Source organism: Oryza brachyantha, chromosome 8 (assembly GCF_000231095.2).
Source record: "Oryza brachyantha chromosome 8, ObraRS2, whole genome shotgun sequence".
Classification (NCBI taxonomy): domain Eukaryota; kingdom Viridiplantae; phylum Streptophyta; class Magnoliopsida; order Poales; family Poaceae; genus Oryza; species Oryza brachyantha.
In genome coordinates, this window is record NC_023170.2 from 3,172,066 (window position 1) to 3,224,960 (window position 52,895).

At 40.7% G+C, this 52,895-nt stretch overlaps 2 protein-coding genes, 1 long non-coding RNA gene and 1 pseudogene across 3 annotated transcripts; all 4 read left to right on the forward strand.

Moving 5' to 3' along the window:
• The first annotated feature begins 5,323 nt into the window (after positions 1–5,323).
• Positions 5,324–16,801, forward strand: LOC102708637 (histone-lysine N-methyltransferase ATXR3). Its single transcript, XM_006659120.3, has 21 exons — positions 5,324–5,610; positions 5,807–7,846; positions 8,609–8,653; positions 8,952–10,136; positions 10,425–10,795; positions 10,879–11,418; positions 11,502–11,602; positions 11,692–12,502; positions 12,596–12,799; positions 12,886–12,957; positions 13,051–13,161; positions 13,272–13,372; positions 14,122–14,221; positions 14,298–14,393; positions 14,520–14,687; positions 14,775–14,900; positions 14,979–15,032; positions 15,151–15,398; positions 15,494–15,602; positions 15,692–15,991; positions 16,280–16,801. Exons 2-21 carry the CDS (start codon positions 5,944–5,946, stop codon positions 16,442–16,444), a joined length of 6,810 nt encoding a protein of 2,269 aa, XP_006659183.2. The 5' UTR covers positions 5,324–5,610; positions 5,807–5,943; the 3' UTR covers positions 16,445–16,801.
• A 1,651-nt stretch (positions 16,802–18,452) lies between these two features.
• LOC102708915 (helicase-like transcription factor CHR28) lies at positions 18,453–26,665 on the forward strand. The gene is made up of 10 exons (XM_006659121.3): positions 18,453–19,863; positions 19,970–20,148; positions 20,861–20,932; positions 21,023–21,097; positions 21,179–22,172; positions 22,730–22,860; positions 23,632–23,850; positions 24,711–25,214; positions 25,325–25,534; positions 26,005–26,665. Exons 1-10 carry the CDS (start codon positions 19,272–19,274, stop codon positions 26,107–26,109), a joined length of 3,081 nt encoding a protein of 1,026 aa, XP_006659184.1. The 5' UTR covers positions 18,453–19,271; the 3' UTR covers positions 26,110–26,665.
• A 6,880-nt stretch (positions 26,666–33,545) lies between these two features.
• On the forward strand, positions 33,546–41,832 carry LOC107304855 (annotated as a pseudogene).
• A 4,191-nt stretch (positions 41,833–46,023) lies between these two features.
• On the forward strand, positions 46,024–48,293 carry LOC107304819. Its single transcript, XR_001550869.1, has 3 exons — positions 46,024–46,182; positions 47,110–47,164; positions 47,989–48,293. It is a non-coding gene; the product is annotated as an uncharacterized LOC107304819 (long non-coding RNA).
• The last annotated feature ends 4,602 nt before the right edge of the window (positions 48,294–52,895 follow it).

Sequence of the window (52,895 nt, forward strand, 5' to 3'; positions counted from 1 at the left end):
ATCTATAGAAAGTCAAAATATCTTATGACCTCAGGCTCATAAGCGAAGGTTATACTCCGTACTAATTAACGTGAGAACCGAGAGCAAAGCTCGAGCTCGATTACCACTAGCCACTAAGAGCATCCCTAGCAGTACATCCGTCTCATTCTCTATCCCGAAAGTAGATGATGAAGGGTAAAAATTGAGGTCCAACAAAATATCTATCATATCCTCTGTTTTTGGATATCATTCATATTAGGAGAGAGAAACTATATATTTGGATTCTCTCTTCATCCTCCAAAGAGATATGGAGAATATCATATATATTATATGGATGATCTACTAAAGTATAAAGAGATATGAATGATGAAACTATTTTAGATTATCATCTAAATGAAGATATGTATGATCAAATTTCGATGAGCTTCTTGGAATGCTTTAATCCTCGAGTTTTTTTCTTTCTGACACCTCTACCGGTGAGCAGGTTCACCTTTCCGATAGAGTGCTTGATTCCAATTGGCACCAGTATGACATTTTCACTAAATTGTGATCAAATTTTGGATGGATTATATTGTTACAAATTTCAATTCTTGAAAATTGTTTAAAGTTTCACTATAATATACTTTTGTCCTTAATCGAAACCCTCAAAATTTCACAGTCAAAAAAATAAATCATGCTGACGAGCGAAGCGAGTTATAAGCTTGGGGTTGGTAGATGGCAAGTTTGTAAAGTGACTATGTAGGATCAAGATGTCGACTAGAGGGGGGGTGAATAGGCAATTTAAAAAATAAATTACCCCTAATCAAAACTAACCTAAGTTGCTAGGCTTGGTGAGAACAACATTAAGCAACTAAATTAAGTTTTGCAATCCTAGAGTGATAGTGGCTCAAGTAACACTAGGAAAGTAAATTATCCTTCCTAAGTCAAGTTTAGCAAACCTAGGGTGAAATAATCACAAGTATGTCTCTAGAATTGTAGATTGCACAAATGTAAATGCAACAAGCAAAGGAGACAAGAGACAAGAAATTCTTCACCGAGGTTCAAAAACTCGCTGGTTTTCTAATTCCCGTTGAGGCGAGCCCAACTCCACCGCTCAACCACGAAGCCACCGCATGCCCCCTTCGTCAAGGGGTGGGCAAGACGGGAGCCGGCCCAAGGAGAGGACTACCCAAGTCTCGATCACTAGGGTTGCTCTTCCTCCTCTCCTGAGATGGCGAACACCGAGCCACTCACAAACCAACGTCGGGCCTCTTCCACAACTTTTTGGGGAGATTACCGGGCAACTCCTCCACAAGCCGTCTAGGAGGCAGCAACCTCCAAGAGTAACAAGCGATGACCTGGCGTGGAGATGATAAAGTGCCACACTAGCTCTACAATTAAGCAATGCACTTGACTCTTGGCTAGAACTTCCTCTAACACACTAAATGAATGAACTCTAAGCTCAAATGAGTGTGAGAGATGTAAGGGGTGTGAGCAATTGAAATGGCAGCCAAGAGCGATCCCTTGCTGCTGGTGGGGGAGTATTTATACCCCCACCAACACAAACTAGCCGTTGGGGTCGAAATCCCCAAACTCGGTGTGCTGCTGGTCTGACCGGAGGTACGTGGCCGGTCAGACCGTGCTACTGTGCAACAGGTAGAAAACTAGCCGTTGCAGCTCTGTCAGATGACATCATCGACGTGGCCGGTCAAACCGGAGTTGAACGGGTGGGTCAGACCGACCTCAGCTCGGTCAGACCATCACTAGCTCGGTCTGACCGACTGCATCTCCGTCGGCTCTGTATTGGCCAACCCAAGGGGCCAAAAATCAGCTCGGTGACCTGCGGTCAGACCGCCGTATCACACTCGGTCTGACCGACCTTGGTCTGGCCGACTCCAGTGAATATTGCAAGTATAAAAATATGTTTCAAGTGTTTATGCAAATGACCTAATGTGGCAATTAAAATCAACTCTTTGCTAGGTCATCACCCCTCTCAATAGTACGACAAAGCTAAAAACAAACTATCAAATTTGATCACCATTCACCTCGATCAATTTAAAGCTAATGCCCTAGCTTTACCGTTCTCCTTCCGTGCCTTTAATCTTTAATCCTTCGATAATCATCCATGTGCATCAAGGATGTGGTACTAACTCCAAATATTTAACTCAAAGGAAAACAGTTAGTCCATAATTAGCGCTTGTTATTAATTACCAAAATTAACAACGGGGGCCTAGATGCTTCAGACTATAGAATCCTCATGTTTCAAATAAAGTTGAAATGTAAACGAACTTTAATACCAGATGATTAGGGATACATTCTTTTTGTTTAGATTATTCCTTAGTTTTTTCTTGTATGTTTCTCGAACTGTTAAATAATATATTTTTAAAAAATATATATATACAAGTTGATCTTCTCATATTTCTAAAGTAGATTTTTAACTTTATAATAATTAATGCAATCATTTATACCATGAAATAGTTATCAGAAAATCAGATAATATTTCACATTTCATCTTCATCAAACAAAAAGAAGGCAACCTAAATTACAGATGCAAGAATTGTGATGGTATATATGCATCATAAAATCTAAGTTCTTAGATGATCTTTAATATTTCTTCAAACATAAGAGCTAAATAGTCTGTCCGTATATAAAGTAAAGACATATACTACGAAAAGAAAATTCTAGTTTTACGTGTTCTTCCATTTATTATTTTTTTACCATTTATTTATTTTAAAGTTTTGACTAAGGATGGAATATATATATATATATATATATATATATATATATATATATATATATATATATATATATATATATATATACTCGTTTTAAAAAATAGTGGTGATCGTGAATTGTGTAGAAGTCAATAACAAAATCTTGGAGTTATCACCATCATCTTTTCACACTAATAATAAATGGTGCTTTCTTTATGGTAATAAAAATTGGCCAGCAAAAGTCTAAATTAATTCTAAAATGCAAAATAGATTTACTCTTTGCAATGTGTTAACACGATTTTTGAATTCCACAACAATGCACGGGTATTTTGCTAGTGTCTGAAAAATTATTGTCTACCAATAGCGTCCTTAGGCTACATCCCATGAACTAACAAGAAATATGATATAGCACGATCACAATCTCTTTGTTCAGTTCTGAAAGGGTATAATAATGGTCTATCAAATTTGTTGCTTCTACTAAATTAGTAAATATCCTCCATCTACCATCTACCAAAATTGAATTATAGTAACTCTTCGTATTGTGATGAAGAAGATATTATGGTGATATGGAAATTTATATTGAATGTTGCCAGCACAAACATTTGTACAAGCAAATCAATGGCATAATTATTTTGAGTATCTTGTGTTCATAATGGAATAGTACCTTAAGTTTTTATATATCTTTCAATCTCACTATGTTTGTACCAAAAGTTTTCAAATGTATGTACCACATACTATTTAGCATTTTTTGTGTTGTTTGCGTAAACAGATAGGCATGCCTACTGAAATAGAGTGGAATCCAAAAAGAAAAAAAAAGGAAGAAGAAACAAAGGCAGTAAAACAATATAATTGAAACTCGACAATAGTCCAACCCTTTTTGGAGCATATTGTCATCTTTTTAGTGCACTTCAGCTAAAAAAAGGTATGTCATATTTGGTTTGGAGAAATTTCATGGGAATTTTGGAGGAAAGAATTGTTTCCTGTGAAAATACTGTAAAATTCATGATGGCCGATGGAACTATGAAACTTAAATATAATGGATTTTACGTAAACATGGGACTCCTTGAAACAAATTACAATATCCAGGTTTTGCGTTACATATGCCATAAAACCTGTTGTTTTGTGAATTTTACTCTTTAAAGAACCTTATATTACCTCTATCTTTTATTGGCAGGAATTTTGAGTGCATGAAGCCCTACATCATATAGATAGGTAGTAGTATATTAGCTATGGCATCATAAAAGTAATGGAAGGGGTCAAAATTTCAGAAGTATAACCGGTAAATCTCCTTATTCCATCACCCTTCTAAATCGACCCTTTTGTTCATCGGGGCACGCTTGGTGAACAAGAATGTTAAGAACAAGAAATATTATATACTACTTACAGAAAGACAATAGGGCTGCTTTGAAACAAATAAAATGGAGGTTGATGAATGATATACTACTTACAGGGTTTAATTAAATATTATATAATATAAAAGCTCATCAATAGTTTATAAGATGTAGCCTAAGCAATGGTAATGAAAGTTTTTTTAGAAAACATATTTTTTAAGCCATGTCATAGTAATCTGCCTGATAATCCACATACTGTCCGAATTTACCTAAACTAAAAAAATACCTAAAAGGGCACATCGGTCATCTATTATGTTGCCTTGTCAAAGGTGTAGATCCATAGTTGCCATCATACTAGTTGACTAGCTGCACTGATTAATCCAATAGAGATTTTATTCCATACCATTGAGTTTATCATGGTTCTATAATTTGCCATCGAGTTTGTCCACTTATCTCAAGTGCCATTGGGTTTCAAAATTCTTATACAATTTCTATTGCTTTTGACCTTTCAAAAAGACAAAATTGCCCATAACCCAAGGGACATTCCCTTTTGCTCATGCTTAGCGGCAGTGCTTAGCAACAACAATGAAAATGATTTACAAAGTGGCAATAACATGCTCATGTGATAAGAGGTGAGCAGAAGTACGGTAATATGTTGCACAAGAAATATTATGAGGGTGTTTGTACCATTTTATAAAATACATATACTAATTTGATGGACTTACGGTGATGGCACACCTACCATCGTTATGAATACACCATATTGTCTTTATCATCACGAGAACCCTTAAAAAATAAGAGCATGTTCGTTCTTTTAATCGGTATGTTCCTTTTCTATTTAGAGTATTTTCAAAATAAAATAAGTGTAATTGATATGTGAAAATTCTAAAAAAAATTTCATGCATTCTAAAGATACCCTACGATTTAATTGATGTCAAAAATTCTGACAACACATTCCCTAGCCTTTAACTTGTTGCTACTACCAAATTATCAAAGACGTGCTAAATACTCGGGTAATGTTCATCTTTTGGAATTAAAACCAAATGTGCGATAAATATAAATATTTTATTTTGACATTCCAATCATTTGACATGGTTGAATTGGGCCTGGCTGCCTCTCGCCGTAGAAATCAAACCGAAGACGAAGGACTCGCATACAAATACGCACAAGGCGAGGGCCCAAACCGGGAAACCGTTAAGCCGGGTTAAAAAAAAAAAAACCCCCCACCACATCTCCCCCTCCTCCGAGAAATGGGATAGATAATAGACTCCGTCCGCCCGGTCCGCCCCCGTCTTCTCCCCACAGGAGCGAGCGAGGCCGAGGCTTTTTACGAACAAGCCACCAGGCCACCAGGCCACGGACCCCCTCCCTCCCCCAAAACCAAGGGAGAAAGCCAAAACACACACCAGCACGCACGCACGCACGCCTCCGCTCCCCCCATCCCCCCGAGGCGATAGCGAGCTCGCGGCCGCCGCGCCCCCCCGCGGAGGAGGAGGAGGAGGAGGAGGAGGCTCCCGTGGGGAGCTCCCGCGCCGCCGCCGCCAAGGAGGAGGAGGAGGAGGAGGGCGAGGGCGGATCTCGCGATCTGAGGGCCAATTCCCCCGCAGGTGCGTGCGTGCGTGGCCCCCTCCCTCGATCCGCGGCCGATCCGATTGGGCTCCTCCGCGCGGGGTTCGTTCCAATTGGGAGCTCGCGGGTTCATTGCGTTTTGGTTTGGAGGTTTGGTGTTGTTTTTATTTTTATTTTGGGGGGGCCCTGTTCGCTGATGGTGTTTCTGCCTCTCTCTGTGCTTGGTGGAATTAGGGTTTTGCGGCGGTGGAGACGGGGATGAGCGTGGAGAGCCCCGGAGGAGACACGGGGAGCTAGGGTTTCGGGCGCCAGCAGTGTGCGCGCCGGGGCCTGGACGACGGCGGCTCCCCCGGCATCCTTCTAGGTCTTCCATGGGAGATGGAGGGGTCGCGTGCGCCGTCCCGCCGCAGCGTGCAGTGGAGGGCTTCCGCGCAGGGGGCCTCGTGAGGAGGGCAGGGGGAGAAGCCATGCCGGACAACGGGGAGAAGGGACACCACAGCAACAACCACCACCACCACAGCCACCGGAAGCAGCAGCCGGCGTCGGCAGCCGAGCTGGAGGAAGGGGAGCTGCTCAATGGGGAGGCGGACAGCGCCAGGGACTTGGAGAGGAGCATGCCTCCCAAGAAGTGGCGGAAGGTGTTGGCTGCCTCCTCTACTGCAGAGGTGGAGCCAGGGGAGATTGTGAGTGTGCACGCCGTGTCCTCCAAGAAGGCAAGGAGGAACGGGGAGCTTGAGAAGGGGCAGATTGCCCCCGAGAGACAGAGGAAGGAAAAGTCTGACAAGACTAGGAGGAAGTCGAATAAGGATGATGTGGAACCAGGGGAGGTTGCTCCATCAGACAAAAAACGGGACCGGGATCACAACAGGAAGCACAGTTCGTCAGCTCAGGTACGCGATGATGGCAAAAAGGGCTCCTCACGGGATTCTGACGAGGAGCCAGGTGAGATTAGGCCAGAGAGCAGCAGCAGCGGCACTGCAAGGAAGAGCCGGGCAACAGAGCCTGAGAGCAACAACCACAAGCACCAAGCTGAGACATTTGATCAGACTGGTTCAAAGAGCCGCAGGAAGGGAGAAGCAAAGAGTTCTGGTAAGCATTTGTCAGGAAGAAATCGTGACATCTCGCCTATGACGCGTGATCGACATGAGAGGAGCCCAGGTATCTTGGGTCGCTTTCCTCATGATCGCCTTCGCCATGACAGAAGCCCAAGCCGCTTGGAGCCCTCTCCACGGGACCGCAGTCGCCCCTATGACAACAGAGACCGCAGCCCGTACATTTCCCCACGCCATAGAATGCGTCAGTCCCATCACAGGGATAGCACACCGAGCCGCATTGAGATGCACCACCACAGGGATAACACACCAAGCCGCATTGATAATTCTCCTCGGAGGTCTCAGCACGAGGACTTCAGAGACCGAAGCCCACTTCGTCGTGACAGATCACCATCTGAACGAGGTCGGACTACTGAAAGCCATGAAGCAGGCAAGAAGAGCAGAGGTCCTAAGCTTGAAAACAACAGCCTGGAAAAAGCACAACACAAAAGTAAATCATCAAAGCAATTAACCAAGTCGAAGAGCAGTAGCAACGGAAGTAATGAGAGGATATCCAAGGAAAAGGCAACTGAGACCATTCAGTACACTGAGTTGCCACCACCACCCCCGCTACCCCCTCCGCCGCCACCACCTCCGCCTCCACCACCTCCTCTACCACCCAACATGCCGCCTCCTCTGCCTCCTCCCTTGCCTCCACCACCAGAACCTGAACTGAATGGAGTTCCTGCAGAAGATGTCTCGATGGAAGAAGACATGGATATCTGCGACACTCCACCTCACACTAGCTCAGCACCTGAGCCCACTGAACCACCTGCTAGCGATGTGGGAAAGTGGTGTTATCTTGACCATTACGGTATTGAGCAAGGACCTTCTAAGCTTGCTGACTTGAAGAAGCTGGTGGAAGATGGATATCTTCTTTCTGATCATCTAATAAAGCATGCTGACAGCAATCGGTGGGTGACTGTTGAGAATGCAGCTTCACCACTAGTTCCATCCGATTTCCCCTCAGTATATTCGGATGTCTCAACACAGCTGGTTAGTTCACCAGAAGCCCCAGGTAATTTACTTGATGAAGCTCGAGAGGAGGCATCTGGTGCTGAGCATGAGCAGATGGAGGAAGCTTCTGCCGAAGAGCAGGAAGATTTCTACATTGATGACAGGGTTGATGCGCTGATAGATGGATCTATTATGGTGGGTGGTCAGGAGCTTGAGATTCTTGGAGGTAAAAACGATCCCTTTCTGTTTGAACCCGAGATTCAAATTTTTTCTCCTTTTCTTTTGGTGCCAGTGGGCCGGGCTGAGCTTGGGTTTTCCTTCAGTTTGCTTGTTCGTATTTTTTTGGGGTTGCATAATTCTGGGTGGTGCACCCCTCGGTTTCGTTGTAGTTTTGTATAGGGGTGGGTGCTTCAGTTGTGGTTTTGCTGTTTAAACCTAATCTTGGGTGTTTCATGTTGTCCACGTGGTTGGGCCCGGGTTTTATAAGGTGTATACTGACCTTTTGGATACAGTTTTTTCGGTTGCAAAATCTAGTAGCCCTGACCTTGAGTTTTCTTGGATTTTCTTGTTGCATCTTTGTTTTGCATATGCGCCCCCATGTATTTCTGTTTTTGGTTTGACCGTCATGAAAAAAAATATTTCCACAATTGCCCTTGGAATTTATTTATGTTTTTTAGATAATGGAAAAGTGTATTACACCTCCCGGCCTCATATTGGAAAAATAATTATGCTTACGAGATCACTTTGTACTCTTCCTTTGAAGCATCTGTCGGATTTATATTACTTTTGAAATTCTGGGCTGTTGGTGCGACCGGTAACATGCATGTTTGACTCCATTTTTTTTGTAAATATAAACCTTTTATGTGTTAAAAACAGTAGGACTTCCAGAAGCCGTACAAGTATAATTCGTTTTGTTATTTGGTTGTTTTACTTACACTTCCTCATGGTTGTACTAATGTTGTTGCCTTTTGTTATTTGGAAATTGCAGAGCTTCTAAATGCACATTTTGAGCCTGTTAACTGGGAAAGTGAAGGTACATGATCAGTTTTCTCACTCTCACACATACCTGAATTCTTGAAGCCATTATATGTTTTCCTTCAGTTATCTAGATACTGTTCCTCTCTTGGCAGAGCTGACTGCGTTCTGCTTTTCTTCTTGTAAAGCGTAATCATTTAATTGAGCATAATATTTCCTTAGGAGAAAGTTTCATATGTTCTCTTGTGCTCTAGTATAGTAGTATCTGATGTCATCATAACAGAACTAATTTTCTTTTTGTTACTCTTCATTCTGTTACTACCAACATGTTGAGTTATTATAATTTTTTATGCTAGATTTTTCAAGGTTCCAAGTTAAATCTGAAGGAGATGACGGAACCAAAAGAAGCACTGAATTTCCAGACAGCAGGACTGCACACATTTATGGTGCTGGTGCTGCTGAGAGGGATACTTATCAGCAATATGTTGAATCTAGTGAATGGTTTTCTGGGAGATGGTCATGCAAAGGCGGTGACTGGAAGCGAAATGATGATTTCAGCCAAGACAAGCCTTACAGGAAGAAGCTTGTTCTCAATGAAGGCTATCCTCTTTGTCAAATGCCAAAAGGGGGTCATGAGGATCCTCGTTGGCTCTGCAAGGATGAGCTCTATTACCCATTACGTGGTAAAAAGCTTGATCTGCCGTTGTGGGCATTCTCATCAGCAGAAGAAAACGATGAAACTGTAGATGATGCCAGTAAAAGTGGTGTGATGCCTGGGAGGTCAGGTCAGACTAAACAACCTCCTAAGGGAGTGAAGGGGACAACACTTCCAGTTGTTAATATAAATGCTCGTGTTGTTAAGGACCAATCCTCTTCTGAACAACGTATAAAGTCCAAAGGAACTGATCGGCCACCTTCTAGATCTTCACGCTCCCATTCAATTGGGACCGATAGGAGTTCTACCTACGAAGGTTCGTCTCATTCGAAGAAGCATCATGAACACGATTCACAAAGTTTGCACAAGTCCAAGTCTGTTCCAAACATCCCAAAGGACCATGTTTGTACTGTTGAAGAGTTGTCAGTCAAAGTGGGTGATTGGTACTACCTGGATGGAACTGGTCATGAGCATGGCCCATTTTCTTATTCTGAACTGCAAGAATTAGTTAAGAAGGGCACTATCCTTGAAGGGAGCAGTGTTTTCCGAAAGACTGATAACACATGGCTACCCGTTCTTAAGGATTTAAAATCTGGTTCCTCTGCTAGGAATGGGGAGGCTGGAAGTTCTAACTCTGCTCTCATACACTCAAACCAGTCCAGTGTTGCTGTGAACCATGGATCTGGTAGCTTTCACGAGTTGCATCCGCAGTTTGTGGGTTATACGCGGGGTAAGCTGCATGAGCTAGTCATGAAGTATTTCAAGAGCAGGGAACTTACTTTAGCTATAAATGAGGTCTTGGAACCATGGATTGCAAAAAAGCAGCCCAGAAAAGAACTAGAAACATATTTTTCTCATGGTTCAGCTTCAAAGAATTTTGTGCAAGGTACTGTATCATGTCTTGTCCAAATAACTTTATTACCCTACCTTTTACTCTAATTTTTTTCTCAGCTATCATGATGCATGTCAGCAAGCAAACTTGTCCCCTATACATCTCTTGCCTTCAAGTCCTTCCAGTTGCACAATGCACCCTCTTTGCTGGATTTCTTTTTATTCTATTAATGCAATTGCTATTCTGGTCTTTTCTAATAATACTTGTTTCTTCTGGCTTGCATTTTGTCTTGTGGACATTATCATCAATTCTCTTTTTCCCCCCCTTTTTTGATTCATGTAGAAGATGGTGGGTCCACAAAAAGGGCAAGATTGCTGCCTGATCAAACTGATGAATATACTGATATGTCGGAGGACATTCTTGCCAGTCAGAAGGATGATTGCTCTTTTGAAGATTTAATTGAAGGGACTACACATGTTAAGGAAAGCTCTCTGAATTCCAGAATGGAAAGTGAGAGCTGGGGTTTACTAACTGGGCATGTGTTAGCAAGAATCTTCCATTTTCTGAGGGCAGACACGAAGTCACTTATTTCTTCTGCAGCTACCTGTAGGTGTTGGAACACTGCAGCTAACTATTACAGGAATCTGTGTAGATCCGTTGATTTGTCTTCTGTGGGCCCTCAGTGTACTGATTCTGTTTTCCATGGCATTATGGTATGTTTGTACGTCTTCTTAAACTTTTAGATGTTTCCTTTGTCTTCTAATTTCTGGCTCAAAATTATTTATCTTCCTTTCAGGCTGGTTATAATTTGCAAAATGTTAGAACACTTGTTTTAACTGGGTGTTCAAATCTTAGTTCTCTTGCCCTTGTGGAAGTACTTAAGCAGCTTCCGCACATATCATATGTGCACATTCAAGGTTGCAGTCAGCTAGGGGATCTCAAAAACAGATTTCAACATGTAAAATGGATTAAGAACTCTTTGAATCCAGATGCATCATACCAGAAAATTAGAAGCTTGAAGCAGATAGATGATGGGAGCAACGGCACATCCAAAGTTGGAAGGGCACATATGATGGGTGGTTCTGATGAGCTTGATGGCTATTTTGCTGATATTTCAAATAGAGAGAGTTCCACTCTTTCCTTTGGACAAGGGTTCTATAAGCGATCAAAGTGGCTTGATGCTAGAAAGTCGTCTGATGTTCTGTCGAGGGATGCACAAATGAGGCGTTTGATGCAGAAGAAGGCCGAGAATAGCTACCGGAAGATGGAAGAGTTTGTCATCAACAAACTAAAAGAAATAATGAAGATCAGCAGATTTGATTTTTTTGTTCCAAAGGTACTATTGAAATCCTTTAATGCTGTACCTTGATATTCTGGTCGACCCTAATATTTGTTCACGGTACTTACTTTCTGTTACAGGTTGCAAAAATTGAAGTTAGGTTAAAAAATGGATACTATGCTCGCCATGGCTTCAGTTATATCAAGAATGACATCCGTTCTATGTGCCGAGATGCATTAAGGTAAAGTGGCTTTAACTGAATCAAAGGCTTGCAAAATAGTTGAATTTTATGTGATATTGCACTATCTGACATTTGATATGCCATTACAGATATAAAGGTCGAAATGAATTGGGAGATATGAAGCAAATTGTTGTGGCCTTCATCCAGCTTGCAAAGAAACTTGAGAACCCAAGGTTGATTTCTGATAGAGATGGGACAGTAGTTCAGAGGGATGGTTCTGACACGAGTCAGTATTCTTCAGACCTGAAACTCAAAAAGAAACAAAATAAAACTACATCAGAAAGAAGGGGATGGAATGCTGGTGGAGCAGACCTGTCATCTCGTGCGTTTGACCGTGAAATCAAAAGAAGTCTTTCTAAATTAAAGAAAAGGGATATTGATTCTGGTAGTGAAACATCTGATGATGATGATGGCTACTCTGAAGGTGATGAGACTGAGAGTGAAACTACTGTTTCTGATACAGAGAGTGATCTTGATGTAAATTCTGTAGCATGGGATTTAAAGGGAAATGGTACGAAGTTATTTGAATCTAGTGAGTCTTCGACAGATGATCGTGGATGGGGTGCTCGCATGACAAAAGCAAGCCTTGTTCCCCCAGTGACTAGGAAGTACGAAGTTATCGAGAAGTACCTCATCGTAGCAGATGAGGAGGATGTACTACGAAAGATGCGGGTTGCTTTGCCTGATGACTATTCTGAGAAACTGCTCTCACAGAAGAATGGCACTGAAAATTTGGAGCTTCCAGAGGTTAAGGATTATCAACCAAGAAAAGTACCTGGGGATGAAGTTCTTGAGCAAGAAGTGTATGGGATAGATCCATATACACATAATCTCCTACTTGAAATGATGCCTACTGAACTCGATTGGTCATCCTCTGACAAACATACCTTTGTTGAAGAGGTATTGTCCTGGTAAATAGCCTTTTTAATTTCATTTTTACTTTACATGGGGGGCTCATTCTTTGCAACTGTTCTATTGCTTTTTTCACTGCAGTTGCTTCTGAACACCTTGAATAAACAAGTGAGGCAGTTCACTGGTTCTGGAAATACCCCTATGGTCTACCCCCTTAAACCTGTAATTGAAGAAATCCAAAAGTCTTCAGAGGACAGTGGTGACAAACGGACTTTAAAGATGTGCCTTGGAATGCTAAAGGCCATGAGGAACCACCCAGAATATAACTATGTTGCCTATAGGAAGGCATGTATTTTACGATAACTAATTCCTGCATACTATCCTAGTTAACTTCTTCCAGTCTCCTTAACTTTCTTAATATTTTCTTTCAGGGTCTTGGAGTTGTTTGTAACAAAAAGGGTGGATTCGGTGTAGATGACTTTGTCATTGAGTTCTTTGGGGAGGTATGTAATTTTTATGATCAACAAATCTTCCTAGAGTGACATGCGAAGGGATATAACAGTGGTATTATATTTTTGAAATGGCAACATCTGCAGGTATACCCTTCTTGGAGATGGTACGAAAAACAAGATGGCATTAAACATATACAAAACAATAGTGAGGATCAAGCTCCTGAGTTTTACAACATTATGCTAGAACGGCCAAAGGTACCGTTCAATCTCAATTTTTTTATTGTCACCTTGCATATGATGTGTGTCAGTCCAGGCTTCCAGGCCAAGGTACAGATAACTGATCTTTTTCATTGTTATGATAAAAGGGAGATCGTGATGGATATGACTTGGTTTTCGTTGATGCAATGCATAAAGCCAACTATGCAAGCAGAATCTGTCACTCCTGCAACCCTAACTGTGAAGCAAAGTAAGCTTCTCTTAAGCTTCAGATTAGTACCTTGTGTGTTGTACTGTTCTATCACTTTTTATGATTCTATAGTGCCTTTTTAGTAAACCTGTACTTTTGGACTGTGTTTGTGAAAAAGGTTTGCTGATCCAAAGGTAGGCAAGAGTATGCTGTAGTTACATTGATATATGTGGTGTTGCAGTTTGCATATGATATATTCTTGGCCCTATCATTTGTGCAACTACCTTCTATATTGCCTTCCCTTTTGTATCTTGAAAGGCCTTTGTGACTTTGTTATTGTTGTACATGTGGTGGATCCATGCATGCTGCCTAGGCTTTGAACTGTAGTATTGACCGAATGTGATTTCACTCTTCCTGTTTGTCCACTTCATTCTATTTTGTTCACCATGATAGTGCTATAAATTTGTCTGAACAACTTTCGGATGACCTGGTTGTTGTTTTCCCAGTAGTGGAAATTCAGAAATTGAGAACAAACAGGGAAGAGGCCAGCAATAATGGATGGTCAACAAACTATATTTAAAAAAAAACTGTGCATTTATATTTTAACCAATTGCTGTACCTACTACACGTTCTTCTGTTCTTCGAGAACTCTTAAGATTGAAGGAAGAAGTGGCCCATATTGGCCACCAACAAAGCCCATTCCTGCTTTTCCCATGCTAGTTGAATTGATAATAAAATCATATAAAATGCTCTCATATGTTTACATGTCATACTTGTAACAACTCATGTTTATCAAAATATATTTTCAGAGTGACGGCTGTGGATGGTCAATACCAGATTGGAATTTACACTGTTCGACCAATTGCAGAAGGCGAAGAAATCACTTTTGATTACAACTCTGTTACTGAGGTGATTACCATTCCTGGTTCCTGTATAAGTTCCATTTAAATTGCTTTATCTTATGTATGCATTCTAATAACGCCAGAGTAAAGAAGAGCACGAAGCATCAGTTTGCCTCTGCGGAAGCCAAATATGTAGGGGCAGCTATTTAAACTTTTCCGGGGAAGGAGCTTTTGAGAAGGTAAACTTTTAGAAACATTATTGTCTATAGTGATTTAGGAACTAACCCTTGCAGTTTATCAAATTTTCAGATACTGGATTTTAGTTTGCACCATTTCCTTCCATCTACTAACACCACCTGAAACAGGTCTTAATGGAATTCCATGGTGTGCTCGACCGGCATAGTCTTCTGTTACAGGCTTGTGAAGCAAACTCTGTTTCTCAACAAGACTTAATTGACTTGGGGAGAGCTGGTCTTGGTACTTGTTTGCTTGCTGGTTTGCCTGGATGGCTTGTTGCCTACACAGCTCACCTGGTAATTGTAGTTACCAATTTTTTAGCTTCTTCTATTATACAGTATCAGTATCATGATCCCTCATGGCAATATTTCCTGTAAACAAAGGTGCGGTTTATATTCTTTGAGAGACAAAAACTTCCTAATGAGATCTTCAAACACAACGTGGAAGAGAAGCGTCAGTTTTTTTCAGATATAAACATGGATTCTGAGAAGAATGATGCGGAGGTCCAGGTAGGTCTTCAGATGACTTGATTACAAGTTACATCAATTTTACATAAAAATCGATCTAATTCTTTCATCTTTACTCAGGCCGAGGGAGTTCTGAATTCAAGGCTACAGAATTTGACTCATACACTTGACAAGGTGCGCCTTTTATTTATACCTCCCTAGATTGAAGTTGTTTGATATAAGTGAAAGAAAGCATGCACTGTCACCCACACCCCAAATGACATCGCTCCTGATGCATTTTTATGGTGTTCAGGTAAGATATGTCATGAGATGCATATTTGGGGATCCCAAGAATGCTCCTCCTCCACTGGTGAGGCTAACCGGGAGAAGTCTAGTGTCTGCCATCTGGAAAGGGGAAGGCTCATTAGTTGATGAACTTCTTGAGTCAATGGAACCTCATGTTGAGGAAGATGTACTTGATGACCTTAAGGCCAAAATTCGTGCACATGACCCATCTGCTTCTGAAGATATTGAGGGAGAAATCCGAAGTTCTCTTTTATGGTAGGTTTTATAACTTATTCTTGTTTAATTTAACCATCTAGGATCTGATTCTTCCCTCCAGACACCTGCATCTGTCTGACTGCCCTCTTCTTCAGGTTGCGTGATGAGTTGAGAACTCTTTCGTGCACATACAAATGTCGTCATGATGCTGCTGCTGATTTGATTCACATGTATGCTTACACAAAGTGTTTTTTCAGAGTACGAGTAAGTGGAAGCTTCCTCTCAATTTTTTCAACAAAATGTTTGTGCTTGTCTCTGTAACCAATAACTGACTCAAGGATCACCACGTACAGGATTACAAGACAATAAAATCTCCACCAGTTCTTATCAGTCCTCTTGATTTAGGTCCCAAATATGCAGATAAACTGGGACCAGGCTTCCAGGAGTACTGTAAGACATACCCAGAGAATTATTGCTTAGGTCAACTTATCTATTGGTATAGCCAGAATGCAGAGCCTGAATCTAGATTGACAAGAGCAAGAAAGGGTTGTATGTCATTGCCAGATGTATCCTCCTTCTATGTGAAGTCAGTAAAACCAACACAAGAGCGAGTATATGGCACCAGAACTGTGAGATTCATGTTATCGCGCATGGTAAGTGCTAGTTTCTTTTATGTGGTTGTGGATTGCATATTCTGAATTTCGTACTTTATCTAATACGGTATGGAAAACTAAAGAGAATCAGATAAGACAATATGGGATTCAACTATTCTTCAGTTTTTTTTATAGAAAATATAAACCATGTTCTGCTTTATGGAGTATTTCTCTGTCATTGAACTTTGTGATTGCCATGTAATCGCAATTTATCTATAGGATTCAGTGTGATTACCTTTTTTTTTTTCAATTCCACTTTTCTCAATGGAACTGTGTGGCTTGTTTCAGGAGAAGCAGGCACAAAGACCATGGCCCAAGGACCGGATATGGGTTTTCAAGAGTGACCCAAGATTCTTTGGTACTCCAATGATGGATGCCGTATTGAATAATTCCCCCCTTGACAAGGAGATGGTGCATTGGCTCAAGACGAGATCCAACGTCTTCCTAGGCTAGCCAAGGACTGTAGGCAGATGGTATTGGTTTTTCCTTTGGAGATTTTAGTCAGATACCATTCTTTTTTCTTTCTACTCACACCTTTCCCTATCTAATCTAATCATGGGGATTTTAGCTTTTAGATTGCAGCAGGGTAACAACAGCCTCTCTTACCTTCCCCATCTGTACAGCCCACCACCCTCCCCTTACCTTGTAGAGATGTGTTCCATTATTAACTGATAGATCCATCATTGATTTAATGTAGCGCCTTTTCCCCGTCGCGTAGAATTGTCGCCTCCCATGTGCCATGTGGATATTTCATGTGTAAATGCAAAACAGTAGCAATCTTAAATTCAGTGATATGGTTACAGATTGTAGGAAGTGTTGCATTTCTTTTGATCACTTGAGCTGTTTGACTGGTCTCGTAAAAGTTTCATCTGTGATAAAAGGAGTGCTGGCCTGCTGTGTGAGAATTTCCCATGTGCCTGTCCAGGAAGGACAGATGTGTAGGCAAAAATGGGTAGCAGCAGTTCCTTTTTTTCATTTTCCTATGATGCTGTAAGACTAATCCATAACAAGTTTCTTGTGTTAGTGACTCTATAATAGTGTATTAGCAAATGTGTGACATCTGCTGGAAGCTGGTCTTCACTAGTCGTGCTCTGCCGGTCCGGTGCTGTCGTTGAGATGAGGGTGATTGGCAAGCTGCGTGGTGTAATGTTGTAACCCTTCATCCGTGTGGAGCAACGTTGTGCAAATGCTGTGCTGTCAATGGTGAATTAGTAGCACCACTGCGACTCAGCAAATCTGGATGGCCCGCGAAGCGAATCCTCCTCCTTGGTACCCTTGTTTCAGCCAGGCCCCAGGAGGTCGAATAAGGGCATGTCGAATGCTCCACCACGGTGGAGCGTGGTTCCAAGGCTTCACGTTGGTGGTGATTTGACTTAGAGGAGAGATGAGAAAAGATGAGTAGCTTGCAGCATAGCAGAGTGACTTGTAGCTAGGACTACGCTTCCAGAATCACTAAATAATGTTTTGTTTTGCCAAAAAAGTCTATCGAAAATTTGTTTTAAAATTCACATTAATCCACCTTTTCAAATTCAAAATAGTTAATCCCCAATTAAAGATATACTTGATGGTCGTTTTCTCTACTATTAATGTCATTATGGTACTAACATCGTAGTCACACTGACATATGATTCTAATAAATAATAGGACCCACACGTCAGCTACCGTAATAATAATAACATAATGACATAGGATCTCAATCCCTTCTTCCTCCTCACCTTCCCAAACTCAGCCAAGCCATGAGCCTTCGTAGCAAGTGCAATAACAGACTATAAGTGAACTATAAACATGTTCTAAAAAGATAAAAGAAAAGAGAGAATGATAATAAGCTATAGATTTATAACCAACTGCAATATGAACTCTTAAGACACAGTATATACATAACATATGAGACATGATAGTATATGCTTTGTAGCTAACTAATATATAAATTGCCTATCAGATTGAGATGGCTATCCTCTTGGACTTGCTCTGATTTGCCACCTGACACTGACAATGCGACCACACGTAGGCACAGTAGATTGAGCCGGAGAAACCGCAGGCGCGTGGCATTTACTTCGCATTACATCCGAGTCCGACACGGCCCAACGCCAGGCCAGGCCCTCCTCTCCTCTCTCGAGACGGCCCCCCCTCCACCACCTCCTCCCAGGAAACTCCGCGGCGGCGACCTCCCCCCCCCCCTCTCCCCCACCGCCTCGCCGCCGCCTCCGACGGCGCCTCCCAATCCGGGAGGACCCCTCCGGGCCCGCTGGTTCCGCCGCCGCTGTTCCTGAAGGCCGCGGGGACCGATCTCGTGGGGGGCGGGGGGGGGGGGGGGGGATTCGACGGCTTCCGCGGGGAGGTATCCGTACCCTCCTGCGTGGTGGTTCGTACTTTCGTTCCCGGGGGGTTGTTTGGTTTGGTCCGGGGAGGGGGGGGGGGGGGTTGAGTGTCTGCCGCGTGTTGGGTGTTCCGTGTGGGAGAAAAAGAGGTGGGAGGCTTCCCGTGCGCGAATTTTTGTGGGGGGTGTTGGATCGGATTGGGGTAGATAGCGGGAGGTTATCGAGGTTTTGGGGGGTTTGGATTGGGTGGGAGATTGGTCGATCCCGTCGAGTAGGAGTGTTGCGCTGCAAGATTTGGTCCCATCGAGCGCATTTTTTCGATGGTTACTTGTGATATTCTGAAACGGCCTGTTTAATACACTTGAATATTTATTTTTTTGGGAGAAATCCAATCCAGTTCTTAGTGGATAGCTAGCTCCATCTGTCCAAGCGTAGCCTCTGGGTTGTTCATCTGTGATCAGTGATCGTGTCTTAGATTTGAACTGGCCAGGCTAGTGTACCATGTGAAATAATTTCATATGAACTGTTCGGTTACTAACTCTCATCCCTAATTAATGCGATTAATTTTTAGGGAAAAAATGGCCTGGTACCTTAGTGCTTTTCTTTGCTTGTAGATAATGCTCAAGAACTAGATATATAGCAATTCTGTAAAAAAGTTTGCTTGCTATTTTTCCTTTATTATTTTCTCACTGTTTGATATACATTCATCCGCACCATTATTTGATTTGCTTTGCAGGTTAAGTTAGCATGTGCAAGTAACTGTGTCTACTGCTGTGACCACTGTGGTGCGCTTGGTCTGTTTGGCTTCCCGATCATCTGCAGAAAGCCAGAAACTAGGAAGTGGTTTTGCTTTCATAATATCATGGTCAACCTACTAGTTGATACATTGTGATCTGATCGTGTTTATGCGCAGTTTGTACTGCTAAGCACAATTGGAGTTCTGACACACAGATGCTTTGCACATGCTTTCTGGCAATATGAACAGCGATAATTTTATTGACTTGAGTTCAGACAGTGATCTAGATTTTGACTTCGACTTAGATGATCCAGTTGGTAGTTTTGGCCAGCAGCAAGCTTCATCTTCTTCCAGGCCTACTGAAAATAGAAATGATCAATACAGAACTCTGCCACCTTTTGCAAGCGGAAGACATATTGAGAATGCTCATCATGCATTAGGTTCAGGTGACCAAACTTATCCACATTCAAGTTCTTTTGGGGGGTCACCAAATGATTCTGCAAGGGCAACTCCTTCCAACAGAACTGATGTAGTCAAGAGGCACAATGGTTTTGCATCAGATGGAAATGATAATGACAAGAGGATTCTTCCATCATCCTTTTCAAATGGCAGTACAACAAAATCTATCCATTCAATGGCTGGAAATGAGGCGCGCAGATTCCCACCATCTTTTACCAATGGCAATTTACAAAGATTAGGTGAAAATAGGATGGGGAAAAATGTTGCTAATGGAATTGGGGAGCCTTCATCATCAAGGTTGCCGAGCCAAAGTTCTTATCTTGGTAACAACAAGAAGGTCATCACAGACAGCGATAATGGTTTGTATATTTAGTCTTAATTCACTATAGCTCATCCATACAGATGCTTGAAATCTGTCCAGGTTTTCTTAGAAGAACTAATATTTTCCCCTTTCACACTTGCTAGAGGATCTCTATGTATATGGAACCTCCAGTTCACAGAGGGTTCTTCCTCCATCTTTTGGTCGCAATAGTTCTGCTAATCACAGAGAATTTGCTAATGGCATTGATATGCAAGGTCGCCCAATCCTGGAAAATAGGATAATAGATTCTGATGAGAGAGCAGTATACCAGGAAGCGCTACAGGTATGTGTTCCTTTCTATCTTCCTAGTTATTCAGGCAATTTTGTACAACCGAGTTATTTCTCTTATATGTTTTGTGAATCAAATTGCAGACTGGATTTGATGGATTATTATAAACAGTTGGCATTCTATATATTTCTGTTGCTATAAATCATTTTCCTAGTTCATCAATAAGACAAAGGGAACTCTATGACATGAAGAGAACCACAAATAGCTACTAGGTGTTAACTCTTTGAATTTCAAATTTGTTTAAATTTGCCCATTGTCGATCTCCTGGGTTCCTCAGTTTGCTACTCAAATTATTTGGTTTTCTGGCCTTTGAACATGCTATAGTTGATCTCCATTTTTTTTGGACCAGTTTTGTCCTTGAACAAATCATACTAGTTATTCTCCATTCTTCTGGTAGGAAGATCGAAGTTCTGTGAAGATGATGATACATGCTTCTTATTTCAGTCAGTGTTTCTGTAAAATATTTACAGAGCTTCAAACCTGTTTCTCATTTTGTTTTGATTTTTTTAAGTTGCATCATAGATGCAATCATGCAACACTTTTCATTTTTGAATGAGTCCACACAACATCTCTATGCTTATCTGGTTCATGACATGGTTTTATCCAGTCTAGGATATTATCTGCAGGTAGATTATGTACTGGTTAAGCTGTTCGTCTTTAATTTGATTCTGCTCTGTGACATTGCTTCTTATAATATGTTATACAGAACATTAGTCAGGATAAAAGAGAAGATGATCTGCCTGAAGGTATTCTATCAGTACCTCTGCTTAGGCACCAGGTAAATATTTCTCGCATAAATTATTTATTGTTTTGCTTTTATGATTGGTATTGTATACCATATTCCTCTTATAACTTTTTTTCTTGAAAGAAAATGGCATTAGCTTGGATGGTTAAGAAGGAGAATAGCTCTCATTGTGCAGGTGGAATTCTTGCAGATGATCAGGTTATTTCTAGTTTCATATCTTCTTGACAAATAGCAACTTCTTATTGTGTCACTGTCCTTAAAGAAGTTTTCTTGTAACAGGGTCTAGGGAAAACAGTGTCTACAATTGCCCTTATACAAAAAGAGAGGAACCAGCAGTCAAAGTTTATGTCTGTTGATTCAGATCGTTTAAAAGCTGAAGCGCTAAACCTTGATGAAGACGATGAGGCAGTGCCTGTAGTGGATAAGGGGGAGCAGACTAAGAATGATGAGCCCACGAAGGATCCAGGAGCTGGTTCGTCATCCACAGCAGCTGGTACTAGTGAAGCTGGACCATGTACTAGTCAAATAAATACTGCTCCAGATAATACGATTAAAAGAAATGTTGAACCCAAGAAGAAGAATAAGGCAAATACATCATCGTCCATGCGGTCCATGACAAGGCCAGCTGCAGGTACTCTAGTAGTGTGCCCAGCCAGTGTCCTCAAGCAATGGGCAAATGAATTGACAGATAAGGTTTGTGAAAATGCTAAATTATCTGTTTTAGTGTATCATGGTGGTTCAAGGACCAGAGATCCAAGTGAGCTGGCAAAATATGATGTAGTGATCACTACATACACAATTGTGGCCAATGAAGTGCCTAAACAAAATGCTGATGATGACACTGATCAGAAGAATGGCGAAGAATCTTCTGCTGGTAATAAGAGAAAACAGCCATCCAAAGCACAGAGCAAGTCGAAGAAAAAGAAAAAGAAACATAAGGATTCAGACATTGATCTTGCCAGTGGCCCAGTTGCAAGAGTGCGATGGTTTAGGGTTGTCCTTGATGAAGCTCAGACAATAAAGAATTTCCGAACTCAAGTGGCTAAAGCCTGCTGTGGACTACGAGCAAAAAGAAGGTGGTGTTTATCGGGGACACCTATACAAAATGCAATTGACGAGCTCTACAGCTATTTCCGGTTCTTGAAATACGATCCATATTCTACCTATAATTCATTTTGTACAATGATAAAGCACCCGATAGCTAGAAATGCAATTCATGGATATAAGAAACTTCAAACTGTGTTGAGGATAGTTCTCCTGCGGCGCACGAAAGGTGACAAAAATTTATTTTATTGCATGTGTTTTCTGCAGTTCCTTTTTTGCCTATATATAGTACCATGCTAGGATATTTCATTGTAAAGAAGCCATTTCAACCACAACACTTTACCATTCTTTGTTGCTACGGAAACATGCTTAGTGGACACCCCACATGTGGTTAAACCGCATCTCCTAGGATATTTTTGGCCCTTTCTGTGGGTTTATATTAAATTGATATGCGATACAAATATTGGGTAAACAGATTCGGCCAATTACCATAGAGGAGCTATATTGGAAAGTTATGATATTTCCCTTTTTATTTTCTTATTATAAAGTACACTGCATTAAAATTGCTTGCCAGTTGCCATTAGTGCAAATCCTTCATTTTCCTCTGCTAATTGTTTCTGCTCAGTATGCTATACTTCCTTTCTGTTTTTCTCATTCCAAGAAATTCGGTGTGCTTACATTGTTGTTGTAAGATTTTTAAGAGCTTGTGAATGCTAGTTTTTTACTCTAGCTTTTTCTTTGTTTAAATTATCTGTTGCTGATCACATGTTACCTTGTTTTACGTAGAAACTCTTATTGATGGAGAGCCAATCATAAAGTTGCCTCCAAAGACAATTAATTTGGAAAAGGTAGATTTTACAAAAGAGGAGCGGGCTTTCTATTTGACGCTGGAAGAACGTTCGCGGCAACAGTTCAAGGTTGGTTTAATGTTAAAATCAAATATATATGAAACATGTCATTCTGATCCTGCATCAACTAAATTTTCGAAACATTGAGAATTAATATTTAGATTGTATACATGAAAATCACATATTTACGTTTGTGATGCGAAGTACTTCTTATCTCAATTTTGTTGGGGGGTGTATAAATATATCATAAAAATTAGTAGTTTTTTCATTTTGAACACCATGGGTGATGTCCAAAATGACATGTTGATGTGACCTGGAGAAGTAATATATAATCTCCAATCTTACTGGATTTCTTTCTTCCTTGAATGCTGGATCAAGTATTTGTAGAATATTGTTGTTACGATCCACAATGTTTCCTCATATTTCCATTGAACCATTATCTAATATTGAACATTCTAAAGTGGATATTAATTTCTAAGAGGTGATTTTTTTTTTCATTTGATGAAGACCCATTCATTTGTACTCCGTCCAAGTCCAACCCCAAAAGACTTCATTTTTAGCATACCTCACACATACCAATACAAAATTACAAAGACTAAAATGTCCTTCACTTTTTCAAGACTCAATGCAATTGTTCCTTACTTTTTCAAATCCCAAGGCATTTGTTTCTCACTTTACCAAACTCCAATGCAATAATTGCTCAAAAAATGAATTCTTTATGGGACAAATAGGAAGGGTCAAAGATGAAGTCTTTTTGAGTTGGAGGGAGTATCTTCTTCCAAGAACTGGAGATTTTTCAAGTATAATTTCAGAATGCTGATATATTGTGATCCATTTCAGGCATATGCTGCTGCTGGTACACTCAAACAGAACTATGCCAACATTCTTTTAATGCTGTTGCGCCTTAGGCAGGCCTGTGATCATCCTCTTCTTGTGAAGGGGCATCAGTCAGAATATAAAGGCGATGGTTCTATAGAAATGGCAAAGCAACTTCCTAAGGAAATGATAATAAATTTGCTTGCAAAGCTGGAAGTTGCAGCGATTTGTTCTGTTTGCGGCGTAAGCTATCTAATCTCTCTCCATTATGTTAAATCTCACCTATTATATTATTCAATTATATTTACATAACTTGCAAATTTGTTGACTCAGTGTTACTTATCCACCCTCATAAACATTTTCCTGGCATGTTTGTGTCTCACCTTTTATTTTATGCTGTATTATTGTTGTTTATACTTAAAATAATTGGGCACTCCAAGTGAGATCCTATGTTAGAAAGTTCTGACCATTGATTAGGCATATCATAATCGTGGCAGTAGCTATTAATTTAATTCTGAAATTTGAAATTGTAACTGACACGAATTTTCTTTTAATCCAAGCTGCTATAGTTTTAAAAGTAACCAACATATTTATAAAAGTAAATTATTCTGCTATATCTGTAATAACATAATAATGGTAGTATCCTGTGGAAATACACCGGTTGACAATTAGTTTTCATTATTTGGGGTGGGGTGTGTGTGCAACTTCCCTCCAATGGCCCATATGGTAGTTGCATGGTCAGACTGAAATATAAATGTTTTACATACCTCTATTACCTCATGCTCTTGGAATAAAATCATAATATAAATTATGGAGAGGAAGTGGATGGTAATAAAATGATAGAATAGCTGCTGACCTGAAGCAGCCCAACCCTCTATATTTTATGAGAAAGCACCTTGGGTGTTCTTACATCCAGAGCTACAATGCCAATCATAGCTGGTCAGGTTATTTCATTTTGCAAATATCATTCTTTTCTTGTTTCTGTGTCTTTGGACAATGTAATTACTGGTTTAATTCAAACTTCTGCAAAAAAGTGGGCCGCACTTAAAAACCTTTGGACTTATTTTACTGGACGCAATTATTCTAAGTTATGCCTTTTGCAGGATCCACCTGAGGATGCTGTCGTGGCGATGTGTGGCCATGTCTTCTGCTATCCATGTATATATGAACGTTTAACAACTGATGAGAATACCTGTCCCTCCCCTAATTGCGGGAACACATTAAGTACGGATTCAGTATTTTCGTCAGGAGCATTAAGGATTTGCATATCTGGTGAATCCAGTTCTCATGCAGCAGGGAGTTCATCATTAGATGACGAGTCATCTTCTATTAGTCAAAGTAGCTACATCTCCTCGAAGATACAGGCGGCAATTGATATACTGAATTCGATCATTAACATTTATGCCCTTACTGACAGTGATACTATTGAATCAAATCAAAGCCAAGTTGCACCAGTGAAAGCCATTGTGTTCTCCCAGTGGACTGGCATGCTAGATTTGCTGGAGCTTTCATTGAATAGCAATCTCATTCAGTACAGGAGACTAGATGGAACAATGACCCTCAATTCAAGAGATAGAGCAGTGAAAGATTTCAACACAGACCCAGAGGTCCCTATGTTCTGTTTTCACTATCTATTTCACCACCTTGTTTCTCTTATTACTTCCAGCCATTCATTCATTCAGCAGTTGTTTTAAAGGGAATCTTTTTCTTTTCTCAGGTCAGGGTTATGATCATGTCACTGAAAGCAGGTAATCTTGGTCTCAATATGGTTGCTGCTTGCCATGTAATTCTCCTTGATCTTTGGTGGAATCCTTATGCTGAGGACCAGGCAATTGATAGAGCACACAGGATTGGTCAGACTCGTCCTGTTACCGTCTCCCGTTTAACCATTAAAGATACAGTGGAAGATCGCATTTTAGCTCTGCAGGTAATAGTTTGTCTTTCATTTGTGCACTCATGTCATTTTTTTCTTTTTCCTACTTAGACAACATACATTTCATTTTTTTTTACTGAGGGATGAATTACATTAATATCATTGTTATTCTTAAACATGCAAGTTTGATGCCTGATATTGGTGTCGAGTACATGATAGGTCCTTGAAACTGCACTGTCAGATTTGCAATGTGATGTTGGAAAATGAACAGGCAGTTAATATTGCAAGTTGTAATATTCTCGTGAACCGCGTGTATTTTTTTGGGTGCTAACTATGTACCAAAAAACAAACAACTTTATTGAGGTTCTATTTAATATCCTTTTTGTTAACCATGGGGGCAAATGCAACAATTTGAATATCACTATCTTATGTAGATATGAGTTATCTTTTGATACAACAAACATCCTTGGTGATTTGGTGCCTTGGTGGTCTGCTCATCTGATGATGTTTCTACTTCTTTACAGGAGGAAAAGAGAACTATGGTTAGCTCTGCTTTTGGCGAAGACAAATCAGGTGGCCACGCCACTCGGCTCACTGTGGACGATCTGAAGTATCTATTTAGGATGTGATTGGAACTTCGGAACCTTCGCTGCTGCACCCCAGTGATCTTTGTGATACAGTGACATTGTACAGTAGCTTGTGAACTTGCCTGAGGCTACCCCCAACAGCTGTGTACCGCTGTGAGTATTTTGGTGCGAGGTATTGCGGATTCACGCCTTTCCATGGCCCCGCAGCAGCTCCAGTTTTGCCATGCCCTGATTTTCTAGATGGAGTGTAGTAGGCTTGGTAGCTTAGCCTGTGTTGACATTGACCCAGCTTGTAGGAGAATTCTGCCACTGATTCCTGTCTTATCAAGAGATCCATCTGGTGGTGTATATATGTGCCATATAAGTGCTGCTCTGTGTAGTGTAACTTCATGTGTATGAGTATTGGCTTACTCAGATTTGTTGTAAACTTTATTACTTATACTGGTGTGCACGGGCTGAGGGGCATGGCCGCCGTACGCCATGTGGGTCCCATCTGTCAGTGATACACCCACCTTCCTTTTGCTAGGTATTCAGTTGGAACTACAATCTCTGAAAACTTTCAGTTGGAACTTTAGACTATCAAAGGTAATGTCTACGTATAAATATTTCTTGCAAAAATCTTACGAAAACAAGAGCAGGTTAAGAGCTCTCTTTGTAAATATAGATTTCCGAAACTTTCATCCAGTTAAAATTAAACAGTTAAGAACTTTCCTGTAAAAGTTCTTAATAAGATATGCAAAAATCTATTATTTATATACATATATATATATATATACTCCCTCTAGTTTCATAATTCTTTTTGTTAAAAAATTTAATTAAAACCATTTGTAAAATGACAAGAATTATGAAATTAGAAGGAAGAATTATGGAACTAGATGGAGTAATAGGAAAATTAGCTACTATGTTTGATCTCATATGTTAGAAAAAAAATATAATTCAAATAGAAATATATATATATATGGGGTAATACGACAAAGAGTCACCACAAATTAATTAAAAACAGATTAGAAATATAATTTTAGAAATTTAATAAAAAACTCCCAAATTAATAAAAACACAAAATAGAATCTAGAGTGAAGTGCACCGTCGGTCTCTAAACTTATATGCATATATTATCTAGGTCCTTAAACTCTCAAAATGCATTTTTGAATTCCCGAACTTGTCCGGGAGTGTCATATAGGTCCAAACGAGCTCCAACCCGTTCCATCCGCTGACATGGCATGCCACGGTAGCGTCTACGTGTTGGGTGTGCCATGTGGGTCCCACATGTCAGTTTCTCTCCTCATTATTCTTTTCTCTTCCTTCTCGTAGGCGCTAATGTGGCATAGCACGTTAGCGGATGGAGCGGGTCGGAGCCCATTTGGACCTATATGACACCTCCGGACAAGTTCGGGAACCCAAAAAATGCATTTTAAGAGTTCGAGGACCTAGATGACACATGCATACAAGTTTAGGAACCGCTGGTGCACTTCACTCTAGAATCTAATTAGTAATAAAATTTTGGAATTTAAAATAAATAAAACTAAATAGAGTCCTCGTGTGAATACAATTTAGAGAAGTAAAAAATTCGAATTGAAAAATTGAAATGATTAATATTGAGTGAAGAGTCTGTCTAGAAATACAACCGAAAAACATATAAAATTTCGGTTAAAAATAAATAATATTAAGAAAAAAGTTTAGTATGATACAATTTAGAAATATCTATTTGAATTAAAATTATAAAAATTATACATAAAATAGTTTATGTACGAGTTCAAGTTTACACTACAAGTATAAATACCAATTAGGAATTAAAAGTAAATAAAATTAAAATAAGGTTCAATGTAGAAATACGATTTAGAAAAATCTAAAATTCAAATAAAAATATAAAAATTAATATCAAGATAAGAACTAATGTGTAGCATTACCTCAATCCCATAATATAGAGGATTCTGACTATTTGACTATTCGTTTTATTTAAAAATTTAGTGTAAATATAAAAATTTATAAGTAATACTTAAACTACTTTTAATAATAAATAAAATAAACAATACTTTTAAATTTTTTTAATAAGACGAGTAGTCAAAGATTGTAAATAGAAAGTCAAAATTTCATATAATCTGGGACGGAGGGAGTGATAAAAACTAGAGCAGAAGTTCTCTTACTGACAGGTGGACTCCGCGATGTCTAGGCCCTACAAACAAGTGGGCTCGTCCTCGCGTATTTGCCGTGTCGGAAGGCGGAAACCTACTTTGGGTCTGTTTGAGAGCTTTAGATTCTGAGAAGCAGCTGCTTGGTAACCAGCATCTGAGAATCTGGAAAAACTCTTAAACCCAACTTCTCTAGCTTCTAGAGCTTCTAGATTCTTAGTTCATTTTTCAGAATCTGTAACTATAAATTCTCGAAAGCTGGCTGGAAGAAGCTCACCAAACATGCCTTTATACGTCTCCATGCATGAGAAGCGTCCTTTATCCCGCACCACGCGTTACGCCTTCCGCTCAAAATTTGAAAAGAAAAAAAGAAAAAAAAAATCCAAACCCACCTCTTCTCCCCTTCTCACCGAGAGTCTTTTACCCTTACGCCATTAAAAAAGATGCTGGTTACCTGTGTGCCACTAAAATTTTTCCAGACACCTCTATGCCATCCACCAAAATTTCTTTTACCTACATGCCATTCCGTCCCCCTTCTGTTAGAAAAGGAACTCTTACATGTGGGACCCATCAAGAAAAATTACCACCACCGCCCCTGCCAGTCCTCCTTCCTCTCCTCCTCATCCCGTGCGCCCCTCCTCCCGAGCGACCCTTCCTCCCAGAACCCTAGGCGCCGGCGCCGCCGTCGTCGCCGGACTGGCTAGATCCAGCCTTCCCCCGCCTCGCCGGACCCCGTGCGGGAGTACTCCCCGTGTGCCCCTCCTCCCGTGCGCCCCTCCCTCCCGGAACCCTAGCCGCCAGTGCCGCCGAACCGCCGTCGGCGCCGCCGGACCGGCTAGATCCGGCGTTGGCCCGCCTCACCGGACCGCCGCCGCCGCCCCCGGACTGCCGCGTGCGCTTCAGCCTCCTCCTCTCTCCCTTGTGCCACCCGGGCAGTTGCGGTATTGCAGCCAGCCGGCGGCCAGGCCGGCACACCGGCTGGCGTGCCCGTGCGGCCACCTAGGCCGCCCCCCGCCGCTATCGGCCTCCTCTCCACAGCCATCCTGCCGTGCGCCAGCCAGTTGGGCGATGCGGCCGTGCGACTAATCGACGGCCAGGCCAGCCGGCGGCCACGCCCGCGGTGAGACCCCAAGCCGACTCGCCTCCAAATTTGCCTCTTCTTCCCGTGCAGTGAGGTAAAACTTGATAACTTCTAGGAGAACCGATGGTAACTAGACATCGTTACAATTCCATTGTTGACAGCGTTACAACTCTTGTTACAAATCTAATTGTTTACAGTTAGAACTCTGAGGCAGTGAGGTAATTTTGGGTCTCAAATATTTTTCTATTCAATCATATGGCATAACCATGATTGCATAGGGTTGTACTTGAATCGTAAATTTCTAGTTGATTAAAATGCATGATAATGTTAGCATCTTTTCTTCCTGTGCTTAGCATGCTCTGTTGTTTAATCTATGTATGTGCCACCAAGCCGTCATGCTTAGGATGCTTTGTTTAATCTGCATGCTCTGTAGGATGGATACCGACTTGGGTAGCGAGCCTCCTGACATTTTACAGTGGGAGATTGGTACTGGGAAATCAGTTGAACTTAGCATAGACGATTCTAGGCTTTAAACACATACTAAATCTGCAGATAGTGAATCCCTTGCAAACCCAAACCCATCAAATGAGCATGTGGGTGTTGACGATGAATGCTTGTATATTGACATTGGTCCTGAGCATCGAGCACCTCCCATTCCCATTAGTCAATTTGAAGTAGAGGAAGATGAAGTAGAGGGAGATGAATTAGAGTCAGATGAATTAGAGGAAGATAACATTGTTACAGATAGAGAGCCTGCACAGAAACCTAATGCAGACTATGACAAGAAAGATCCTCCTATGGCAGTAGGCACTATGTATTCAGACATGAACGCTTTTAAGTTGGCTTTAGCTACACATGCTACCAAATATGAGTTCCAATATAACATTGAAAAGAGTGACAAAAATCGATACAGGGTGTATTGCAGTGGCAAGAATGTGGGCTGTAGGTGGAGGATTCATGCCACTCTTTTGAGCGATGAAGTCACAGTGAAGGTAAAATTTTTGTAACACTCGGTATGCATGCATTGATGTCTTTATTTTTTAGTAGTAAATAACCATTGATGTCTTAATTGGCAGATCACAAGGAACCCATATGATCATGAGAATTGTCAAAGCACTAGGAGGGCAGGCACTTGTGTAGGAGTGACACAGTTTTGGGTGTGTGAGCAGGTGCTTGATTGGTTGAAGGAAGATGGAACATTGGGTGCCAAACGGCTGAAATGGAGGTTGAAGGAGACCCACAAAATTGATGTGACATACAGGAAAGTTTATCTAGGTAAGCAACTTGCTATGGATAAACTTTATGGACCTTGGGCCAAAAGTTTTGACAACCTTTACAGATTTAAGGCTCAGATAGAGGATACTAGTCCTGGATCTTTTGTTATAATTGATCACCATACCATCAACAACAAAATAAGGTTTAATAGGTTGTTCTTTGCTTTGAAAGCTTGTGTTGATGGTTTCCTAGGAGGTTGTAGACCATATCTTGCAGTAGATAGTACATTTTTAAATGGAAGGTTCAGGGGCCAGCTGTGTGTAGCTTGTGCAGTTGATGGTCACAACTGGATGTACCCCGTAGCTGTTGGTGTCATTGACTCAGAAACAAATGAGAATTGGGAGTGGTTTATGGGGAGGCTAAAAGAAGCGATAGGCAACCCAGTTGGGCTTACATTCAGCACTGATTGTGGGCAAGCAGTGTTGCATGGGGTGAGTGCGGTTTTTCCATATGCTGAACATAGAGAGCGTATGTACCATCTAGTGGGGCATGTGCATATTCTTGGAGCCCTTTCATGTTTGAGAGACATTATCAAGCTATGGCTGCAGCCAAACCAGAGGCGATGAAATATCTTCAGGAAAATCACAAGAAATTGTGGACCAGGAGCCAGTTTTCCACATTGTGAAAAGTGGATTATGTTACCAATAACTTGGCCGAGGCATTCAATAAATGGGTAAGCTTGTCTACTTTAGCACTTTGGTTGCATTGTTTTTCATATTTGCTAACATGCGTTGTTTGCTATGTTGACAGGTAAAGGATCAGAAGGGCCTGCATCTAGATGACTTAATGGATACCATTAGATAGATGATCTTGATTAAATGGAACAACAGGAAAAATGTTGCCCAAAAGTTTGAAGGAAAGATCTTGCCTCATATAGTGCAGAAGTTGAGAGGAGCTAGCTATAATCTTGACATTGAAGTAATCACAAGCACACCTGATGGCATTGCAGAAGTTTGTGCTAAGGGAGGCTCTGCTAGTAGCTTCAGGTTTGTAGTAAACATAACTGAGAGGACATGTTCATGCAGAGCTTGGCAAGGGTCAGGAATACCATGCAAACATGTCATTGCCTACATCACATCAATCCCTGGGGCCAAACTTGAAGACTATGTGGATGAGTGCTATTCAGTTGAGAAATTTAAAATTGCATATGCAGGTTCTGTGCCCTCTATTCCTGACAAGTCCATGTGGTCCAAACCCACCCATGGATTCTTCATGAATCCTCCATTGCTTAAGTCAACTGCAGGAGGAAGGAGGAACAAGATGAAATCAGCTTTGGAGGGAGGAAGTAGTAGGAAGAAATCAGGCACAGAGGGAGGTACTGGCAAAAGGCAACATGAGTGCCCAATATGCCACCAGTTAGGGCACCATTGGTATACATGTAATAATGGCAATCCAGATGACATAGCTGCATATGAGGCTGAGAGGTAGACTTTCTAAACATAGTTACACAATGACAACACTTTATGCTTACTTATGCAAAATAACAATTTCCTATACTTTATTTCAAGGGTCCACCCAAGAAAAGGCTGAAGAAAGCATCTTCCAGTAACACAGTGAGTAGCATTGTTGTGGCCACTCCTGGATCAGGCATGGTATTCCCCCACAACGAGGAGGTGGACAATGATACACATAAGCCAGAGAGAGTGAAAAAAGCTGCCAAAAAGAAGGGGCCACCAACAACAAGTACTGACAATTCAGTGACTAGTAGGTATGGGTGATCTCTTTATCTCTCACTTTCACATTTCCTTATCTTATCATTTACAACCTCACCGATCTCATTTACAACCTCACTTCCACTTTTTCACCCAAGGTCTGCAACTGGATCAAATGACCCCTTTGCTCTCCAAATTGGGCACCCTCTAGTTGTTCATGAAGACATTGCATCCTATGAAGTCTCTCCACTGACAGTGCAGACAGCAAGTAAGAAGCAAGCTGTCATGAAGAAGTGTACACCAAGAAGAATTCCAGTTGAGGTGGCCAACCCATCCAGTCCAGCTTCTAATACCAGAAGCAAGAAGAAACTCCAGCTTGAATAAATTATGTGGAGGAACTACTACTTTTGATGTAATTTAAGACATGTATGGTTTGGTGTGATGGGGACTAGTGAACTACAACTTTTCATGTGGACTTTTTTTGTGTGGACTAGGAATATTTATGTGTGGACTTACTATGGTGAACTACTACTTTAAATGTTGGTGATCTTGTTATGCGTGGATTTAGTGTGCTGATGAACTACTTTATATGTTGCTCACATGAACTTGTTGTGGATGCAATGGTCATGCCCTTGTTTTTTTGTTGGTGTGCAATGGTCATGCACCTGCTTTTATCTATTATATTCTCATATTTTTCTAATTTATTCTCATATTTTTACTGATTTATTCAGGTAATTTGGGCATTTTTCAGTTTTTTCAATTATCCTGATTTTTTGCATTTTTTTGGATTTATTTTCGAATTTTCTTTTATTTCATACAATTTTCAGGAATTATTAGCCAATTTTCCTGCATTTCTATGAATTTATAGACATTTCATAATTTAATTACGAATTTTCTAACTTATTTCCTTATTTAAAATTAATTCTGTCATTTTCTAATTTTTTTTACTGATTTTCCATATTTATTTACTGTTAATTTATACATTTTTCGGATTTTTTGAATTATCCTTATTTTTCCGAATTTTTATGGTTTTATTTATGAATTTTCCTTTATTTATACAATTTTTCAGATTTATGAGCGGATTTTCCTGAATTTTCTAAACACATTTTATTTAATTATGATTTTTCTTACTTACAAAATAATTATGTTATTTTCTCAATTTTTACTGAATTTTTCATATTTATTTACTGTTTTAAATATATTTCTATGAGTTCTTTACTAACAAGGGCAAAACGGTACTTTTATACCTCTATTTAACGGTGTTACCGCACCATCTATTTAAAATGGTACGTAGGTAAAGAAATTTTGATGAATGATATAGAGATGTCTAGAAAAATTTTAGTGGCACACAGATAACCAGCATTTTTTTTATGGCATAGGGGTAAAAGACTCTCTCACCGAACCCCGCGCAGGCGGCGGCGGCGATGAGGAAGGCGAGAGCAACCGCCGCTGCGTCGAAGCCCAAGCCGAGGGCCGCGGCCAGGCCCAAGCCCAAGCCCAAGCCCAAGGCGAAGCCCAGCCCGGCCTCCCTCCTCTCCGGCGGCTCGTCGTCGGCGTCCGGCGACGACGCGGCCGACCTCAGCTTCCTCGCACCCTCCTCGCCTGTCAAGCCCAGGCCCAGGTCGCCGCTCGCCGCCGCCGCCGACGGCCCGGCATCCTCCCCGCTTCCCCCCGCCCCGGCCTCCGTGTCCACCGTCGCGGAGCTGAGGGGCCTCGCCGCGTCCCACCTCGACTCCTCAAGCGCCGGCTCGACGCGCTCCACGGTGGCTCCGCCCGCGACCTCGAGGCCTCCCACTCACGCATCTCCAAGCGCTTCAAGGTGACCTCCCCTCTCCGCTCCCTCCGATCGCTGATGCGCACACTCTGAGACTCTGAGTGATGTTCTGATTTTGCGTACGCTCTCTCTCTCTGTTTAGATGCAGACCCAGAGCTGCCTGCAGCTGGCGGACGAGGCGGAGAAGGAGCACAGGAAGATGGCCGGCAAGATCTCCGAGCACGCTGAGGCAGTGAAGGTACCCTGATCGATCTATTTTCTCTACGATTTGCATACAATTTGACCACACTTTGGTCTAGATTATGAATTTCTGACGCTTCCTGTGAACCCCAGGCCTCGTACAAGAAGTTTGTGGCAGAGGTCTGCGCTTCTACATCTCGTGGTACGTCGTGCAGAAGACATATTCCCTGAATTTTGGTTCATTTCCACATTTTGCTCAAGCTGCTAAACAATTGTATAACCGTGGTCATGTTCATCAGTGTGCAAGGTGACTATCCCTGAGATGGCGAAGTCGGCAGACAGAGCTATTGATGGATTGCGCAGCCGCTACAACATCCCAGCTACAGCAGTTTAGTTTGCAGTACAGGAGTAAGCAAGCATTTCTGGATATGGAAATATGGAATCATGGATTGAAACAGTGATGCTTCTGCATGACTGTTGAGTACTGCTGTACACATGGCACTGATGATTTTGTCTATTAGTCATACCTAATGTGAAATCACCCCTTTTAGGATAGTTTAGCCATGCCATTATTGTGTTCTGCTTGGTGCAACACCATGATCTGCCAGTCCTCTGTGGTTCTGATAGTACAATTGCAATGCATGGAATATAATATCACCATTTATGATTTATGCATGCTATGTTGCTACTTTTGCTAAACAGCTTAGTGTTTACTTGTTTGGTAGGCATCGCTCTTGCAGTCTTGCTTGAGAACAGCCTCTAGCTGGACTGTCTAGTGGAATTGTTTTTCCTATTTGTGAAAAATCAGTTGTTCAAATTACGTGGTGATCCGTCATCCATGCATAACTAAAAATTTTGTGGACACTGCATTTTCGGACATGCCAATTGGAATTATAAGTGCATACTGTAGGGCATAGGCTTTTGAATTCTTACATGGTTTTCATTATGACAGTGCATACACGGTAATCCTTAAGCCTCGCTGGATTGAATTCCATTATTGAAAGACTGTTATCCCTGAGTCTGTGGTCTTCATTCATAAATTAGTTTTTCATTAAGAAAACATACACCAGAAGTTCACAACTATGTTTTTGAACAGATGCATTTGTTGTATGCTGATGGTGGTTGAATGTAAAACTTACACAACACTGTAGAGCATAGACAGACTGCCTTAAGCTTAAATTGTTGTTGTCCTGGTCTTGAAACCTTTTTCAGAGACTTGAACCATGAAAGATTTTAATCATACTTACTGTAGTACATCAGTCTTAAATTGACTGGAGGTATGTATCTATACAATATTTGTATGTGTTAGTATGATATTACCTCATACTCATGAAAAGTGGACTTTTCCTTATATTTATTCACTGAAAAAGACTAATTGCTAGTAGGAAAGAATAGAAAATCTTTCCCTGGTTCCTTTGTTTTATTCTTTGTAACACATGTTTCCACTAGTATTGTTTCTCCAATTGCTCCATGCCTTCATCTTACTATTACAAATACACATGGTTGCCTTGTGGTGCTTTACTTCTTTTACTTGGCTGATTGTCTATATTTTCTTGTACCAGGTTTTCACTCACAAATCAACTAGACTAGCGAATTGTTGGGCCTGGCGGAAACAAACTTGCACAGTTGTGGATAGCAGTTACATACACATCATACAGGTCTTTGCTACAGTTGCATTCTCAGATACATTGAGATCGATATTTGGTTCTCCAATTGTTCGTACATGTTTATGGTTAATCGCATTCATTGTACAGCCTGAGTTACTGTTGTCACTTTGTTGCTACAGATGTAAGGATATCAGAACATTCCAAAGATGAAATACAGTTTAATCTAGCTCAGCGAGAAAAGAACGCTGTTTTGAATTATGAGTTCACTGTATATACAGTCAAAACCCAGCCCTTCATGTGACTCTTGGCTATTTCATAAATCTTTGATGGTTACTCAATTTCTGTGGTACATGCTAGTCTCACCACACATTTTCCCATACACATTTCATCTTCCCTAAGTCAGGACCAGTTTATTATCTGGTCCAGTCACTTGGTACATTCTCAATGTTGTTTTTCACTTTTACCGTGGCGTGATGGTTACACTCTCAATATACTGTAATTAGCCTTAGATGTAAGAAAATTTCTTATGTGCCCGTATATACCACTGATTTTTTTTAGTTTTATCCTCTCAATAGCCATTTTGTGAGTTGACTGTTAGAATTGAACCAGAAAGCCAGACTTATTTTTGAGACCAAGAAAGTACTACTGTTTGACTCTTTTTGTTTGCAATGTTTAACCATTTGTCTTATTTAAAAAATTATGAAAATATTATTTATTTTGCTTGTGACTTACTTTATTATCAAAAGAGATTTAAACACAACTTGTCATTTTTTATATTTGTACTAAATTTTTAAATAAGACAAATGATAAAAAATTACAACAAAAAAGTTAAACATTTACATTATGAAACAGAGGTGTATGTTTTTTTACATACTATGCTGGAAAGTTATTTTAATGATGAACCAACGGATTGGTCATAGAAGATTAGAAGGATCAAAATAAAAACACAAAGACATACAGAAAAATAAGGAAAAATTCAAGAGGATAGAAATTATAATTATAATTCCTCACAAAATACATAATTGAATTTTGTATTCTTTTTCTCACTTGGGCTTGGGCGAACACCAACGGTTTCGTGTGCTATCTCCACTCCATTACAAGTCGGTCGAGCAATGCTCTTGGAATATGTACACCGCTCATTTTTTGATCCAACGGTGGGGATAGCACGACTGCTCCATTTGCAGTTACACCATCCACCGCAGGGGATCTCAACGGCCAGCGATTCTCTCCAGTCTCCTCCATCTCTCTCTTCTCTCTTTCCGGCGGAGGCGCCGCCGGCCTTCAGCCCCCTGCCTCGCCTCCTCCTCGCAGCCGTGGCCGGCGAGCAGTGAGCAGGTGCGGACGGCCTGGCCTACTTGCGGCCCCCGCCCCCGCCCCCGCAGACTTCACCTCTGTGAGCCTAGCCTCGTGGTGCACGGCCGGCGAGCAGGTGGGAGGAGGGGGGCGACGCGGCCGGCCTCGTTCCACCGGGCTCTGTCTTGGTTCGCGTAGAATTGAAGGTCTCTCTTATCTGGTGGCACTCCATCCTCCTCCGCAGCATTTTCATGTGCCGGCGTGGCGTCGACTGTAGATCCGTGCAGATTTGATTGGTTTTTAGTAACCCATCTAGTTTAATCGGGAATTCGTTGATGCGTGGTGCAGTGCCAGTAGTATTTTGATTCCAAGAAAAAAATTGGGGGGGTTCAGCTGAACCCCCATGGCTCTGTAAATCGTGGTCGAAGCTCGCGAAAATTGCTTTGTAGTACAAAATTGTGTTGCATCATCTGTAGCCGAGGCTGCAAGATGTGTTCAGCAGCTTCAGCTTGATGCTTGGTTCTCTATCATTTATGCGTGATTTGATTTTTGTTTTGTTGTACTTTGGGTGTCTGGTGTCATGCTGTAAAAATTATTAATAATATGATTGTGGTGTATCGTCGTAGGCAGTTATGGATCCCATGGATGACCACGACAGTGATGAGTTGCCACTAGGGGGTGCATCGGATGAAGCTCACGTAGCCTTCAGAGCAAGAGGTAAGAAAAGGTCCAAGGTGTGGGATGAGTACAAGCCTATCTATGTAAATGGAGCAATTCAAAGCGCGGAATGCCGCTACTGCCATATCCTGATGAGTTGCAAAGGTTCTGATGGGCATTCCAATGGAACAAGCCATTTGTGGCGGCATCAAAAAATTTGCCGAGCGAAAGAGGAATTGGAACTGACTCAGTTACAGGATTCTGGCTTCCCGTATGGTATGCTCTCTTTGTTTACCTTGGGGATCATGTTCAGTTAGTTTATTGAGCATCTGCATTGGTGTATTGATTTGATATTTTGTAATTCTTGTATAGTTTTATAGTTGTTTAGAAAAAAATTGGATGATTATCCACTTATGATGGTGCCCATGTATAAAGCATTCAAATTTCAACCAAAGGCCAGTGACTGGGGACATTTTAACAATGTTACAATGACAATGGTTAATGGCATTTCCTTTTAGGTGCTATAGATTGGCTCATAGCCTGTTGGTTAAATCAGTGACATGAGTTGAGGGCGTTCCCACTTAAGCAGTATATATTTTGTTATTTATTAAAACAATAATAACATTAAATAGCATTCTTAATATGTGGATCTGTCACAATAGCTGTAGTTGATAGAATGTGCTTGGCTTTAGCAGATGATTTTCCATGATTAAGATCAGATAAAGAAATATGTAGATATATTAATCAGGGTTCAGGTCCTTCCAGGAAAATGCTGGTAACTGGTGGTTACTGGCAACCCTGTTCAGAATTGTGTTTACAAATATTAGCGCGGTTAAGAATTTTAAATATGAACTATGCCCTCACAATTGTAAAAACATCATGGTAGATTAGAAGTTGCAAACTATTTACTAATTTATCTCACAAGCCTTTAAATCCTGTATCTTCTTCACCCTGCTGATCTACACTGCTCATAGAACAGTGTGTGTGTGCTCGCGCACGCATGTGTGTGTTTGCAAGATGAACACGATTACATTCAATTTTGCAAGAGTAGAATGGTTGCTGCCAATGTGGCTGAAAATACTCTCTTCTTTTACTAGTGCTAATGGAATAAAAGTCTGCAAGTTGCTTGAGTTACTTCAGGACCAGATGTTCTCCTTGTGGAAATTTCTTATACTTTTTCTTCTTCTATCAATACCATAGGAGATTTTATACTTTTCCATGGTATACTATCATATCGGTTTGGTTCTCTAATTGTGGTGAAAGCATCCCTTTTTTCCTCTCTAGAAAGTTGCATGCCTTTCATTATTTTGTGTATTCTGACCAAACTATCCTTCCTTTATGCACAATAGTGCTGAATGACATGAATCCAGTGGGCTATATTCATCCAGATTCACTTGATGACATAAACTTGGGAAGTCATAGTGACAGCAGCAGATTCAGATCAAAGGTGTGGGAAGAGTTTAGGCCTTTTTTGGTTGAGGGGAAAATCCAGAGTGCTGAGTGTGTCCATTGCCACAAGCTTCTTACTGCAGATAAAGGTAGAAGCCATTTGAACCGGCATGCTCAGACTTGTCCAGCACGAGAAACTGGAACAAATCATAAGAAGGGTCTGTTTCCCCCCTCTAATGTACCAAGTTTTAAATCTGAGGTGGATGAGCTTTCACCTGCCTTGACAAATGGTAAAGTTCAGATTGCGGAGTATGCTAGCAAGATTCTCAAAGGTAATAGCTCAGTTGAGAAAACTCCTCAGAGCCAGCACATTCTAGCTTTGCCAGCACGAGACAACATGACCTCAAAGGAACAAAATACCTCATATACTTATACTACTCCAGACATAAGCACCAGGAAATTTGATCAGGAAACATCTTATCAAGAGCTAACTAAATTGATAGTTTTGCATGGCTATCCCTTGTCAATTGTGGAGCATGACGAAATGAAAAGATTTGCAAAAAGCATCAACCCATTGTTTACTATGGCATCAAGCATTGATGTGGAAGAGTATTCAACTCTTTTATATCAGAAAGAAAAGGCTGATCTTAAGGAGAAAATTGATCTTTCATCCCGGCGGATTTCCTTATCAGCAAGCATTTGGGCTCCTCATGGAGCTGAGCCCACAGTGAAATACATCTGTTTGACAGCACACTTCATTGATGCAGAATGGAATCTTCAAAGGAAAACAATCAAGTTTGGTGTGTTTTCGTCCTCGCCTACTGATTTGGAAAGGATGATACTTCATAAGGAGGCTTGTGTATTAGACTCTGCAAGTGGGCCATATAATGTCATAGGAGAAGCTATAAGAGATTGGAATCTTGATAAGAAGCTTTTCAGTCTGATATCTGTCAGTGAAATTAGAAACCATGGAGATACAGTGAAGCTTAAGGACATGCTGATACAAAGAAATAGTCTTCCTATTAGAGGTGAGCTATACAATATTGCCTGTGTGGATGATGTACTTAACAACATTGTTTCAAAAGTGCAATCAATGCTTCACCTTATTGATAATATACTAGAAAGATTTATGCTGGCACACAGAGCCTCTTCATTGACTCAACAGCAGCTTTTTGAAGTCGTTACAAATACGGGTTTGAAGTGTCCCCAGGAAGATGCAAAATGGTGGCACAAAATTTTCTTCAGGTTTGAAGTTGTCCTGCATTGCAAGAAGGTATTTCCATCTGAAGAATTGTTACCTGAAGAAGACTATAAGATTGTCGAGTCTATTTGCAAAATTTTAAGGTCTTTTTATCGTGCTATTGAAGTAATTTCTGGTCCTGTTTGCACAACAGCAAATATGTACTTCAATGAATTATGGAAAGTTAGGACAACTTTGCAAGAAGAAGCATCTTCTGATCATACTGAAGTTGCTAGCATGGTGGGGGAGATGCAGGAAGCATTCCATGAATATTGGGAAAGTTCATACCTGTGGCTTTCAGTACCTGTTGTTCTTGATCCAAGATTCAAGATCACTTTTATTGAGTTCCGTCTTAAACGAGCTTTTGGTGCTGATGCAGCAAAGTATGTAGCTGCTGTACGTGAAATTATCAGGGAGCTGTTTCATGAATATTGCTGCCCTGTGGATAAACCAGGTGTTCACACGTCAAACCATGAAGCTCATGGTGTTGAAATGGATGGATTTGACAGTGATTCGTTGGAGGATTGGGATCAACATCTTAATGCACAATCAAGGAATCAACGGTTGACAGAGCTTGACAACTATCTTGAGGATGGCCTTGTTCCAAGGAAAGATGATTTCGATATTCTGAACTGGTGGATGAGTCATTCTACAAAGTATCCAACCCTTTCAAATATGGCACAGGATGTCTTGGCAATGCCATCATCTGCTGTTCATTGCAGGGCTGCCTTCAGTAGTGAGGGGTCAACAATTCCTAAGCAATGGAGCACATTGAACATCAAAACAATTGAGGCGCTTGTTTGTACCCAGGATTGGATTAGATAGAATGGTAAATTCTGCAATGCTGAGTTCTTTTCATTTCCTTAGCTGCTTATGTGAGTGTTTAAATACACAATTTTGTTTCATGGTTCATACTGTACTTGTGCTTCTTATTCCTCGAAAAAGAATGTGAGAGAGTGCACAGTTAGAATGCTAGTAGCAATTATTTTGTCACAGCATTTCTTCCGCAGTAGGTAGGTATCTCAAACCAATGTTGTAGACAGATGCAACCAGTAATCAGTTGGCATACTGTTATCTTCTGTTGTATGTAGTATGTAGACATCCTTGGACCATGACACCCCCTTCTGGACTAAAATCATTCTGTTATGTGGAAATACTGCTCAGCCCATTGAATTGCTCTCTTTAATCTTTATATCTCTGTAAGTCTAACATGATGTGCTCCCATCATTAATTTTGCAGGCTACAAGCTGTATTAGACATCTTGCTGCTGAAGAATGCACACAGTACATACTCACGGTACTTCTAACCTAGGAAATCTAGGACTCTGTTGGAAAGACTTTACTTCTCATTTATCTTACTGTATCAATGTTTCTGCAATTATTCTCCAAATGTGTATAGCACAATAGCCATTCAGATGTATCATCGTACAATGCTATATCGGGATTTAGGCGCATGACGCAGATGTGAATGTAGAGTGCCATTGAGTTACCATTGTGTTTTCTGAATTTGCTGCGAGTGAGATTTGCTGCATAGTTTTGTTTGTCTCTTGGACTGATCAGATCTACGGATGGTATGCCTCCCAGATATCAGGACCTGTTTTTCATGATGAAGGGGATGAATGACCTGTTTATCCCACTACTACTTTCTACTAGTATTTTCTCTTCGTTTCACAATATAAGTCTTTCTAGCATTAGCTAGATTCATATGAATGCTAATAAATCTAGACATATATAAATTATATACATTTATCAATGAATGAATTTAGATAAGTCTGGAAAGACTTACGATATGAAAATATATTATAAGATACTATAATTTTATTCATGGATCAATTAATATAGTATATTATTAGTATCTATATGAAAATGTACCGAGGGTCGTAATATCTCATAAAGAGAAACGGAGACAATACTTTTGATTGCAGCTTGCCAGGTCAGTTTGGAGCCGACACGTATGGAATTTCTGTTTGTCGTTGACCATACCATGTTAATTCATTACATTTCCACTTCCATCCTCTCTGAGAAGAAAAAGGGAATACAAACGGATAGATAGGAACTCACCAAACAAACACACAGGAACAAAAATGATTTTTTTTATTTTGTGAACTTATTGTTTGATAATTTTAAAACTGAACTTCACAGATATAGAAATAAATTCTAGTGAAGTCTAGTTATAAAATTAAAGAAAAAGAAGATTTACAAAGTAAAAAGTACGACAAAATCAAACCCTAAAATATCGGGGGAAAGGGAAAGGAGACTATCAGCGCTCACAAAGAGAAATCGTGGAAGAAAAGACTATGCTGCGTCCGCTGTGCTAGTATTTCTGATCAATCCATCCAGTGGAATTATTTTAAGATCAACCGTGTCATTGCCATCATGATCCAATTTGGGACGACAACAATTAGACGAATGATCGAAAACAAAGTCCAGCTGTTGGGTTGATCCGAAACAGTAGAATATCGTCTTGTTAAAGAAAAAATATCTATAGTTAGAGGTAACATAGTACAATAGTACAGTAGAATATCTAGATAAAATATTGGAAAGATAAAATATTTATCTGGTACATACAACTATTAGAGAGGTAGAATATTTGACTGGTATAATAAGTATCTATTTTCTATATATGCTATATATATACCCTACGAGGGTCAGCACAATTCATAACAAATCATAGTATTTGTCTGATTATAATATTTTTTAAGATGGTATTAGAGCTGTAAACCAACACCATTGGATCTTTGGTTGCTATAACTCCTGTTCGTGTCATCCCGGTGAGATGATTTCTCCGTAAATTTTTGGGGCGTTGCAACAATTAGCTATAATAGATTATTCATATATTAGTATTAGATCAACTTTTTAGCGACTCTAAATCATTTATAGATTAGATTATATTTCTATCAATTATTTAGCAGTAGATTGTTTTTTCTTTCTTAGGGGAAGTGTCGACAAGAGATTGCTGTTTAACAATATTTTCATTCAGTATCAGCAAGCTCTACCGGCAACTCCGATCAACAACATCAAGCAGACACACTGGAACCCTTCACCGAGCTTCCACGATTGCCTCTTCTATATCATAAATATGATCATCTACGCTGGCTACATCACTAATGATCTTCATTAATATGGTAATACATCACCGCTACTTCGTCCATAAGAATGAATATCTCACGTCCTCTGACAGGAATATATACAAGATGCTTTATTGACGACGCCAACGACCGCATCATCTATGACAAATAAAGATTGCATCAACATGGTATCACTATGGTGATGATCTTCTGCATGACGTACAGAGTTTAACAAAAAAGTAGTGACCTGACGTTAACAACGCTATCTGACATATGTAAGATAAACCAAGGGCATCATCTGACATATACAAAGATGCTTCCAACAGCATCTTCTGACATATGCAAGGTGCTCTGTATATAATCGTAGCTCCGTCTCTATTTCTTTTCACCTTTGGTTATATATGGCTATATCAATTACCTTGTCTACAACGACCACAACTACTATATGATTGACTATCTCAACAGATATTACACCAAATCATCCTCGATAACTCGAGTCAAAAGCGTTCGTGTCATTGCTATTATCCATAAAACTCCCGTTGTGACTACGGGAGGGAATAAAGGAGAGACACGAGACGACATAGAAGGGGACACAGCTATCAAGGTGAAGGACCAGGATGATATAGAAGGAGACGTGGTTATCAAGGTAGAGGACCGTCCATCAGAGATACAGTTGATGATGGTGGGAAAAAAGAAAAGATGGTGAAAATATAAGATTTTAAAACCAGTTACAATTGTTCGCTTCGCTCGGTTACTACTGAGTAGAAATGTTAGAGATAAAATATAAATGGTTAGAGATAACGAAATCCAATAATAATATTTAGAGATAAAGATAAAATTTTAAAAAAATACGATAGAATATTTACTTTGCACAAGTATCTATCTTCTATCTTATACGTATGTTATATATATACCCAAAAAGAGTAAATACAATACAATATATAACATATCATGATATGATTTCTCTCTATTCAATATTTTTCACGTGTCTAAAAAAAATTGAAAGACGGGCTATTGCATTTTAAACCATAAGAAGCCAAAGGAAAGCGAGCACAGAGATCAGAATTTCTCCCGTTGGATTCAAACCGTGAAAGCAGAGGAGCTAGACGGCCTCTTAGACCTACGTCCTACGTCCCAATATAACTGTATTTGTGGGTTTTCATGCTTAACTTTCAGTCGTTAGTCTTATTTGAAAAAAATAGAAAAGAATTAAAAATGTTACATATAAAGTATTGTTCATGTTTTACCGTACAATAACAATAAAGTACTAATTATAAAACCTTTTCAAATAAGATGGACAATCAGACATTGCATTCCTTCTTTTCGTTTTCGTTTATACTTATAAGTCCAAATTTAAATTTTCGACTTTAAATTTAAAGTTGATTTTGGTTTTTTTAACTGAAGTTTATTTTTCAGTCTTAACTTTTAATAGCTATAAAAATACATATATAAAATTTTTATTTATAATTTTTTTAATTTGCAAATCACCCGTTAAGGCTTTGTTTGGCTGGCGGGTAAAAGGCCGAGATGCCAGCCCATTTCCCGGCCCCAAAGGGGAACCCCACCACGAGGGGGACAAATCCCTGGACACAAAAAAGTCCATTTGGCAAGGCCCGGGAAGGTAGATTTCCCGGCCTAATACACCCCAAACCCTAGGGAAATCGTTCCACTGCTTCACCCAGGAATTTTTTGAATTTTGAATTTTATTTATTAAATATTTTATAAATTTAATTTTGTATTTTAAAAAATCACAAAACTAATTTCCTGCCGCCCTCTAGGAGGGCGGAAAGGTGACGTGGCAAACGGCCGCTCAGCCACGAGAGACGGCTGGCAACGGTGGCCTTTTCATTTTGGTCCTTTCTGCCCTTACAGAGGGCAGGAAGAGGCAAACTGCAAAAATGTTGCGTGGGTTTGATAATATATGTATAATGTATATACTTATTTAATCACAACTACTATCTTAACTCAGTGGTCAGTGTCCCCCTTCTAGGAGACTAGAGATTTTCTCCTATTTTTAACACACAAGAAAAAAATCAAAGAAAATTTGCTTTGGCAGGGATTCGACCTCCGATCTCCTAGGAGGATAGCAGCCACTAAACCACTAAAACATTTGTGACTAATTAATTACATATGTTATACATATATGCATCAAACCGCGGATCAATCCAAAAATTCCCGATTCATTTGAAAAATTCCGAACGTGTGTGACATTTTTACAGTTTGCCGCTTGCCGCCCTCTGTAAGGACGGAAAGGACCTAAATGAAAAGTTCACCGTGTCACCGTTGCCGGCCGTCCCTCACGGCCATTTGTCACGTCACCTTTCCGCCCTCGTAGAGAGCGGCAGGAGGTTAGTTTTATGATTTTTTAAAATACAAAATTAAATTTATAAAATATTTAATAAATAAAATTAAAAATTCAAAAAATTCCTCCACCCTGTGGAACTCTGCCACCCACACCGCCAGGAAAAAACGGAGGCATCGGCCTCTGCACTCCCTCGTCGTCCGCTGGCGCCACCACCCCCCCTCGACGTCCGCCGATGCCGACGCCCCCCATTCCACATCCTCCGGCACCACCTCCTCTCCCTCCACAGCCATCGGCGCCACCTCCCTCGTCGTCCGTCAGCGCCAGCGCCCCCTTCCACGTCCGTCATCGCGGCCTATCCCTCCACAGCCACCAGCACCGCGTCCGCCCTCTAGCTCCGCCGCCGCTGCCGTCTCCCTCCAGATCTGCCTCCGCCGTGGTCCAACTCCGTCGACAACGCCATCAACAGGTACATCATGCTCGAGCTATATATTTCTTGGTGATTGCTTGAGCTATATATGTTTCGTCCATGTTGACAATCCCCCATGAACCAGCACAAACCAAGAAGAAACACAGTTGGTTAGCAATTCAACTTTCACGGTTGAAAGATATGCAAGCATCTGTATTGTTTCTTATGCATACAAAAGAATATATACATACTTCCCAAAGGATCTTGATTCATGATGTCCTCTTCCTGTTTGGTATGACTATTTCTCAAGTTATCTGTTTCATCTGAAAGATGCAAATATCAAAGATTAGAAGCTTAGCATCCTGAATAGAGTTAAGCAAACTGAAATATGTTGCTTGCAGAGTCTGCAGAGACAAAATCAAAATCGAAATAATTTCTATACTACACAAGAGAAAGAAGAAAAAGAAGAAAAAACATCCAATGTATAATATATCATAGTTTTTTCTCTTGTGTCTAGCTTGTCACTATTTTTATTATACATTAAACCAGGATATTAGGGAAACATGCAGAATTATTTATAACTTATAAGCATTCTTGTGATTCCTCATTGGCAAAGGTGGAGAGATTCAACTTAGTTTAATTTGGGCCTTTTTTAAATTACTATAATGATTTAATTTCAGCTTCAGTATTATGTGTCTTCTGCCTTTGTTTAAGGTGGGATCCTCTTCGTACTGTAGTCATGGTGAAAGGGAAGAAAAATCTGCTTGTATGGCAAAAATTTGTGTTTAAGTTCTTTGGAGTGTCCTAGCTCCAGATTAGGAACTATCCTTCCATATTTATTTCTATACCTTTGCACATGGAGTTTGTTGTATTACTGTTGTTGGGAGCAGAGTAGACAAATGACTAATCACTTGTGTTTGACTACTATTGCATAAGCTTATTTATCAGAAAATAATATGTATCTAAATTTTAGGTTTGTGTTGCCAGGGTCTCTCAAGTCTTCCTTCAGATAAAAGTTCAGTTTTCAACTCTCAGAATTCAGGTAATTCCTCAGACCATGTTTGCACAACTTGACAACAATATATTCAGAAATTTATTTTTGTGGAAATTTATTGAGTTTAGTTCAGCTTCAATATTATGTCCCTGCACTGTATTAAACTTTCTTTTGCTAAAATTTATTGAGTTTAGTTCAGCTTCAATATTATGTCCCTATACTGTACTGAACTTACTTTTGCTTAAATTTTTGAGTTTAGTTCAGCTTCAATATTATGTCCCTGTACTATCCTGAAGTTTATTTTTACTGAAGTTTTTTGAGTTTAGTTCATCTTCAATATCATGTTCCTGCACTGTACTGAACTTTATTTTTGTTGAATTTTACCTGGTCAGCTAAGTGGTTTTCATGTACCTAAGGGTAAATTTTACCTGGTTGATGGTGGATATGCCAACATTCCTTCATTCCAATGTACCTGAGGGTAAATTTTACCTGATCGATGGTGTACCCGAGGGTAATATAACAATGATGTTAGCTCACTTAATAATCAAACTAAGCAAGGAAATGTTATTAGGGATGCTATTGCAATGGCTATGTGGAGTGATTATGTTCATGGTCATCCTAATCTATTATAATTATGTACATGGTCATCATAATCTATTATAATTTTAATATTTCTTGCATTAACAGGGTCAATATACATGAGATTGGACTTTTTTTAGTATGTTTGGCCTGGATTTTAATATCATGTTGGATTAAAATTCCTCGTATTGTTGTGCATATCAAACTGATTGTATTTTTCATGGGTTTCTTGATTTTAATCTTTCATTTAGATCACAATGCTCATATATCTTGCTACCATTTTTTCCTTGCAGGTAATGGCTATAGTACTGTGGGGGTGAAGACTGGATGGTAAAACTAGCAAAGATACGAAGATTGGAGCAACCCTTGTAGCAACATCTTCCTTCGGTTCTTAATATTATGAACAAAATTAGATTTTGAGAGTTGAGACTCTTAGTTTCTGGTTCCTGTACTTAGTATCAATTTACGTGTTGTGAATTTTGGGAATGTAGAATTCACTTGTTGTGGATTCAGGGATTGCACCAATCTTAATCTCTAGCTATCGGCATGCACTTTGACAATTTGATTAGTACTAAAATGTTCAAGTGCGTGACGGGTTCAACGCAATAATGTAGTGGAGTAAACCAACAAATGCAGCCACACTGGAGGTAGACTGAAGTTGTCGTCCGTCCAATCGCCCGACGCCACGCACGTGGCACGTCTCGGGAAAAAAATGTTTTCTACTTTGTATTTTCGTTTTTACTTATATTTATAAGCCAAAATTTAAATTAATTTTAAGTTTTTTTTATCAAAATTTATTTTCAGTACTAGTTTTTAAATCGCTAAGAATTAATATTAGTTATAAATAAACATATCAACATTTTATGCTAAAAATTAATATTATTTTTATCGTCATATTGTGAGCCGGTGATTGCTTTTTATGCACAGACATGAGTTTTGGCTGCTAACTTAGGAGCTCAAGATCGCTAATTATAGATAAGCTATCTAATTATAGAAACATGGCTGGGGTATGAAGACCAAACGACTAAAGGGATGAGCTGGGTCTTTTTAGGTTTGAAGATTAAGTGGCTTTTGGACTGGCTTTGCTTGTTGCTAGTGTTTCTAAAGTGTTGTGACCGAGTTTCTGTTAGACTGTGCTTTGCTCGTCTCTTGTTAATGTTAGGGACCCTTTGAATCACATGAATGAAAAATAAAGAAACAAAAAACATAGGATTCTGGTAGAAATATAGGTGTAAAACAGAGGATTGCAAACACGCCGAAAAAATATAGGAATAACCGTTTGATTGGACCACAGGAAAAACACAGGAATTTAAGGAGAGAGATAGACTCAAAGGATTTTTTCCAACAGGTCCAATCTCTTGTTAAATTTTCTCCAAAACTTGTATAGGAAGATGCATTTCATAGGAATTTCATAAGATTTTATAGGATTAATTACTTTGATTCAAAAGACTTTGTAGGAAAAAATCCTATAGGAATGAAATTCTCTAAAATTTCTATGAAATTCCTTTGAATCAAAAGGGAGCCTAAGTGTTTTTTGGTCCTATGAATTAGTTTGGTAGTGGGAGGATGGTTTCGATCTGTGCGTTCATGAGTTTTGTTGGAACATTTGGTTATCTTCTCTGTTAATGGAAATGAAAGGGGCTGCTGCACTTCTTACTCAAAAATAAGAAAAAGAAAAAAAATATAAGCTATCTAATATAAGAAGTTAGTGACCTAACTAGCGCCAAAGATTCTGTAGGAGCATAGATTTTAGATTGGGTTATTTGAGGGCCCAAGTTCAGGCTAAATTTTAGATTGAGTTATTTGAGGGCCTAAGTTTTTTACTTGGGCTAATCCCGAATTTAAGAAAATAGCTACATATAATTCAACCGGATATAGAGACCGGGCAAACTACCCTTCAATATAAAAGAAAACAAGAAAAAAAAGAAGTTTAACACGCGCTTTGGCCACTCGCCCGCACGACGCGTTTTGGTGGCCCCTCCCTTCCCGTTCGTTTCTTTTCTCTGTTTTCTAATTTCATTTCATTTGATTTTCTTTTTCTGTTCTTTCTTTTAGGTCAAAAGTAAGAAACAGTGTGGTAGTCGACAGTTTGATAAGCTATCTAATGTAGATGCAAGCAGTCACCAGCTTCAAGAAACGGTGTCGTAGTCAGTTTCAGAAGAAACAGTGTCGAAAGTGGGAAGCCTCACCCGCGGCCGGCGGCTACATATCACCACCGCCGACCACCACAACCCGCCACACCACTTCGCCACCGCAATTTACCTGAGGAGGAGAGGGAGATGCTTGGGCAGGTCGCCAAGAACAATGCGCCGTCGGCGGCCGGGTTCCAGAGAGGCCGGTGGGGTGCCACCGCCATAGCGCGCTGGCCATCTCCGTCAACCTGGTGATGTACCTGCCGGCCGCGACCAGCGACGTCGTCGTCAACGACTCGATGGGGGCCTCCTTCAAGCTCACGCTCTGCCTCCTCCTCAGTTTCTTCGCCGGCTCCTTCCTCCGCCGCTACCTCACCACCCCCATCTTCATCGGCATCCAGACCTTGGTTAGTACTACTCCCCACCCCCTCCTTAGCTTCTAGTGTGTAGATCTCTGGATTAATTACTAGTGTGTGCTGGCCTGTGTGCACGGCGTGGCGATGTTGACAATCTCGACGGCGGCGAGGATGCTATGCCTATGGCCGGTGACGTGCGCGTTGGGTCCGGATGTGCAGCTGGTAGCAGTGCTCCTGGCGCTGCCCCTCACGGCGCTGGGCACCGGCGGCCTCAAGTCGAGCGTCTCCGGCTTCCGCTCCGACGACCAGTTCGGCGAGACGAAGCCTCAGACGGCACGCTTCGTCAACTGGCTCTTCTTCAGCATCAGGTTGGGCTCGCTGCTCGCCGTCGCCGTCGCCGTCCTCGTCTACGTCCAGGACACCCTCGGCCGCCCCTGGGGCTGCGCCGCCGCCGTCTTCATCGTCTTCCTCGCGGACACCCACTGCATCTTCCAGTTGAAGAAACTGGCCGGCGGTTCGCTCGCCCACATCGTCGCGTCGCCGCGGACTTCCCCACCGACGTCAGTTTCGTCATCGCCTTGTTTGCAGTTAGCATCGGAGTCAACTTCGGCGGCCACGCATTGGTCCTCAGCCTTGCCGGGATCCTCGCCGCCGTCGTTCTCATCGCCGTCAGCGTCCGGATGACCCAAGATCCGACTGCCTTCGGCACCACCACCACGTTCCCCGGCATCACTTGCCGTCACCTCGCCGTCGTTTGGCTCGCCGCGGTCTCCACTGCCATCACGGCGCTTACAGGACAGGACAACCCGGCGAACTGCATCAGCCTCTTCGTCTGTATCCTTGTGGGAATCACCTTGATTACCGCCGGGTTTCTTGGTGTATAGACGGCACGTACGCCGGAATTCTTGGCAGGGGGTTCAAATCAATTATCTTATCTTGTTCTAACTCTTTACAAATTTATTATTTTTTTCTAAAATCTGTATAGAATTTATACACAGTTTGGATCACAGATCTAGGGCTAGATCCACCCCTGATTCTTGGTGCATAGATGGGTATTATTCATGGACATTCATCATTCAGGTGAGGTCACGTTTCCTTATTCTTGAATCGCTGCGTCTTTTGCGTTCGTCAAATCTGCCAAATCACTGTGTTAAAAATGAGTTTGACTGATTTTCTTTTCCGAATTAATACTCTTTGTTTGCAGATGGACTAGTAGAGTAATTTAGCAGAGCGAATGATCAGCCACTTTGGGGGGTGCTGTTCCTCTGAATCGTTCAGCATAGCTTCCGATTCCTGATTCCTTAATCGGCCACGCTATAGTGTTGTGCTTGCAAGGGTCGTTGTCATGCCTGTTTCGTTCTGTATTCTCGTTGCAACTAATTGAGATAATAAATACTATTACATCTTATGGTTTTGTTTGTTTTCTGTGATTGATGCCACGAGAATTAATTAATTGGATCGGATAAGAAACAATGGCGGGGCAACGCGACTAATCTGAAAGTAACCTATCTGAATTGGTTGGGTGGTGCGGCGCGCAATGCCTGGACATGCACCGATCGCTTTCGCTCAGTATGTGTTTCACATTTGAGGCAGAAAACAATCTTTCCCAGCTTGTCTCCATCATGGCCATCTATGCATCGTTCAATCAACGACAGTGTGCATGGCCCCACCGTTGTGATGATTAATTATCCACTAATTAAATACTCCTAAATCAATACTCCCTCCCTCCGCTTGTTTTACTGCCGCCGTTGACTTAGGTCTACGTCGTCTTATTCAGAAAATTTATATAATTCTTAATTAATTTTTTATAACTTGATTTATTACTAAAGTAATTTAATAATGACTTACAAATTTTATATATCTGCATAAAATTTATAAATGAAATAAACGGTGAATTATTGGTCCAAAATTTAACTACGTTAATTTTTTTAAAAAAGAAGTATGATTTAGTGTTTGCTATCTAAACAGTTGGTTAATTAACAACTAAATAATCGATGTAATAGAGCGTTTGTTGTAAAAAAAATCAACAAAGGAAAAGTCTAGCCGCAAAGAAGAAAAAAACAAAACACATCCAAGAAGTAGTCAACAAAAAAGATAGAAAGCCTGCCGTGGATGCCTCGAATAATGGTTTACAAATCTGAAGCCAAAAAAAAAAAACGTGGACCATACACACTACACACATGATCTCCCATAATATTAATAAAAGAACATATGGGTGTAAGTAACCAAACAAAGCACACCAGCACCCCCCCCCCTCCCAAAAAAAAAAACTGTAGAACTAATAACACTTGACCAGACAGAGACAGTGCTCGTCCCGTGGCTTGGATCAATCCAACGGGTGAAAATATTTTGAAATCATCCGTCTTAGTGTCTTACTGCAATCAAGATCGAGTAGAAGCAACGACAGTTAGATGGATAGATCGAAAGAACTCCACCTGCTGATTTGATCCCAAACGAACTTGTGAAGCAAAAAGAAACCATGAATTTTTACCCCCATGGACTAATTCTTGGCGTGGATGCAGACCCAGAACGGTGGTGACTAGCGGTAGTACGGTGATGTCACGGTTGCGGCGGCGCCGGAGCTCATGCTCGCCGGACGACATGGGTTAGGAGAGCCATGCAGCCATGAAACACGGCGCACAAGGCAAGGATGGCGCACGGACGGCCTCGTGCTGGAACCTCCGGCCCGATGGCGACGGCGACGGCGACGGC

What these genes read in the sequence shown, in the direction of transcription:
- LOC102708637 (XM_006659120.3), top strand. Translation starts at nt 5,944, where the DNA reads ATGGGAGATGGAGGGGTCGCGTGCGCCGTCCCGCCGCAGCGTGCAGTG. An exon ending in GGAGCTTGAGATTCTTGGAG is followed by an intron (nt 7,847 to 8,608) that starts GTAAAAACGATC and finishes TGGAAATTGCAG; the next exon opens with AGCTTCTAAATGCACATTTT. An exon ending in ACTATGTTGCCTATAGGAAG is followed by an intron (nt 12,800 to 12,885) that starts GCATGTATTTTA and finishes ATTTTCTTTCAG; the next exon opens with GGTCTTGGAGTTGTTTGTAA.
- LOC102708915 (XM_006659121.3), top strand. Translation starts at nt 19,272, where the DNA reads ATGCTTTCTGGCAATATGAACAGCGATAATTTTATTGACTTGAGTTCA. An exon ending in GAATTCTTGCAGATGATCAG is followed by an intron (nt 21,098 to 21,178) that starts GTTATTTCTAGT and finishes TTCTTGTAACAG; the next exon opens with GGTCTAGGGAAAACAGTGTC. An exon ending in GTTCGCGGCAACAGTTCAAG is followed by an intron (nt 22,861 to 23,631) that starts GTTGGTTTAATG and finishes GATCCATTTCAG; the next exon opens with GCATATGCTGCTGCTGGTAC.